Below are 70,774 nucleotides of genomic sequence, written 5' to 3'. Positions count from 1 at the left end.
CTTCTCTCCTGGGCACTTGGATACTTGTGGCTGCCAGCGGGTTCCTAGGTTGTGTCACTGCTGATACGTTTGTTCTTAGCTGTTCAATGACAGTTTCTGCCTCCTTTCCTGACCGCCTTCTGCTCCCTCCATAGTGATCACTGGGAGGCCCTGCAATGGGAATCTCAGAGCTACCACATCCAGGAACTTGTATTGATCATTTTAGTGGTGTGAGCCTCAGTTTCCCTTTCGGAGACTGGCCGTTCTCACCACTGATGATGGCTTCCTGGGATAAGCTATGGGTGTCGTTGTGAGTTGCATCACACTGGCTGCAAGGGAACAGAGTGTTGCCTCAGCCCCACCCACGTTGGTTCGTTCAAGTCTACAGTGGCCGCCTCCGTGCGTGTTGAGTCTCTTCTAGCAGAGAGGGCTCATCATCTTCTAGCACATTCTCCACATTCGCCAATGTCCTATTGTGATCCACACCGTTTTCACTGGCAAATTTTCAACAGGGGATCACCAAACTTTTCTTCCTACTCTTAGTCTGGAGGCGCTGCTAAAACCTGTCCATCGTGGGTGAACCTGCTGGTATGTAAAATACCAGTGGCTTAGATTCCAGCATCCCAGCCCCCAGATTAGACAAACTGACAGACGAGGAAGTAGGGACCCGATCAGAGGGGGAGAAGTGGGAGGTTTGGGGAACAGTCAGGCGTTCTCCACACTGTCACTACAGAGACATCTCCTGGTCCCACACAACGGGCGTGTTTGTGAGGCCCTGGGGGGCTGAGAGGAGGAAGACGGCCTTCAGCTAGCCAACAAGCTACCCTGCAGAAACAATCGGTTCCAAACGCTACATCAAGAAATGATCTCTTTGACCGATTCATCCCATCAGCCGGCCAATCACTCGATCTGTCTGTTCCTCAGTCTCCCGTCTGCAAATGAAGGGGTTCAGTGAATGATCTCCTCCTTGGCTCTAACATTCCATGGCTAGCAAGAGCCATCAGATTTGTGGGCGACATAACCCAGGATGCCCACGCTCACTCCCAGTCTTGTCTGAGCACACTTGAATTCTGGGGGGCAAGCACTGCGCAGGCCCTTCTCTCCTCCACTCACTGGTCTTCTTAACAACCCATTTTGCAGGTGAGAAGAGAGAGGCTCAGAGGGGTGACTCTCTCCAGAGTCACGCAGATAATATGTGCCTGGGCCAGGACTTGAACTTGGGTCTACTGGCTTCCAGACCTCGGCTTCTCCAGGTCTTGGTTTTTACCAGGCCACACAGAAATGTTCCAAATTTGCAGTGGGGTCAGTCTTCCTGTCCTCTGGTAGGGCAACCAGACAGGATTTTTAAATCCCTTTCAGAAGGTCAAGATTAAAATCATACAACTGGGTGAATGGCTTCTCTCCCCACCGAACAGAACCGTGTGTATCAACTGCACACAGAATTCAGCCCTTTCAAGATGGGGGAGGAGGGGCCTTTGGGGGGGGCGGGCTCAATGCCCAGTGCCAGGTCGAGAGACAATGGAAGAGGTGGAAGAAGAGTCAGAAAAAGCTTGATGCCCCCCAACCTCCCCGCCCCCGTCCCCCATCAAGTTAGAAAGTGGGCAGAGGGAGCAAGCGAGATCAAAATCCACTTGAAGGTCCCTCATGCCAACCTCTCCCTGTTTTAATGAAGCAGCGAGTCCACTCGCCCACCCCACCCCCTCAACAATGCTTGGCACGCAGCAAGAGCTGCCGCCCAGCAGGTTGTACTTAAGCCTTCAAACGGCCAGCAGCCTCCGGAAATGCCAGCGGCCCACAGGTGCGGGCACCAGGGGCCCCTCCAGCACCCCGGCGGAACAGCTCACAAGATGGGCCAAGAAACTGGAAGCGCATGCCCTGGACCCCTCCTCCAAGGGCTTATGACCCCAGACAGCGTGTTTCAGATGTGGCCCTCCCTAGGAATGGACGCCTCACCTACACCGGCATGCGCTGTCGCTGGCAGCCACCTCGTCTGCCCTTGACTCCTATGGACCCCACCTACAATGGAGCAGAACACCCACCCTGCCCATGTCGGGCTGCAAGGCCACAGGAGTCATGGGAGGGACTGTACACGACCTGGCTCCCGTTTCTAAAGGGCCCTAAATAGAAACTTTTGATCTCCAAATGCAATTCTAGGCATCCCTCCACATGAACTTGTAGTGACCCTCTAGGACAGGGCACAGCTGCCCCTGAGGGTTTCCAACACTGTAACACTTTACTGGAGTAGAGCGCCTCATCTTTCCCCCAGTCGGCTGGCTGGTGGTTTCGAACTGCAGCCTCATGTGTAGCGCACTACACGAATCAGAACTGACCCACTGGCAGGGAGTGACTGGGTGAGTGAGTATCACACAGGTACAAAGGAAGCGGCCCTCAGGGCACCAGAATAATCCAAAGAAAACCTAAAATGTATGTCCAGTGTAAGAATTAATGCATTTGATTTATGGTCCTGGTGAAGAAAGTACCAAGGACTACCAGAACAACCCAAAAAAACTCTGTCTTGGATGAACTGAAATGTCCCTTAGAAGGTAGGATGGTGGGACTCCACGTCGTAGCCTTTGGACATGTCGTCAAGAGAGGCCGGTCCATGGCAAAGGTCATCATGTTGGCGAAGCAGTAGAGGGTCAGTGTAGCAGAGGAAGACCCTCAACGGGGTGGATTGGCCCGGCGGCAGCAACTAGGGACGTACACATAACGACAATGGTGAGGTTGGAACAAGACCAGGTGGTGTTTGGTTCTGTTGTACACAGGATCGCTATGAGTCAGAACCGACCCAAAGGCACCTACCAACAACCACCACAGTGTAAGCCAACACCTCTCATCCTTGGCGGCACATTAGACTCCAGTGGGAGACCTCCCCTCCCCGGTAAATTCTGAGACTCTGGGGGTGGTCCCAGGCATGGCTGTGTTTCCAACACTATGACACTTCAGTGCTGCTGGGCACTGAGCTCCATGTCTCCTTTGTAAGACCTAGCCGTGGCCGGGAGGAGCCTCTCTCCAGGCAAGGATCAGAGTAACAAAGAACTGCCTTCTCTTTGTGATCTCGGTCCAAACCTCTTCTTCTCTCACTGAGGAGTTCTCCTGGCAACCTCCTTACCCAGGCAACAAGAGACCAGAGGCGGTTGCTCTGGATTTCTGCTCCCCAGCTAAGGAACAAAAAAGGCTTTGAGGTGTAACAAGAGGCTGCTCAGCTCTCTGGCCCCAGGCTGCTAAGATGTGGAGCAAGTGCCTGGGCGGCCACATCTAGAAGCCAAGAGGCTCTGAACAGGACAGTGGGGTTGGCCAGCACCAAAGGCAACCACCATGACCACCTCCGAACCCACCCTCATTGCAGTCCCTGAAGGAGTCGATGGTCATTGTGAGATGCCCTGGCAGAGAGAAGCCAGAAGCCCACCCCGCGGTGTGCCTCCATGGTCTGAGGAAGACAGACACCCCACCCACCCTAACCAGCTCCCACTGAACTCAAAACCCAAACCCAACTCGCTGTCCTGGAGTCCATTCGCTGTCCTGGAATACACAGGCCCGGCCAGAACTGCCTCTGCGGGTTGCTGAGACTGCAACTCTCGATGAAAGTAGAATGGCTCATCTTTCTCCTGTGGGCACAGCCCTGCTGGGTTCATGGTGACACAATGGGCTGCTGACCTCAAGGTCATCAGTTGGAAACCACCAGCCACTCCTCACAAGGCACTTGGGGCTTACTATTCCCATAAACAGTGACCGTCTCAGAAACTCCCCGGGGTGTTCTATCTGTTCTATAGGGTCGCTATGAGTCGGCATTGACTCCATGGCAGTGAGGTTGATTTGTTGATTCCGTCAGAGCAGCTGATGGTTTCCCCACTGCTGGCCTTGCAGTTAGCAGGCCAACGGGTAAACCACTCCACCACCAGGGCTGGTGGACTTGATTACTAGAATTTCTTCAGGGTGCCAGTGTTGTCTTGCTCCCAAACCTGGTCCTTAGGGTGCTCTCCCAAGCGGGCACACATTTAGCTTGCCTGCTAGTGGGTTTTCAGAAGTGGATCACCAGGCCTTTCTTCCGAGGTGCCTTGGGGTAGACAGCGGCTTCTATCCTTCAAATTAGCTTGTTGTCATCCCTGCATGTTCTGCTCACAGTGACCCCACAGACCAGGGTAGAACTGCCCGTGTGGTTTTCTACGCTAGCCTCCTCATGGACGCGGGTGGCCAGGCCTTTCTCCCGCAGAGCTACCAGGAGGGTTGTAACTGCCAGCCTTCACATTACCAGCAGAGTGCTTTATGGCTGTGCCACCACAGCCCCACATAGAGACTCCTGGATGGCTGAGTGACTGTGAACCCCAAGTGTGGGGGTTGGGGAGATTGGTCCTTAAAATGGACAAGGGTGATGGGAGTGGGGAAGGGATAAGGAATGAGTCTTTACCTTTGCATTCTCCAACAGGAGGGGCCCTGGTGGCATACTAGATTATACATTGGACTGCTAATCGCAATGTCAGCAGTTTGAAACCACCAGGCAGTCTGTGGGAAGATTTATCATCTCAGAAACCCACAGGGAGTGGAGGGGGGCTTCTGCTCTGGCCTAGAGGGTTGGCTGTGAGTCAGAATGGACCAGAGGGCAGCAAAGTTCTTTTTTGTCCTTGTCTGGCCTCCTGAACGGCACTCCAAGAAGTCCACCTCTCTGAGCTTTTGTTAGGGCCAGGGCTTTGAACCAGTGTGTAAGGCTCTACTCCCTGATGCTAACTTGCACTTCCATCCCAGATACAGGGAATCAGAACCTACAGTTGAACAAGACAAGCCCTACCCACACCCTACACCTCCAGCCATTCCTGTGTCTACAAATAACCTACTAGAATCATCTGAGGTCTGTAAGAATCACCTGGGGATCTTGTTAAACTGTCGAGCTTTGATGTGGTGAAAAGCATGTGAAGCCATTCACCACAGACCATTAAATAAGCATGAGGAAATCAAGCCAACCTTGCTGATAGGGGGCCCGCCCCTGTTGGGGACAGTGAGTGTGCGGGGGAGACTTGGATTCCACAAAAGGTGCTGTGGGATTGGGTGAGAGACAGATGCCAGCCATCCCTAGAAGGAGCATCTTGGATGTGGTGGGGAAATGTGAAATTGCTCACTACAGGTGAAGAAGCACAAGTCAGCCTGTGCTTACCTGGCTTATTAGGTTAGGTAATCTGACATTGATTGCTGATGTTGGCTTCCTCCCCTTGAGAAATGATGAGGATGCACCTCTCCAGTGGGGGTGGATTTTAAAACAAATAGGAATGAATGCATTTGGACAGCAGCATCTCCCTAGCCATGTGAGAAGGAAGGCATTTGAGAGAGACCCTTGATAAACCTTGCTGTGGCCAAATGGGAGCCCTGGAGCAGAGATACCAACCTCCCTTTCATCCAGCCAGCATTCCCATTAGCCTCAACTTTGCAAGAGGCCCTTCCCTGCAATACCCAAGCCACATGCTGGCCTGCACCCCTGTTGTCCAGCCTGCCCGGCCTGGAGAAAGTGGCACAGCCAGTCTCTGTGGTGAGACTGAGCCATGACAAAGCTTTCTCCCATCACTGTTCCCTCTCATGGCCCCCAATAAGGCTCTTCCCATCCTTCCTTCCTTCGGCAAGCCCCCTTCTCTCCAGCTTAGCATGTCTGCAGTAACAATTTTCACGGCTCACTTTCAAAGTGTAAAGCTCAGTATGATTTCATTCAACACGACACCCCACCCCCTAAAAACTAAACACACTCTCCCTGAGACAATTACAATAGTAATGCAGAAGGCATAGTAAAACTGCCCGTGTGGGAGTCTGAGAGTGTTAATGTTAATGGAAGTTGAAAGCCTCATCCTTTCCCCAAGGGGCGGTTGGCGGTTTTGATCTGCTGACCTGGTAGCCCAATGCGTACTACAAGTCAAGCAAGAAGTACAGCCAGAATAGAAGCAAGGAGAGTGGAACTTCTTACTTAAGAGAGACCAGTGCCTGGAAAAAGGCCTCATGCTTGGTAAAATAGAGGATCATCATAAAGAGGAAGACTACTGGCAAGGTGGATCGGCACAGTGGCTGCAATGATGGGCTACAACATAGCGATTGTGAGGATGGCACAAGTCTGGGCAGTGTTTGGTTCTTCTGGACATAGGTTCGAGATGAGTTGGACCTGACTCGATGGCACCTAACAACAACCACCACCTAAGATGTGACCCGGGGCCCATCAACATCACCAATCTAAACAAGTTCAGATCCACATCCGAGTTTGAGAAGCTTGCGTGACCTCGTTAAACCGCAGCTGCTAATTCCACAGGTTTAGAATGAGACCTGGGATTCTGTGTTCCGAAGTAGAGCCAATGGGGTCAGGGGTGGGTCAGTAGTGACGTGCTCACGTTCACATAGGTGTCTTACCCAGGCACCTAGATGGAGCCACCAGCTGTCTGTCAGGGGAGGTTGGGCATGGCTCTGATGCTGAACAAGGTGGACTAGGATGAAGGCCTGATGGTCCACTTTGGAAAGTCAGCCCTTGGAGACCCTGTGGATCAGTATGGGCTGAGAGGCAGCCCCTCATGGTGATGATGCTGAACTGGTTTTCTGTGAACTGGATGGATACTCTGGTCAACAAATCACATGCCGAGAAGCCGTGTCCACTCTTCAGCAAGCCTCCTCCCCTCTCTGGTCCTCTCCCTCCTTGGCGTTCCGCTCCATCACACGCTGTCGACCACGCTCCAGGAACCATGTCATTGTTCTTTTTCTTCATTCAAGTGCCCTGATTTCTTCCCACTTCCCACCTGGCCTATCCTTGATTCCAGGGCTTCATTCGACCTCCCTCCCGAGTGGTAGGTCAACCTCCAAGTTCAGATCACATCCCAAATAAGTGAACTTCTCTCTCAATTTCTGCCCGTGGATTTCCGGTTTCCAAATAACTCAAAGTGTCAAGCAAAATGTATTTGTTTTCCCATTTCATCCAGTAGAACTCAATAAATGTGTGATAGAAGAGCGAATTAAATCCAATGCAAGTAAAAGAAAGGTAATCATAAAAAAAACAAACAGAAATCAATCAATAAAAAACATACAGTAGAAGAACTCAATAAACACACAGCTAGTTCTTGGAAAATATCCACACACACACACACACACACACACAAGGATATAAACATCTCGCTAGACTAGCCGAGGTAAGAATAGGGAGAACATACAAATCACCATGATCCCAAGTGGAAGAGGGGACATGATTCCAAATCCTGGAGATACTGAAAAGATAACAAGGAATGCGTGAGCAGCTTAGTCTAACAAAGTCAATAACCTAAGCAAAACGCAGACCACAATGAGCACCACTGAACCACAAAGAAAGAAAAATCTGGAATAGCCCTAATCGATTAAAGGGATTGACGTTATAATTTAAAATATTCCCCCAAAGAAAACTCCAGGCCAGATAAGTTGCAAGGATAAAAAAAAATCATATCAATGTGAATGAGGGGGAGTGTGGAGTGGAGACCCAAAGCCCATTTGTAGACAATTGAACATCCCCTTACAGAAGAGTCACAAGGTAGAGATGAGCCAATCAGGGTGCAGTATAGCACCGATGAAACATACAACTTTCTTCTAGTTCTTTAATGCTTCTTTCCCCTACCACTATCATGACCCCAGTTCTACCTTATAAATCTGGCTAGACCTGAGCATGTACATGGGTACAGATAAGAGATGGAAACACAAGGAATCCAGGACAGATAAATCCCTCAGGACCAATAATGAGAGTACCGATACCAGGAGTGTAAGGGGAAGGTGGGGGGACAAAAGGGGAACCGATCACAATAATCTATATATAGCCTCCTCCCAGGGGGATGGGCAACAGAAAAGTAGGTAAAGGGAGCCATCAGTCAGAGTAAGACATGAAAATATAATAATTTATAAATTATCAAGGGTTCACTATTTACAAAGTATTTCAGAAAACAAAGAAAGAACCACTTCTAGAGAGAGCATCTCATCCTGTGAGGCATCTTGCCCTCACACCACACCAGAAAAACACATCACAAGAAAAGGAAACTACTAATCACTAGCTCTTACAGAAAGAGAGGCAAAAGTCTGTAGCAACATATTATTGACCAATTAAACCCAGCAACATTTCAAAAATATAAAAAAGCATTGTTGTGAAATCATAGAAACCTTTATTATTACATCAAAATGGCAAATTGTGAAGTATTGTTTCTCAACATATCCTCTATCCATCCAGGTCTGTAGTGTTTCCGTCATTTTACCCTATCCAGACAAAATCAAATGATGATGTAAAAAAGCTAAACAGACGATTTCAGAAGGCACCCTGAGAAGACAAAAAAAAATAATACAATAAAATGTACAAAAACGTGGAGAGCAAAAGTCAAAAGGGAAGAGCATGCTTTGTGTGGCTCAAGGTGAGAGAATTAAAGAAAAAGTCTAAGCCTCGCGTTGAAATAGTGAAGGATTCTATGCAAAATAATGAATGACGGAGGAAGCATCAAAAAAAGATGGAAGGAATGCCTGGGTGACTGTACTAAAGACAATTGATCGACATTCAACCATTTCAAAAGGTCGTATATGAGCAGGAACTGATATTAAAGAAAGAAGTCCAAGTCGTACTAAAGGCCGCAGGGGGAAACAAGGCTCCAGGAATTGATGGAAGCACTCATTCGTTTGTCAAGAAATGTGAAAGACAGCTACCTGGCCAATCAACGAGAATATATCCCTATTTATGCCCCTATCGATGGGCCAACAGAATGTGGAAACTCTCAAACAATAGCATGCATATCACATGCAAGGACAATTTTACTGACACTAATTCAAATACGAGTGCAGCAGCGCATCAGCAGGGGGCTGTCCGAATTTCTAGCCAGATTCCGAAGACCTTGAGAACTAGAGCTACCATTGCCAACATCAGGTGGATCTGGGCTGAAAGCACAGGAGACCAGAACGGTGTTGACTTGTGGTCTAATGATCGGGCCAAGACATCCAATTGGGTGGATCATAGCAAATCACGGGTATCCTGCAAAGAATGGGAACCTCGAAACACTTCCGTGTACTCATTTGGAACCTGTAGTAGACCAAGAAGCAGGTGTGCAGACAGACCAAAGGGATACTGAGTGGCTTAAAATCAGGATATGTGTGCATCTGGGTTGTGTGCTTTCAACATCCTCATTCGATCTGTATGCTGAGCAAATAGTCTGAGAAGATGGATTATCAGGAAAGGAACGAGGCAGCAGGATTGGAGGACTTAAAGATCAAATCCTTAAGTCCGATATTAGCCCATATGTCTGGTACCAATATATAAAGTCCTCTTCAGACTCACGCAACACATGCAATGATGCCGAATGCAGGGAGACCACAGGCCAGTGGGTAGGAGGTCTTGTGGATCCAGCGGCAGTGGAAGCTTCTCAGCACTGACAGGGATGTGGAGCCATGTGGAGACATGGCTTCTCCAGTTCCCTGGGCATGGGGTCTATCAGCTTAGTGCCCTGTGTCTTGTCAGTATCGAGTCTCTACGGGAGTGAGCCAAGAGAGTCTCTCCTGCCTCCAAGGAGGAAATCCAGGAGTTCCCAGAATTCTCAGGAAAGGAATGCCTACACAGAGGTTTCTTTGGCTATGACCCAATTGACAGACTAGACTCCACCCCTTCCCTCTTAGTCCTCTCAAGTCCCACATTGACACCAGATAGGGTAACCACCACAACCACAAAGGTAAAGCTGTCACGTTGAGGACTAAAAACGTGTCTGACCCAAAGCCCTGGGACTTTCAGTTGCCTCCAGTGTATGGGAAAGCTAGGCGCTGACTAAGGAAAGCCAGAGAATAATGGATGCATTTGAATGATGATGTTGGTGAAGAATTCTTAAGGTGTCATGGCCTACCGGAAGAACAAAGAAATCTTTGGGAGGACAGACAACCAGAATGCCCCTGAGAAGCAAGAATGGTTGCGACTTGGCCTCAAATAGATTGGACATATTATCAGGAGCGCCCCAGCCATGGAAAAGTCCACTCTCCTCGGGAAAGGGTCCGTGAAAAGAGGAATGGCTTAAACACAACAGCCATTGTGAGGACGGTGCAGAACCGGGCAGTGCTTTGTTCTGTTGTGCACAGGGTCACTACGAGCCGGGCCGAGTCAACAGCAGATAAGAAAAATAGGGAATCCAAGACAGATAATCCCCTCAGGACCAACAATGAGAACAGACATACCAGGAGGATAAGGGGAAGGTAGGGCAGAGAGTGGGAACTGATCACAATGATCTACATATAACCCCCTCCCAGGGAGATGAACAGCAGAAAAGTGGGTAAAGGGAGACAGCAGATGATGTAAGATATGAAAATAATAATTTATCAAGGGTTCATGAGGGAGGGAGGGAGGGAGGGAGGGAGGGGAAGGGAGGGAAAAATTAGCTGATAACAAGGGCTCAAGTAGAAAGAAAATGCTTTGAAAATGATGATGGCAACATATGTACAAATGTGCTTGACACAATGTATGAATGTATGGATTGTGATAAGAGTTGTAAGATCCCTCAATAAAGGTATTTAATAAAAATTTAAATTGTCATTAGAAATCAATATTTCACAATCTATAATTGCATATTGTTTTTGCGATGAATCACTATGCTTTAATGTTCCATTTGTGGCAATGAAAATATATCCTGCATATCAGATATTTACATGGCGATTCATAACAGTAACAAAATGACAGTTATGAAGTAGCAATAGAATAATATTATGGTTGGGGGTCACCACAACATGAGGAGCTGTGTGAAAGGGTTGCAGCACTAGAAAGGTTGAGAACCACTGTTCTAGAGGGTCTCTGAGTTGGCAGTGAATTTTTTCTGGTTTGGGGTTTTTGTTTTTGTTTTTACAAGACTAAGATGAGTGTTTTGCTGAGAGAACTTGTCTGCAGCCATTCACTGATCACAAAGACATTTTAAAACATATGTTTTTAGAGTAAACCTGTGCATGTATGCCCTTGAATGCTAGTAGCAATATATTTTTAAAATTTATCCTCCTACATCAAGGCCAAGTAGAGTTCATTCCAGGAATGGAATGGTTTAGCATTTGAAATTCAACCAATGTAAATCACAATAATAAAAGGACAAAGGAAAAACTCAAAGGATCAACTAAATAGAAAAAGGATTTGACAAAGTTCAACTTGCATTCTTGATAATAATGCTCAAGAAGCTAAAAACAAGAAGGGAACTCCCTCAATCCAACATAGAGGATCTTATTAGAATCATAGTTCATGGTGACTGGCAAAATACTCTGTATCCACCAGCTGCTCTGTGGGATGAAGCTGCTGCTCCCATAAAGGTTTGCGATCTTGCAAAGCCTAATAGTAGATCGAGACCTTAAAAATCAGACACAGAAAGGGCTATCCTAAAAGTTGGTCAATGGTACGTCATCAAAATTTAAAAGGATATTTTAAAATGAATGGTGAGGCTGTGATCATGAGTTGGAAGACTCGTTGTTACTAAGATAAGAAGCACACCAGCCTGCGTGATCACCAGGTGCTGAAGGGATCAGTTATCAGGCATCAAAGAACAAAAAATCACAACATTGTGTGCTCACCTCCATGATACAATCGCTGAAGACAAATGGGTGCATAAGCAAATGTGGCGAAGAAAGCTGATGGTGCCCAGCTATCAAAAGATATAGCATCTGGGGTCTTAAAGGATAGAAGGTAAACAAGTGACTATTTGCTCAGAAGCAACAAAGCCCACATGGAAGAAGCACATCAGCCTGTGCAATCACAAGGTGTCAAAGGGATCAGATATCAGGTATCATCAGAACAAAAAATCTTACCATAGTCAATGAGGTGGGGAGTGGGGAGTGGAGACCCAAAGCCCATTTGTAGGCCACTGGACATCCCCTTATAGAAGGGTCTTGGGGAGGAGATGAGCCAGTCAGGGTGTGATGTAGCAACGATGAAAAATACAACTTTCCTCTACTGTCTAAATGCTTCTACCCGCTCCCCTACCCCCACTATCATGATCCTAATTCTACCTTGCAAGTCTAGCTAGACCAGAGGATGCACACTGGTACAGATAGGAACTGGAAACACAGGGAATCCAGGGCGGAGGATCCCTTCAGGACCAGTGGTATGAGTGACAATACTGGGAGCGTAGAGGGTGAGTGGTTTGGAAAGGGGGAACCGGTTACAAGGATATACATGTGACCTACTCCCTGGGGGACCAACAACAGAAAAGTGGGTGAAGGGAGATGTCAAACAGGTCAAGATACGACAAAATAATAATTTATAAATTATCGAGAATTCATGAGGAAGGAAGTAGCAGGGAGGGAGGGAAAAAATGAGGAGCTGATACCAGGGGCTTAAGTGGAGAACAAATGTTTTGAGAATGATGAGGGCAATGAATGTACAACTGTGCTTTACATAATTGCTGTATGTGTGGATTGTGAAAAGAGTTGTATAAGCCCCTAATAAAACAATTTTTAAAAATGGTCTTACCGGAGTTAATGTATAGGTTCTGCTCAGTCTCAATCAAAAGTCTCAGACAGGATTTTGTTTTCCATGTAAATTGATAAGTCGATGGTAAAACTTAGGTATAAGGGTAAAAAACCAGGGGGAAGCGGGGAGGGAGGGGGCAAAAAAAGAGGACCTGATGCAGAGGGCTTAAGTGGAGAGCAAATGCTTTGAGAATGATTAGGGCAGGGAACGTACGGATGTGCTTTATACAATTGATGTATGTATATGTATGGATTGTGATAAGAGTTGTTTGAGCCCCTAATAAAATGTAAAAAAAAAAAGGGTAAAAGACCGAAAATAGACAAACCATTTTTTAAAGGGAAGAACAAAGTGGACAGCTAACTCTCTGATTTCTGTAGTAATCAAGACAATGTGATATTGGCATGAAGATAAATATATCAATGGAACAACCTAGAGAATTCAGAAATAGATCCACTCCTGTGTGGTTAATTTATTTTAAACAAAGAGGCCAAAGTTATTCCATAGGGAAAAGATAGTCTTTTCAAAATTGGTCCTCGAGCAATTGGATAGTCATATGGGGACAAAAAAAACAAACCATGAGACTCTGTAGACAAAAATTAACCCAATATCAATAATAAGGCTAAACTTGTAAAAATTCAACTCAAACTAACTCACTGCCCATCCAGTCAGTTCTGATTCCTAGAGACCCTAGAGAACTGCCCCTCTCGGATTCCAAGACGGAAACTCTTTAAGGAGCTAGACAGCCTTATCTTTCTCCCACAGAGCGGCGAGTGGTTTTCGAACCCCCAACCTTGTAGTTTGCATCAGAGCATTGTAAACCACTAAGCCACAAGGGTTCCTTTACAAAAACTAAAGGCATAAAAATTAGGAGGTAAAATTGGGTGGGGGTGGGGGAATCATTTCACCTTTGGCATAGGTAAATGTTTTTTAATTTTATTTTTTAACCATTTTATTAGGGGCTCAGGTAAATGATTTTTTAAAAAGATGATACAAAAGTACTCTCATAAGGACTACATCACAGCAGTGGGACTGAATTCCAGCTACGGGGTTTGGCCACAGGTTGGGAATCAGTGGAGGCAGCAAGGACCTGGAACTTCAGACCCAGGGCCTCCAGATGCTGCCTTCAGAAGCCAAGAACCAACGAAGTTCAGAGACACCTTTTCCTGTGGCTTTCTTTAGGCGATTAAATTGTGAGTGCTCTCTCTCTTCTTGATTCAATGGACTGCATTTACACCACTCAATACTCCCATGTCTGTCTCCTAAATGTACTGGCAAAGATCGCCAATAAAATAAGCAAGCTTAAAAAAATTACTGTCATAAAAGTCGGTACATTATACTGCATCAAAATGTTAACTCTCTGATATCTGCTCTTCAAGCCTACCTTAAGAAATTGGAAAGGAAACCCATAGACCGAGAGAAAACATCTGTTTACAGAATAGATAAAGGATGTGTCTAACTCAATAATAAGATGACAAACAATCTAACTGCAAAAACTGATAAAAGGTGAGGTTAATTCTCCAAAGAAGACATATTCATATTCAATTAGCACACAAGAAGTGATGCATGTCATTAATCACCAAAACAAAGCCTACTGTCATCACCTCGATTTGGGCTCGATGTGTCGAATTTCTGAGACTGCCGATCTTTACAGATGCAGGCAGACTCCACTTTCTCCTAAAGAGCAGCTGCTGGGTTTGAACTGACAGCCTACGGGTAGCAGCCCCCCACTGCTTAAATGTCAGCACCATCAGGGTTCCTTGCATTAGTTACAGAGAAATTCAATAAGATAGAGAACACAGGCACTACAATCAAAATTAAAATATCTGATCATACTAAGTGTTGGAGAGGACAGACAGCAACTGGGAACCCTCATGCCTTACGGGGGAAGTACACAATGGTACAACCATTTTGGGAAAGTGTGGCTGTTCCTTATAGAGTTAAACCTTCGCTTACGTACACCTCAACAGTTGTATCCTTACTTAAAAGGAGTGAAATCCATGAAGAATTATAAATGATGTTCACAGCAAACTTATTCCTGATATCCCAAGTTGGAAATAAGCCAAACATCCATCCACAGGCGAATAGATCAATTAGGATAGATTCATACACTTACACGTGTACACACACAGCAATGGAGATGAATTTCCAAAGTAGTCTGAGCCCCCAAAAGTCAGGTAAAAAAGATTCCAGATGGTATGGTTCCAATTCTATGAAACTCTATCATCGTCAGCCAAGGACAAGTTTGCCTCCCAGGGGACATCTGAAGGATCCGGAAAGACTTTTGGTTGTCACAACTTGGAGATGCTACTGGTTGTGGCGAGCAGAGGCCAGAAGTGCTGTTAAATATTCTACAACACGCAGGGCAGATCTGGCTGACCCCAAAAATTCAGTGCCAATTCAAAGAGCGAGACAGCAGATCAGCGGTTGCTCCGGCCAGGGCTGGGAGAGAGGGTTAACTGTACAGGAGTACAGAGGGACAGAAAACCCTTTATATTTTGAGGGGAACAAAGGAAACATCTTTTTAATGCAAATTATACCTCTATAAAATAGATTTATATATTTATTTATTTATTTATTTATATATATATATATATACATATATATATATATATATACACACACACACACACACACAAAGGACTGTGAATTTTACCTAGAATTACTCTAGTTGCAGCCAGCGTCGTCTTAACTGTAACTAACCCGTAGCAAGTCTCGGATACCGAATGTCTTTTCGTTACTGGAGGGGACCTGAGATAAGTAATTGTGAAACCCTGAACATCCTACAAATTACGCCTGTGCTTTCTAACTAGAACCTGAGGAGGGTGGCACCCGGAGCGGAGCTTGTGGGTAAGAACACAGAAAGCCCTGGTCAATCTGCATTCAAACCAAGCTCACTGCCATCGATCACCCAAATTCTACCTCGTGGCGACCCTTTCAGACTAGAACTGCCCCTGTGGGTTTCTGAGGCTGTAAATCTTTACGGGAGTAGAAAATCTCTTCTTGTTCCCAATGGTAAAATAACCCAAAACTCAATTCACTGCCATCGAGTCAATCCTGACTCATGAAGACCCTACAGGATAGAGTAGAACAGCCCTGTGAGTATCTAAGACTGTAACTCTTGATGGGACTAGAAAGCCTCATCTTTCTCCCGAGAAGCAGCTATTGGTTTCGAACTGTTGACCTTGAGGTTAGCAGCCCACCCAACACGCAACCACTGTGCCACCAGGGCTTCTCAACAGTAGCACATTATCACACCCCTATGTATGTATGCACTATAGACACATGCATGCCGCCTTTTGCACATGGGCTGTTTGCCTGGCATCTGCCACAAAGAACGCATGTGAAACGTGTTCATCACCTTTCCCCCCTCGCCCTACATGCTTTATGCTTTTATCTTCACATCCGTTGATGTTTTAATAAGGCCAAAAGACCCTGAGCCTTTTAGCTTAGGCTGCAGTCTTGCGGTGGATTCCATGGGTGATACAAAAATGATTGACAAGCTCAGCTGCTAACCGAAAGGTTGAAGGTCAGAAGGAAAACCTGCCAATCTACTCCTGAAAGCTTAGACCCGGGAAACCCTGTGGAGCATAGCCCTACGCAGACACACATGGGGGTGCCCAGAGTCAGAAGCAACTCCGTGGCAACTGAGAGCCAGAGTAGGGAGTCTGGGATCGGAGGCGGTGAGCACAGAAAGCAACTTCCAGAAGATGAGCTTCCAAAACCTTGCAATTTAGAGATCCTTTCTGGTCGTGTGCAAGATCTGTGTTCACCGTCTCTCCCCCAACTCCAGTTCCGTGACCTCAGGTGGAGTTTGACATCATGCCTGGTGGGCACATTTGCATCTTGGAAATTGGCGAGTACGACAGGTCAAGGAAGCAGTGCAACTAGAATGCGCCTTAGAAGCATGCATGGTGCGTCTTTGTCTCACGTGCTTTGGATGTGTTATCAGCAGAGGCCAGTCCCTGGAACAGGACCGCCCTGCTGAGGAAGGTCCTCAACAAGACGGATTGCCACAGTGGCTGCAACAATGGGCGCGACCAGAAGGACAATTGTGAGGACGGCGCAGGGCCGGGTGGTGCCTCGTTCTGTATACACAGGGTGGCCCTCAGTCGGAAACTCAGCAGCTCCTAATCTCAACACAAGGCAGGCTGTTCCTCTGGAGAGCTGGTCAGTGGACACGTCCCAGCATGCCATTGCCTGAGACTCAGAAATGACGATCATATTCCAAAGCAAATATATAGGGGTATGAGCATGGACTTGGTGGCTTGGAATTGATGGTTTTATTTCCCTCTTATACTATAAAGATGGCTTAAGACTTCCCTGAAGATCTATCAGCCCATAAAACAAAAGAAGGAGGCCGGGAAGGCAGGGAGAGCTTGGAGAAGTTCCGTAGCGTTATTTCAGAAGAAACTTGTAGTTGGTAACAACGCAGGATTCCGATTCAACAAAATAACAACAACAAGTTGACTTTCGTCATCTGTTCTTTGTATGGGTATAAAGCTAATTGGAGGTGTAGGGAGCGTTTGGTTAGATTTCAACCAGGCCAGCTCGGATCAAGCCAGTCCTAGTTACACTTTGAGCATGGAAGGAAGGAATTAGGAGATGCTGGGATTTTCCCAGGAACTGCTTAAAGCTCTCTGGAATTTTGAGGCCAGCTTTATTGCAGTGGTCCGGATCCAGACCTGCAATCCCTCTGAGACATGCCTTCAGTAAGCAAGCACATGTAAGCCTGTGCTTACCTTGCTTATTGGGCAACGCAGTCCTGCTTAGACGGGAGAACCCCAGGGAGTCTTAGGGCTTGATACAACCCTAGAGGTTATTTACAGCAGAACACCGGACCTTGACACTGAGCAGTTCTAGAAGGAGCTTCCAGATGCTGCTATGCGATCAAGTTCCGAATCAATTTTTCCCATACAAAATAACTGGAAACGGATTCATCCGTTCTCGACCACCAAATTTTCACCCTAACCTTGCCTTTTTCTACAAAACATAACACAGAAATTTTAAAGTAAATAAATTCAGAGTTAAAACTATTATTTAAATAAGAAACACAACACTTAAAAAGTTTTTAACAGTATGGCCCATACCTTGAGATGGATGAGGATCTGGATCTGTGGACGCGGATGATGGAGACTCATTGAATGGAAGGGGAATCCCCTTCCATAAAATCAACTGGTAGCTGCTTTTCAGGAGTTTTTCTTTTCTTTTCTTTCTTTGTCTTTTTTCATTTGGATCTGGCAGGCTTTCTCTAAAAAAAAAAAAAAAAAAAAATCAGCCTAGTGTGGCCTGCTGTTGGCATTTCCTTAATTGTTTTTTAAAGGGTTTAAGAAATTATCATCAACAATATCGATAACATGGCTAAACAGTTCCTTATCATGATTCTTTTCAAAAAACTCTTTCTTAGACCCAGGTATTTTATCAAGAAACAGTACCAAAAAAGCTACAAAAACTAAGAAAATTATAGCAAAAGGCTTGGAACACAGCTGCAAAAGGTTTACACAACTCGGACTAGCAACACCAACTAACGCCGAGTGCCTGAAACGCAAATTGCTTTTGTTTACCAAAAATCACGTGCTTCAGGTCGGATTCCGATGTTTTGTTCAAGCTCCGATGCAACATTTTCTTGACATTGCGCCCTGAAATCCGATTAGGTCAAGTCCTGCTGCGGTGGAGTACCAGGGCTCTACTGTAAATCCCCTTTAAAATGTGTCTTCTCTCTTCTTTAAACCACACGATCATTCTGCTGAGCCCACACAGAACGGCTGCCTTAACCCTGGCTCTTTTCAGGAACATGACCTCTGGGTTCCAATTGGGAAAGGGTTGATGGGAAGCTGAAGGGCAGCTGGCTGGGTAACGGGAGGAAGAAGAGTTGGGAAGAGGAAAAGGAGGGTGAGAATGGGTGCACTGCTTGAAGAACGTCACCTGGGCTACAATACACAATATCAAATCATTGACACACACCCTGGAAGGCAGGCATAGGCTAGACACGGTGGTTCTCAACCTGTGGGTCGCGACCCCTTTGGTGGTCGAACGACACTTACACAGGAGTCGTCCGATTTATCAGAGTATCAAAATGACAGTCATGAAATAGCAACGAACATAATTTGATGGTTGGTGGGGGGGGGAGGGTCACCACCACATGAGGAACTGTATGAAAGGGTTGGGGTATGAGGGAGGTTAAGAACCACCTGGCTACAAGGTTGACGTGTGTGAACACAGGTGAAAACACAAGCGAAAAACTCTGCCCCATTTGGGTTTCTGAAACTGCCAACTTTTCCAGGAGCAAACCACCTCGTCGTGCTCCCCCGGAGGAGGCTGGTGGGCCCCAATAGCTGGCCTTGGGCTTAGCAGCTCAAGTCTAGGCCTAATCAGCCACCAGGGGGAAGGCGCAGAGACTCTTCAATATGAAGAAAATGGGGGGGGGGGGGACAAAACCAAAACAACCGAAAAATGGAACCAGGACAAGACACCGGGAGGGTTGATGTGCTGATGAAGGTGCAACTAATCGGCTCTCTGAGCCCGCGCCTGATTTGCAATAAGAAGTTCCAATAAACACCTTCCCTTTCTTCCAGGGAAAGAGGGGGAAGATCGCGGAGAGCTGGTTGTTTTCTTCAGCATCCTTACTCTGTAGAACGAAACTTGGGAAACTCAAGAATTTTTATGTCATTTTTTTGGGTCCTTATCAGGGAATGGCCTCAAGAGACTGGCCCATGTCCCTGGACTGGGACTCTGACCCAGAAAGCTCAGGGTCACAGCAAAGACCCAGGCAAGAACCAGAGCAGGGCTTTGCCACTGGCAGTTGGGGGTGGGGGGGGGGAGAGGGAGCAGAGTCTGCTCTCCTCCCCTGGTTTGGCAGGTCCTGGCATGGGAGTTGTGTATGTGTGTGTGTGTGTGTGGGGGGTGTCATTAGGACCAGGCCCCTGCCTCCCAGTCAAAGAGGGAGGCCACCTACCCCCCCCCACCCCCAGCCCCAAAGGAGGCGTCCTAGACCAGAGACCAAAATAGAGATTCAACTCCACACTCTCTCAGCCTCTCGGCAGCTGCTGCCACTGCCTCCTTCCGATGGTGGGATTTAAAAAAAAAAAAAAGGAGAAAGGGGTGGGGTGGGGGACTTGATCCAAACTAAGTAAATAAATATATAAATAAACGGAAGGAAAGAAGGAAAAAGCACAAAAGAGCAGGGGCGCAAACCCTAGGTAGGAATCAATGAAGCCTTTAAAGCTGCCACCCTGAAAAGCCTGCGTTTCTCTGTGGCCTTTGGGAACCCGCTGAAGGGCTGGGAAACTTTTTAATAAACAAGAGTTCAAACACAGAGGCTCCGTAGCCAGCAGTCACGCCTTAAACTCTAAACTTTACATGAAAACTCTCCCCGTGCCTTTGAACTTCCCTTCCCTCCGCCCAGCATTCCAGTGTTTATGCTTGCTGGCAGGATCGCAGGGTGCTTTGAATACTTCCCTCCTCTCTAGCAATCTCCTGCCTTCAGAACCCATTAAGGCCCCACTCAGCAACATCAAGGTATTGCTTTGAAGTCCCTCTGACTACAGGCCTCTCACACTCTTTGGGTACCGTGCAATCAAATAATTAAATGGATTCTCAGGGGAGGGGGAGAAATCATTCTTTTCCTTGGTAATTAAACACTCCAGGTTGGACGGGCGTGCTGGGTTGCCAAGGGAGTATGAATCTATAACGACTTTGGACCCACAAGTCTTTGCTCCAGGCCCCCAGGGGAGAAAAAGAACAGCAGGGAAGTCGAGTTGGCTCAAGCCCCACTTCCCTTCTCAAACTGGCTGGGTCCTGGACGCTCGACTGGCAGCGACCTAGTTTCCGAGCGGTGGAGGCGACCCCTGTAGTGTCAGACCCTGGAGAAGCAGGGGGTGGAGAGTGCGGATAGGCTGGACTGGGGCGTGGTGTTGTCTCAAGCAAAATAAGCCAGAGATGGTAGCTGCTGGCGGGAGCCCAGGTGCAGCCCCTGGCCCTGAGTGTGATGCTACGCTTAGCTGACAGCTTGGGAAACCCAGTGGGGTCACCAGGAGTCAGACCCGACTGCAGGCCGGGCCACCAGGCAGAAGGAGGAGACGTGAAGAAGGCTCAGAAGGGAAAAAAAAGAAATGGGAGGAAAGGGGGTAAGAGGAGGGGAAAGGAGGGGAAAGGGAGGGAACAGCAAGAGGAGGAGGAGACTAAGTATGAGGATGTAGGGAGAAAAGAGCAAAGAAGAGGCAGGCCGAGGAGGGACGGTAAGAAGGAGATGGGGGAGAGGAGAGAAAGGGCGAGGAGAGGCAAAAAGAAACAAAAAGAGGAGCAAGAAGGGAGAGACAAGGAGAAGAAAGAAGTGGAGGAGGAGTGGGGTGAGGAAGTAGTAAGGAAGGAAGGCCAGTAGGGGGACAGTTGGGGAGAAACAGGAGATCAGAGCAGAGTGGAAAGGGAGAAGATGTCTCTGGTTGCTCCGTCTTCCACCATCCAGGCCTCCACCAGTGTTTGTTTCCCCCAGGACAAGTGATTCCCACCCCCGCATTTGAATAGAGCCCCACCTGGAAGAACCTGAATTTCCTTTTACCAGAACTCCCCTCCAAAGCTACCTCCAGAGCCTCCCCTCGCCCCTCTAGTTTGCCACCATCCTGCCCTTGCCGAAGCTATCCTCTCCCTCTCAGGATTACCCTCCCACTAGTCTCCTTTCCACTTCCTAGGACCTTGGAAGTGTCCGCTCAGTGACCTTCCGGGGCACCCAAGCGGAAGTGCCCTCTCCTCTTAAAGCCCCGTCTCATACTGGATTATAATATCACTGGGCCCTCTTGCTTGGGTAAGGGTCTTGTCTCATGTCCCCTGTTCCTTGAACAGGTACATGGGACTCTTCAGTAGGTGGTGATGCTGTCAGGAGGAGGGCCTGCAGAGAAGAGCTAGAGTGGGCACAGGTCCTGAGACACACCCTTCCACTTTGGATGGGAGCATCTGAACGTGGCGTCCTCGGGGACTGGAGCTTGGCGCATCTCTTCAGCGCGCCCAGTCCCCTTCCTCCAAGGTGGCTCTTGATCCTCTTGCTCATCTTTGGGACATTTGATACGAAGATCGGAACCTTTAGGACTTGGATTCTCTGCTATCCAAACTGGCCTTGAGAAAGGATCGCACCCCCCAGGATGGGAGATGCATTCGTAGTCAGAATCCTTTGGGTTGCATATAAAAAAACTCCAACTGCCTTCATTAAAAAAAGAAGAGACAACTGGATGTGTTACTCCTTCCGGTGGGCTTCTCAGGCAGGTGAATCTAGTGATTCAAGCAATGACCCTAAGAATCCGGCCATCTCTCCCCACTTCTCCCACCCCCCATGCCCATCCCCGGCCTTCATGACCCTCGCTTCCTTTGTGTTGTCTTCAATATCATGGAAGTCTCTCTTTACACAACTGGTCCAGAAGTTCCGGCTTCGGTCTTGCCATCTCAGATACTGAGCAGAAAGAGAATCTCTCATGCTCTGGATTCCTGGCATAAGCCCCAACGCAGACACTCATCAGACCACATGAAGTCCCCCATCTATCTCTGAACCAGTCACTGTTGTCAAGGTGGTGGTTATGCTGACTGCCCAGGTCCTGTGCCCATCTTTGTAGCTGATTGGGTTTCCAAGGAAACCCAAGGCACTGTTACTTGAAGACAAGAGTGTCAAGCTGGGCAGGCTGAAAACAACAGACGACCACAGCAAGAACAAACAACACTGCTATTGCTTACAAACACTCCTGGAAGGCAGGGCCTGCAAAGACACCCTGTATTGGTTATGAAAGGGGGGCTATCAACCAGGACCAGAAACAAGACCTCCTCTGTTGCTGCTGTTGTTGTCGTCAGTTCAACTGATAGCGACCCTCTGTACAACAGAACAAGACGCCGCCCGGTCCCAGGCCATCCTCACCTTGTTCTTCTCTTTGATCCCATCGTTGGAGCCACTGTGTCAATTCATCTCTCTAACATCTGCTAAGAACATGTCTAAATATATGAAACGAAGTCTCGCCATCCTTGCCTCTAAGGAGCTCTCTGGATGTACTTCTTCCCAGACAGAGCTGTTGGTTCTTTTGGCAGTCCGTGGCACTTCCAATCGTCTTCATCAGCACCATCCTTCAAGTGCATCGATTCTTGTTGGGTCGTCCTTATTCAACATTCATTGAAAACACCATGGCCTGGGTCAGGTGCACCTTAGTCTTCAAAGTGACCTCCTTGCTTCTCAACACGTTAAGGAGATCTTGAGCAGCAGATTTACCCAATGTAGGGTGTCGTTTGAGCTCCTGCCTGCAGCTTCCATGACCATTGACTGGGGACCCGAGCAAGATGAAATGCTTGACAACTTCAAACTTTTCTGCATTGAGGATGTTACCTATAGGTCCCGCGGTGAGGATACTGGTTTCCTTTACATTGAGTTGTAATTCAGACCGAAGGCTACAATTCTTGCTTTCCATCAGCAAGTGCTTCAGGTCCTCCGCAGGTCCTTTCAGCAAGCAAGGTTGTATCACCTGCGGACTGCAGGTTGTTAAGAAGCCTTCCTTCATTCCCGATGCCGCATTCTTCTTCATACAATCCAGCTCCTCTGATGATGTGTTCGGCATGCGGACTCAATAAACATGGCGAAGGAATGCCACCTTGACACACACTTTCCCTGATTTAAACCATGCAGGATCCCTCTGTTCTGTTCTCAGAACTGCCTCTTAATCCAGGTATAAAAGGCACACGGGCACAGTGAAGCGTTCTGGAAGTCCCATTCTTCTCAAGGTTATCCATAGTTTGTTATGATCCACACAGTCAAGCACCTTGGCAGAGTCAATATAAGACACGTAAACAAATAACAAATGAAAGACACGTAAACGCACCAATGAAACATTCAACTTTCCTCTAGTTCTTTAATGAAACATTCAACTTTCCTCTAGTTTGTTAATGCTTCCTCCCTCCCACCCACTATCATGACCCCAATCCTACCTTACAAATCCGGGTAGACCAGAGCATGTACACTGGCACAGATAAGATCTGGACTCACAGGGAATCCAGGACAGATAAACCCCTCAGGACCAATAATGAGAGTAGTGCTACCAGGAGGGTAAGGGGGAGGAGGAAGAAGAAAGGGGGAAATGATCACAATGCTCTACATATAACCCCCTCCCAGGGGGACAGACAGCAGAAAAATGGGTGAAGGGAGATAGCAGTGTGTGTAAGACATGAAAAAAATAATAATTTATTAAGGGTTCATGAGGGAGGGTGGGGGAGGGGGGAATGAGTTAATGTCAAGGGCTCAAGTAGGAAGAAAATGTTTTGAAAATGATGGTGGCAACATATGTACAAATGTGCTTGACCAATGGATGGATGTATGGGTTGTGATAAAAGCTGTAAGAGCCCACAATAAAAAAATTTTTTTAAAAAGAGACAGGTAAACATTTTTCGGGTACTCTCCACTTTCAGTCAAGATCCATCTGACATCCCCAATGATATTCCTTGTTCCATGTTCTCTTCTGAATTTGTCCTGAAGTTCTGGCAGTTCCCTGTCAAGTATTACTGCAACCATTGTTGAATGATCTTCAGCAAAATTTTATTTGAATGTGATATTAATGATATCATTGGAATATTCTCGTGAGTCATCTTTCTCTGTCCATTTGTCTTTCTGGAGTGGCTGGTGTGTTGCTATGATACTTGCAGCCAAGTCACTGGTATTTCAGACACCAGCAGGGTTCACCCAATGTGAAGTGGATTCAGCAGAGTTTCCAGACTCAGAACAGACTGGAAAGAAGGCTGGCCAGTTTGGAGAAATTACCCTCTGAAGATCTTAAGTATAGTACTGAAACACTGTCAGATAACGACAATTTCGTAGCATTAGGAAACCAAAAAGGAAGAGCACACTCAATCAATCTTAAACTGAAAGAATGCAAGAAAAAAAATCCAAGCTTTGAGTTGCTATATTGAAAGAGTCTCTGGGAAAAATAGCAAACGATGCAGAAAGCATCAAAAGGGGACAGAAGGAATATACAGAGTCACGGATCAAAAGGAACCGGTCGACATTCAACCATTTCAAGAGGTAAAGTATAAGCAAGAACCGATGGTACTGACGGAGGAAGTTCGGCTGCACTGAAAGCATTAACCAAAAAGAAGGTCCAGGAATTGTTAGAATACCCATCGAAAAGTTTCAACAAGCTGATAAAGCACTCTGGGAACTCACTTGCCTAGACCAGGTAGCTTGGAAGACAGCTACCCGGCCAACTAACTGGAAGAGATCCATATTTGTACCCATTCCAAAGAAAGATCTCATCTAATCTTCTGCAAAGGTGGGAGGCAGGTAGCCAAACAACCAGTAAGCATCAGATAAGCCCCAGACGTCCCATGGCTGAGTGGTCTGAAGGTCAAGCACATCATCAAGGAGCAGGACCTCTGACAACAAGACAGGGCAAGGCAGACAGGAGCTCCAAGCCAATTCCATTCCCAGTCCATAGCACAGAATTTCTGATGAGGCAGAGAGTTAAGCTCCCGCTGGCCTTCAAGCCTATCCAGAGGCATCTCAGAATAAAGGCTTGGGGATCTGCCTCCCAAGGTCACAGAGATGAACACCTTATAGACACATTTCTACTCTGGGACACATGGAGTTACCCGGAGTCAGCATGGGCTCAATGGCAAGTGGTTGTAATGACGGCAGGAGAGTCCGGAGTCGAGGCTGGGGCAGCCTGCTTCCAAGAAGAACCGGGTGTGCTGTGCAGTTTGCCAGAAAAAGGAAATCGGAGCAGGGGAATTGAGGCAGGTCTGGAGAACAACAAGGGCACCCTGTAGAAAGTCGCCCAACGTCTGCTTGAAACCATGAAAGTCTTCAGCCAGTGAGCAATTGACTCTAAAAATGCATGAGATGGCTCACACCCATGCAGCAAGACTAGGTGTCCTATCAGAACGAGGGACATCTGAATATTCCCAATGGGTATCTCCAGGTGGCGGGCTTGTGTTTTGTCGGTAGTTGTCCTTAGGATTGGTTCTAGCTCACAGAGACCCCGTGTACACCAGATGGACCACTGCCAAGTCCTGCACCATCCTCAAAATTGCTATGGTTGAGTCCATGGTTCGCAAGCCACTGTGTCCATCCATCTGGTTGAGGGGCTTCCTCTTTTCCATTGGCCTTCTACTTGACCAGCCTTGACGTCCTTCTCCAGGGACTGGTCCCTCTTGGCAACTTGTCCACGGCACAGGAGAGAAAGGCTAGCCATCCCTGTTTCTCAGACACCTTCTTGCTGTACTTCTTCCCAGACAGATTTGTTTGGTCTTCTGGCAGTCCGTGGACTATTCATAATCTGATGGGGTTACCGGTGGGTACGTATGAAAGTTCAGTCTGAAAGCAAACCAAACACTCCCTGTCATCACAGCTACTCCGATTTACAGTGACCCCGTAGGACAGAGTGGGACTGGATTGCCCCTGTGAGCTTCTGAGGCCCTAGATCTCTACAGGACCAGAAAACCTCCTTTTTCTCCCACGGAGTGGCTGGAGACTTGAAACCCCAGACTTTCCAGGTATCTGTGGAGGAGGCTTCAGAGAGAGAGAGAGAGAGAGAGAGAGAGAGAGAGAGAGAGAGAGAGAGAGAGAGAGAGAGAGAGAGAGAGAGAATGTGTGTGTGTGTAAATACCCTTTAACAAGAAGAGGGTTTTTCCATGAACTTTTTGAAGCCCCCTCATGTGTATGCTTGTGTGGATGGACAGATGATAGGTAGGTAGGTTGGTTGGTTGGTAGGTAGGTAGGTAGAGAGAGAGATCTTTATATTTTTCTACCATGAATATTTTTTAAATAATTAAATCATTTTATTGGGAGCTTGTACAACTCTTATCACAATCCACACCTCCATCCATTGTGCCAAGCACTTTTGTGCATTTGTTGCCATCATCATTCTCAAAACATTTACTTTCTACTTGAGCCCTTGGTATCTGCTCCTTGTGTTTTCCCCTCCCTCCCCACTCCCCCTTCCCCCATGAACCCTTGATAATTTATAAATTATTATTATTTTGTCATATCTTACACCGTCCGAAGTCTCCTTTCACCTACTTCTCCACTCTCCATCCTTCAGGGAGGAAGTTATATGTAGATCCTTGTAATCTGTTCCCCCTTTCTCCCTCACCTTCCTTCCACCCTCCCGTCTACCATGAATAATTTTTTGTGGTCAGGAAAAAAATATAAAGGAACCCTCTATAAATTGACCTTTCACTATCTAGCCTACTTTGCCTTTAGGCAACTTTCTCACCGTTTCTCTGCCCCTCACCCGGGGACCTGCCTACCCCTCTGTCTGGGTAATTGACTGTTGGTTGAATGGGAAGCAGGTGGCTGGAGCCATCCTGCCCGCTAAGTGCAGTGGGGAGGGGGCTCAGTGGCTCCAAGCTGAGGCTGGATCTGAAGTCCTGGCTGGGGATCCCGCTGAGCCAAGCCCGCTAATGGGGGGAGAAGGCTCAGATGTCCCGCAGCTGTGGCCCTCCCCACACTGCCGCCCCTCCTCCTCCTGTCATCCCCCCAGGCCTCTTTGGACAGATCGGATGAACAACAAAGGCCTTGTGGCCATCTTGTAGCCCAGCCAAGAAGTGGGTGTCAGCTGGAGGATGTGTGGGCCCCCACCTTTTTTGTTGACAAACCATGCCCTGCAGAAGACTAATTGGGCCTGGCTGTCTGCAGTGTTAACAATGATGCGCTCCTCAGTTATACAATGGGTCATCACGAATATCCTACCCTGGTAGAAACAGGCACCGAGGCACCAACGCATCCTGAGTGCCAAGGTGGACCCAAGGCCCAGTTTACGAATGAAGGTCCCCTGCCAAGACAGAACTGCTCCCCCAAGTCAGTGAACCTCCCGGGAGCAGAGAACCGCTGCTGTAGACAGTCCGTGGAGTCTCAGAGACTGCCTCCCCGCCAAAGGAGGGGGAGCAACCAAGAAGGTACATTGCTGGGGAGACAGGCATGAGTCACTGGGAAATGTTACTATGAGTGACTGTACGGTGTCCATGGGGGTTGGCTTAGACACCATTCATTCTCTTATTTCGCTTATGTGCCTACAGAGTGCCTACTAGGCGCCAGTCATTATGCCAGGCAATGCACACTATGTGCCTTGGGCCGTCGAATCAGTTCCGACTCACAGCAACGGGGGAACAGCAGAAAGAAACGCCGCCCGTGGTTTGATCCTTGGGGACAGTTGCTGCAGCCACGGTGTCCATCCGTCTCAGAGAGGCTCTCCTCGTTTCCACTGCCTGCCACTGCGCTGAGCATGATGCCCTGGTCCACGGACTGGTCTCTCCTGATCATGTATGTCTAAAGTACCTGAGACGAAGTCTCACCAGCCTCCATTCGAAGGAGGACTGTACTTCTTCCCAGACAGATGTGTTTGTTCTTCGGGCGATGCAGATGGTAGAAAAGTAACACATAGCACCTAGCTCGTGGATGGATAAGTAACCAAATGAATGGTGATGCCGAGGGACACGGAGTGAGTTTTAAGTGTGGAGATGATTGTGGGAAGACATTCAGGGATCAGGTGGTCAGGGGGGACCTCTGACATAGAAGTGCAGACCTGAAAGCTAAGCCAGGCCAGGCTGAGAAAGAGGGATGTGCACAACCAGGCGGAGTCTCTGTGACAGGGATCAGCAGGGCACTTTAACTCATTAATACATGGCCCTGGAGAATAAGGAGTCCTGATGGCATAATGGTCATGCATTGGGCTGCTAGCTACAAGGTCAGTAGTTCAAAACTATCAGGTGATCTTGGGAGAAAGCGGGGGCTTTCGACTCCCTTATATAAAGAGGCAGTCTTGGAACCTCACAGGGGCTGTTCTAGCCTGTCCTATAGGGTCACTGTGAGTTGGAATTGACCCAGTGGCAGTGAGCTATTGAGACCCTATAGGACAGAGGAGAGCAGTCCTGTAGTTTTCAAGACTGTAACCTTTACAGACAGAGACTTCCATTTCCTTCTCATGTGGAGGCAGTGGGGGTGGGAGGTGGGGGGGTAGGAGGGGGGCGAGGTGCTGCATGACTGCTCCACCAGGCCTCCTTGAGAAGCAAAAGGTCAGAGTAGACGGAGGACAAGGCTTTTTTCTGGTTGCTGAACCCATTCTTTTTTTTTTTTTTTAATCATCTTAGTGGGGGCTCGTACAGCTCTTATCACCATCCACACATCCATCCACTGTGTCAAGCACATTTGGACCTATGTTGCCATCATCATTTTCAAAACGTTTCCTTTCTACTTGAGCCCTTGGTATCAGCTCCTCATTTTTCACCCTTCCTCCCTAATGAACCCTTGATAATTTATAAATTATTTTTTTTCATGTCTTACACTGACCGATGTCTCCCTTCACCCACTTTTCTATTGCCTGTGCCCCTGGGAGGGGGTTATATGTAGATCATTGTGATCAGTTCCCCCTTTCTACTCCCTTCCCCCTTCCCCTCCTGGTATCACCACTCTCATTATTGGTCCTGAGGGGTTCATCTGTCCTGGATTCCCTGTGTTGTGAGCTCTTATCTGTACCAGTATACATGCTCTGGTCTAGCCAGATATGTAAGGTAGAATTGGGGTCATGATAGTGGGTGGGAGGAAGCATTAAAGAACTAGAGGAAGAAAAAAAAAAAAAAGAACTAGAGGAAAGTTGTATGTTTCATCATTGCGACACTGCACCCTGACTGGCTCAGTTGCCTACAGATGGGCTTTGGGTCCCTACTCCACACTCCCCCTCATTCACAATGATATGATTTTTTTTGTTCTTTGATGCCTGATACCTGATCCTCTTGACTTCTCATGATCACACAGGCTGGTATGCTTCTTCCATGTGGGCTTTGTTGCTTCTCAGCTAGATGGCCACTTGTCTATCTTCAAGCCTTTAAGACCCCAGATGCTTTATCTTTGGCTAGCCAGGCACCATCAGCTTTCTTCACCACATTTGCTTATGCACACATTTTGTCTTCAGCAATGATGTTGGGAAGGTGAGCATCATGGAAAACCAGGTTATTAGAACAAAGTGTTCTTGCATTGAGGGAGTACTTGAGTAGAGGCCCAATGTCCATCTGCTACCTTAATATTTAACATTTAATATATGTACATAGAGCTATTTCCCATCATTATATATAAATATATTTACAAATGTACATACCTGTATTTAGACCTCTATAAATGTCCTTTGTCTCCTAGTTCTTCCCTCTATTTCCTTTTACTTTCTTCTTGTCCTACTGTCATGTTCAGCCTTCATTTGGGTTTCAGTAATTCCTCTCGGCTACATGGACCTTGACCAAGTCTCACCAGGCATCCTATACCCTCCTAGCATTGATTTTAGATCTCTTCTTGTATCACTTCTAGGCCTTTTGGCTAAGATCAAGTGTAGATCACTTCTTGTTCCCTTGTCCCTGGGTTGATTGACACCCCTATTCCCTTCCCCCACCTCTCCATCTCCTGTGTCCCCCAGAACCATCGGTCCCATTGTTTTCTCCTCCGGATTGCTTATCCCGCCTATCTTACCTAGACAGACATGCAGAGACAATAATAAGCACACAAACAAGACAGAGCAAAACAAAGCAATGAAAGGAAACAAAACAACCCAAAAAACGATGACAAAAAAAGAAAAGCCTATAAATAGTTCCAGGTCTGTTTGTTGACCTTTAGGCATGTTTTCCAGATGAGTACAAGGTTTTATGAAGTGGGCACTGGGTGATGTGACAGGGCTAGAGGTTCTACCTGCATTGTAGCCGATCGTTTCTAAAGCACTCTGGCCCTCTGGCCCAATCCTTCCTTCCCCTCAGCTGCCAGGCACAAGGGCCTGTGCGATTTCTACCGCTGGGGTCCCAGAGACCGTGTAGCAGGCAGCCCTGTCCTGGTAATCACCAACCTTCACCAAAAGGCTTTCCATTTATTTGCTTTGCTCTCCTTTTCTTTCTTTTTTTCACCAGTCACCACAGCCAACTTCCTGGGACCCGTCGGTGCGTGCAGTAAAGGCTCGCACTCATGCCAGATACTTCAACATTCGGGTTGGTTTTCACCTCAATTAGGACATCGCTGTTGGTTTGCGTGAGGCCCCGGGCCAGAGCATCCCTGCATCCTCTCTTCCCAGGCCCAGCTTCTCCAGAAGGTGGTCAGTGATCACACCTTCCTCGTGGAAGGGAGCCCTAGTGGCACAGTGGGTTTCGCATCGGGCTGCTAACCACAAGGTCAGCAGTTTGACTCCACTAGCCTCTCCTTGGGGGAAAGATGAGGCTCATAAAGAATGATCGCCCCAGAGACCCCAAGGAGCAGTTCTACTCTGTCCTAGAGGGTGGCTGTGAGTCACAACCCATTCGATGGCCGTTGACTTGGGTTGTTTGGTTTTCTCACAGAGGCATAGAGGCAAGGGCGGCCGTTTGAATCCACCCGGTGCCCCAAGAAAGATGAGGCTACCATCAAGATAGAGTGTTAAGAACCCTACCTAGGGTCAGCATGAGGCGGAATCGATCTCCTGATCCTGGCTTGGGGTTTTCACACAGCTCTGGGGACTTCAGATCTGCCCCTTCATGACAGCTTGGGACGGACTAAAGCCTAAGGCAGTCTGTTGATCTGGCTCACAATTCACCTGAGGAAGGAGGGCAGAACTCACGGAAAGTGTCAGACAGGGAGCCTAGGCCACAGGAGACGACGGAAGCTGGAGGAGTTTCGAAAGCGGGGTGCATCGACTCCTCGAGAGGCTGGAGCACAGGAGCACAAGTGGGGTGGCATGGAACAACCGAAAAGTATTCTCTCACCATTCTGGGGGCCCTAAGCCCCAAGTCAAGGGGTCAGTAGAACTATGCCCCCTGAAGGCTTTGCACCCAGCTCTTCACCTCAGTGCTGCCGGCGACCCCTCACCTATAGATGTATCACTCCTACGCCCACCACCAGCATCACAGGGCCTTCTCTCACTGAGCCTGGCTCCTTTTTACAAGGGCATCAGTCCCGGAGGGTGAAGGCCCACTATACTGCCTTCATTTCAACATCGGCAAAGACCCCGTTTTCAAATAAGGTCAGTCATAGGGATGAGGTTTCAGTTTATCCCGTGGGGAGGATACGGAGGCAGCCGGAGCAGGGCAGTGCTGCTGAGTGCAGCCACCTCCTAGAGGTGTCCAGTGCCATGAGACCCAGAGAACTGATGGTGCCTGGCTACCACGTCTGAACATTTGAACCAAAGACGCTGTCATGGAATCCTGAGTAAATGGAGGGAAATGCAGAACCGACTCTCAAGTTCTCATGGAATCCAGATACCCTGGAGCCTGGAGGCCGGTCCAAACGGAACCCCACCTAGGCCATGGAGGGCATTCTGACTCAGACAATCCTGCAGGACCACGTGGAAGTGTCCCTGGGGGGTTTGGAGGCTGGAAACCTGCATGTGGGCAGAAGACTAAGTTGCCACTGGCTCAGAGAGCCCTGGTGGCAGGTAGGCTGCCAGCCACGGCTGGTCCCAGGGATAAAACTTAGGGGGGGTTGCTCCTATACAGATGTAGTCTTGGAAACTCACAAGGGCAGTTTTACTCGGTCCTATGTAGTCGCTATGACGGAAGCCGCTGAGTCCCTGAAACCATTACCTTTGAAAGGGGTCATCAACAATAGCTCCTTGAATTCTTCCTAAAACAGAAAGATGGTTTAGCTTAGCTAGTGAAGGGCACCTGCCTTGAGCACCGTGGGCTTTTAGGATCTATCAGCATGGAATCGAGGCGCGCCCCCAGGGGGGCAGTACGCAACCGTGTCTGAGGTTTGAACTCACCAATGGCACTTCAGGGGATTCGGCCCAATGGCAACAGGGTTTGTTCAAAAAAAAAAAAAAAAATCCAAACACACTGCCATAGGGTTGATTTCATAGCAACTCCGGCGTGACGGGTTACAAGGTTGGGTTGTTACACTCATAGTCAGCAGTTCGACTCCCCTGGTTGCTCTATGGCAGAACGATGACAGCTTCCGCTCCTGTAAGCATTCACAGCCTCAGAAACCCAAAGGGGCAGCTCTGCTCTGTCCTCAAAGGTCACTAGAAGTTGGAATCTGGCTTCCTCCTGGAATCAAACTGGCAACAGCAGCTGGAGAGCTCAGAGGGGAAGCTCAGGGAGCAGTGATGTAGGTTAAAGGTGGAGGAGCGAGTAGGAGAGGGGCAGGGAGAATGGCTGCAGGGCTCAGTGTCATCAACGCCCGGGACTGCACATATAGCTCTGGGTGTTTGGCGGTGTCTATTCCCTAAAATAATCGTAAGGTGGAGGGTGAAGGGTAAAGATCACAGGCCAGGTCAGGGCCACCAGGCTGCAGAAGAGCTGGGTGTTCAGACTTCGGGAGAGGAGGCAGGAACCAATGGACCAAGGCAAAGAGGCACAACCTTTTGAAAGGCATGTTCTAAGGAATCCCCTCTGACCACAGATCAGGGATGTGCGTAGCTGAGCGTGAAGGCGTTGGTAAAGTGTATTATATGGAAGATATAGTTGGTTCAAACTGAACTCTATCATCTAATATCCCTTATAAAAGTTGTTCTAGTTTTTAACGTTTTCAGCCTTTTCAATGGGCTCTCTTTTGTCATTGTTGTTAGGTTTGGGTTGTGCTTTTTGTCTCTGTATGTTCTCCGATACGTGACATCCAGGAGGGGTGAGCCTATGGGCAGTAACTGGACTAATGGGTTTCTCGGGATTCTGGGCAGCGGGGATGGTGATGAGACACTAAAAATGAGGACAAGTGACGATCGTAGTAATAATTGTCTAACTCTCCCTGTTAGGATAGAACGATTGTATGATGTATGGATTGTGTGCCAATAAAACTTTCTTTTTTTAAGTAAAAAAAAAAAAGGAATCTAACCTCGCCTCATAAGGCACCCAGGTGATTCTGGGAACAATTTCAGGGACTCACAGTTGAAGCCCACCTACCAGGTTAAGAACCCTCGATTCTTAATGAATGCGGAGCAGCAGCTGGACCTCCTGGGTACAGCGGGGATGCCAAGGTCCAGCCAGAGTTCCCAGGAGGGGTGGCACTGGGCCCACCATGTGCTCGCCTCACCATCCTCACTGGATGAATCAGAAACCCCACAGACCCCCCCAGCCCCCCCTCACCAGGCTGCCCCTCTGCAGTCAGCAAGCAAGCTATGGCTTGGAAAGAAGCCTTAACGTTTTGCAAGTGGTCTTGAGCCGCCCCTGCCGTGAGCCCGTCAGGCAGGAGGAGAAAGGGCAGCGGCCAGCCACACCAGGCCCAGCTGGCTTCTCCCACTGCCAGACTTTCCGAGCAGTAGGTAACGAGCCAGGCTTCAGCCTACCATCAGCCTGGGGGCCAGTTTGCCAGTAGGCAGTCCCATGCAACCCATCTGAAATCTAAAACTGGGGCTTCTAAAAACTCTGTGGGCCGAGAACAAGCCTGATGCCCCCCGCTTTAAGAGTGCTCATCACGGGGGCTAGACCAGACAAGCTCACATACCGGGCGGCGCAGCCCTGGGCAGGCAGCGTTGTATCCTGCTACACATAGGGTAGCTTAGTCGGAAGGGACTTCAGGAAACCTAGCCATCCCTGCGCACATTTGATATCAACCCACTACCCTCTCAGTCCTCTGCCTGGGGGGCACCTCCATGTACCCCTGACCCTGGGCTTCCAGGGCCCATGAAGCACACCTGCCTGCCTTCGCTTCTCTTCCTGGGCCACCTGGCCAGCCCGAACCCTGACTGATGACCACATGGGGGGGCTGCCCTAGTCCAGAACAAGGAGATGCCCAACAAGGGGCTACCAGAGCATTCTACGTCCACATCCCTATTTTTAACTCAGAGACGACTCCCACTGAATTACCTGAGTACTCCTGGGAGGACCCCATTTCAACCGGGAGGGCCCCCTTGACACCTGTTGGCCTCCCTGGAGACCTCTCCCGGGTGAGAGAAGCTGAAAGTAGGAGAGGGGAGAGGATTTCAAAGAAATTGGTGCCATGAGGGCTCTCCATGGGCAGCCAGGTGGCTTTGAAGGCATCCCTCCAGGGCAGGGTAAGGAAGGGCAGGACCAGATGGGACTCACACAGGATGGGTAACCAAGACCCGAGCTTCGTACACTCCCCAAGGCCACCCTGGCCTCTTGCTCCTACCCCCAGGGCATTGAAAGACCAGGCAAGTTGTTGTCGGTTTTTCTTTTTGTTTTGTTTGTTTTGTTTTGTTGTTGTTGTTGTTGAAAAATATAAAATTTTAATAAAGGCTACATCTCTTAATTACAATAATTATTGTACCAAGTGATTTTTCCTTAAATGATCTCTTTATAATGCATCATTTACAGAATACGTAGAACAAGATGCCATGGCGAAAGTCATCGAGTACAAGACTTGTAATAAAAAGGCATAAAATATATTTGTACATAAGCCCCTTTCAAAAAACAAGGGAGGTTGGAGCCCTCAATATAGGGCGACTCACGGCGCGGGCCGCCGTGCAGGTACAGGTACTGTACTGAGTTAAGTCAAGCACCGCAGAGAGTGGATTCCCACTCCTTTGCCGTACGAGATATATACACGAGTAGTACAAGGTAGCAATGGCAAACAGAAGTAAGTACAGATTAACTTAACACAAAAACCCCAATGTGGAAACAAAGGTGTTTGGGGGCGGGGTGGCAGGGTGGGGTGCTGCTAGGTCTTCTCAACTGCTGGATTCCTTGCAGGGGAGGGGGCCGGTTTCCTGAATGGCGGTGGTTCGAGGATGGATTACCCAATATCATAATGAGACAAGGAACCGGCGTTTCACGAAAAACTCAATGCGAACCATACACTGATGACTGTGTTGGGCCCTGGAGCTTGGATAGGGAGCCCCCGTGCCAGAGTGAGACTGGGGCGCCAACAGTGAGTCACACACACCACCCCCGGTCAGTGTTGGGCTATCCCATCAATGCAACTTCATCCCCGGACGGTACACACTCAGCCCTCCAGACCTTTAAGACAAAAACTGAGCAGCACAGAAAGTTAATATGCACCGATGTCTGTGTGTGAAACAGCAGGGTGAAGTCTAGCTTCACTCGGTGTAGTGAGTGGGTCGCATGACGGGCTGCCAATGGCCAGGCCGGCAGTTGGAACCCACTAGCCACTCCTTGGGAGAAAGATGAGGCTTTCTGCTCCCACAGCCTCGGCGCCTCGGAAGCCCACAGGGACAGTTCCAACCCTGTCCTGACAGGGTCTCCATGAGTCTCGATCGGCTTGATGGCATTCATTTACTTGGGAGAAAACGCAGGGCAAAGCGTAGTTCCTCCTGGAACAGAAACATTCCACGTGCGCCTAGCTCAGCTCCTCGGTTTAGAAAGATGGGACTCAAACTTCCTCCCCGCACCCTCCCGTGTTTTAAGCAGCATATCCATAAACTGGGGTTGGGGGTGGGGAATCAATGATTCAATAAATATCAGTAAGGATGCCTGTTCAGGGCAAGCTATACACAGTTTGCTCGTAGGTTGTGGACTTCGGACCCCTAGGAAGTCATCTATTATGCAGGGCAGGTTCTCAGATACTGTGCGTGCCTTCAATAGCCAAGAGTGGTCATGTTCTAAATAAATAGTTCAGGCGTTTCTCATCTCAGTACCCAGCTGGTGAATCATGGAAAATCACACACACACACATACACGCACGCACGCACGCACACACCGTCCCGAAGGCCCAGCCAACTCTTCCCCCAGAATTGCTCTTCTTCATTGGTTTCCGTTTCCTTCAAAGTGTTTTTGTCACCGTGGCCCGGGTTGGTCCAGGGCGGGTCCTGTGGGCCCTGGTTCTTCCCCATGGCCAGACCCCACGGGCTCAGTCAATCCTCTCCACCTTGCCCAGAATCCTCCCTTCGTACATGGGGAGCACCGCGTCGTCCTCCCAGATCTCCTCAAACACCGCCCCGCAAGCAAACTCGTCGCTGGCTTTTTTGAAGTAATACCTGAAAAGGGGGGAAAACCAGAGAGGGTTGTGGATAAAGCAGCAGGCTCCGTTTAACAGAGAAGCAAGCCAACCCGGAGGACAGACAGCTCATGAATCAAAGCCAGGTGATCCTGGGAGCCAGCACCCTGGTTTGGTAAGAGATGGCATGGGAGCAGAAGGCCCGGTGTGGGCAGAGCAACCCTGGACCCCCGCCCACCGGATGCCCTGTGGAAGTTAAATACTGTGGGGTACAGCTGTCTCTTTCCATGTTTGCCAGAGTAGGATGGGGGCCCTGCTGTAGTAACACAACTGTTAAACACTCGGCTGGGACCTGAGTCCTTGGAGGGAGAAAGACCTGGTGGTCTGCTTCCATAAAGACTCCACCCAGAAAGACGAAGGGGCGGTCTAATGGGTCACATGGGGCCCCCACCAGCAGCAGGAGGAGGGGCTGGGACAGGGATATGTCCATCCATTAGCGTGGCAGCCAGGGACACCAGAGGAGGGACTCGGCCAGCTTTGCGCTTGTGGATTGGCCTGTAGGGGGACAGCTCTTGTCTGCCCCACCCCACAGTCCAGGCCTCCTGATGTCTCTGGTGTGGCCAGGAGCCAGACAGCCTCCTCTGGCGCCACCGTCAGGGCCAGGCCAGCCCAGGCCTGCTGCCCAGGGTTCAGCAGACCGCCCCATGCACCCTCCCCTTCTCCCTCTCCCTCCATCATCTCCCTCTACCCCTCCAAGGTCAAAGCCTGAAGGGCCTTCCATTATGCCCCTTGATTAGAGGTTCCTGCGATTCCACCCCAGCGTCCTTTGGTCTAAAGCACTTTAATTGCAGTGTCACAAATGACCAGCCACCAGGAGACATTGCTGTCCTTTGAGGCAGGCCCACTCCGACCCCACCCCCACCTAGGACACGAGGCCCTCAGCCTGTTCTACTTGGACCCAGCCAGGGAGACCCTCAGGTGTGTTAGGGGCAAGAGCCCCACCCACCCTCAGGGCAAGAGCCAAGCTAAAAAAATAAAATAAAATAAACTGAAGAGTGTCTCTGGGTTAGATATTTTGGTTTTGGTTTTGTCTCTGCTCTTAAAAAGGAAAAAAAAAAAACAACAACAAAAAAACAAAATCAATTCCCTTTGGTTAGGGCGATTTTTCTCCTGCTAATGAAAGTGAGCCAAATACTTTCGAAGGAGATAAGGCTAAATAAAGCGAAACAGCTGGGTTTAGACAAGGTACTTTGTTTCCAGCATTCCTGGCTGGGTGGAAAGCGCCCCAGTGGAGGATCACAGGGGGGGGGGGGGCGGTGTGGTGAGAGTGCTGCCTATTTGGGGAGGCAGAGGCTGCTCAGGATCGGGATGGCCTGAACGGGAAAATCTGAGGAGGGGTACCGTGGATCAGGGAGCCTGGGACAGGGTGACCGCCGCCCACGGTGTCCCAGAGCCCCCACTCCAGCCCACTGGGGTGCTTCACCCAGGTGGTCTTTTACAGCAACTGGAACAAACAGACATGACCTTCCACATAACTGCAACCTCCTTTCTGGAGAGGGGAGAGGCCCCACCCCCGGGACCTCAAACGCGGGCTCTGCCAAGGCAACATGCTTCCACACAGCTCGCTTCTGACCTCTGGCATGAAAAGCCGCCGCAGAGAAGGCTGGCTGCTGTACCTCTCCCATGTTGCCTTTCCCCAACTCAGTCATGGGCGCCCCCAGCTCCACCAGAGAGGGGGTGGTACATTGGTGGGAGGGGGAGGGATGCTTGAGCAGCACCCCTCGCTCAGAGGGCGAGTCTAGCACCCTGATGCCAGCTTCTGAGTGGGAGCAGAGATAAGGGGCTGGCGGGACCCTGGTCACGGCCTGAGCCAGTCAGAGAAGAATCTGGGGTGGGGGATCATTTATTAATCTTTGTGCTTTACACGGGAGGCCGAGCTCACTATTTGAGAGCCTTGGGGGGATGCCCAGAATCCCTCAGCCCTTCTCCCCTGCAGCCCCAATCAAGGCTCCTCCCCCCTCTCCCCTACAGCCCCATTCACTGTCCAGGCCATGCTGAGCAGGGACAGGAGGGCCGAGGGCCCACCTGAATCATGTGCGCCCTCATGTTTCCCCCTTCAAAACAGAAAGCAGCAGATAGCCTGGGCCTCACTGCCACACCTTGCTAGCCAGCCAGGCACCCCTCTCCCTCCCTCCACCAGTCCCTACTTTTGACCCAAACAGACCCAGAGATGGAAGCGGCCGGGAAGGCTGCAGAAGACCTGGCCTTGGAAGAGCCAGTCTCAGCTCTGCAGCAATCCCTTCTGGAGGCAGCCACGGCTGGCCACCTGTTGGGTGTGTTCTGCACAAGCCAGGCGAGGGCAGTGGGGAACCCAGGGCAGTTTAAGGCGGCCTCCAGTCTCGGGTGCTGTTCTTCATGGGCAGGAGCCGGGGAGGGAGTGCCACCTTGGACTGCGTGCCCTGCCACCCATGAAGGTCCCTAGAGGGCTCCAGCAGCCTGATCTACCATCAACCTCGTGCAAACCCACTCAGCAGCTCTGCGTAAGCAAGGCCCGGCAATCTGCTCACATCAAGACGACAGCCAAACACCCCTATGGGGCAGTTCTACCACGAGGCGTGGGGTGGCTGCGGGTCAGAACCACTCAACATCAGCAGTGGGCTTGGTTTCCTTGGGGGAGGGGGAAGATGCTACTGGCTTCACCATAGCCCCAAGCCTGCAGTTGAGATAACACCAGGGCAGAATCCAGGTTTCTCCCAAGGGGTAAAGACTGCTGAGAAGGGGAAGGTGGGCAATGGAAGAACTGAGGTGGCGGCGGCACCTGTCCCCAAGGGAAAGAGGAGGAGGAGGATGACTGGTCAGGGCTGGGCCCCGTGTGGATAGTTTTTCCTGCTTCTGCAAGTCAGGGTGGGTGTCTGCACTCTGCAAGGAGGAAGGAGTAGGGGCTCTGGGCTGGGGGAGTAGCAAGCCTGACTCCACTCAGCTGGAGCAAAGAAGCATTGCCCATCAGGGTGCTAAGCTGCTCGGAAGCCCTAGCCAGGAGAGCAAGGTTTCCGGTTCCTCCTTCCTAGTCAGTCTCCCTGGTCCACTTCTCTCTCACACATACACCCTTCTCTTTCAGGCAGCCCAAGTGCCGGAATCAATCCACTGGCAGGGAGAGTCCACTCTGACTCACAGGGACCCTGCACAGGGCCTGCTGAGCACAAAAAGCCTCACTTTTCTCCCACCAGTGGGTCCAAACCACTGACCTTTCGGCTGGCAGCTCAAAGCCTAACACAGAGCGCCACCAGGTAGACCTCCCACAAAAGCAGACTGGCTTCTTTTCCTCCGAGTAGTGTTTACCTGGTGGAAAAGTGTTTACCCAGTCTGGGGCGGGTGGGTGGAGGGTGCACTCACAGGAACCCTGGGCCTAGCAGCCTCTCCGCTGCGGGTTATGGCAGGAGGAACAGGAGGGCAGGATTGAGCAGGGATGCCGCTCATCCCTCGCCCCATTCCAACATGTTCCCAAAGCCGCCGTCACTCTTCCCAGGTATAGCCAGGGGTAGGGGGGGGGGCCTGGCCCCAAGTCCGCACACTCTGGAGAGGAGGCAGCCACAGAATCTTACCTGTCAGTGCCCTGACATCCTCCCAGAGTCCCACCCCCACTTCCCCTTCCTGAGTACAGTCCGATCCAGGGAGCTGCCCCTGGCCCGGAGCCTGCCCGCCCACACCCCAGGCAGACAGGGGCCGCTTACCTGTAACTGCCCTTTTTGCTAAGCTGCTCTTTGAAGTGGCCCAAGGTCAAGCTCTGGGCCTTCAGCATCCTTCTATACGGGATCTCTTCCCCACAGAAGAAGTACGTGACCACCAGCTCACTGGCCTGGAAGGGGTGGACGCCCGCCAGCTTCTTTGGCTCTTTGTGACTGGGAATGAAAAGTGACAGGTGACAGGCTCAGCATTTACGCTTACACTTACACAGTGAGCAGCAAGGGGCGGGGCATCCCGGACAGAGTCCCCAGAGAGAAACTGAGGCAGCCGCTCCTGCAGGCAGGCAACCTAGTCCAGCCCCCAGTCTCCTGCATAGTGACCCCATCTGGGTGGTCTCTTTGATACCATCTCCCTCACCACCACCAAACAAGGGCCCCCAAATACCAAGTCCCACTGTGGGAACAGGGAATGAGGAGGGGCCCAGCCCAGAGTCCCTCCGGAGGCGCCTGGCCCACCAGTGCGCTCAGCTACTTCCACTGCCCCACTTGCTCACATCTTTATGGAGAGGCGTAAGAAATAAAGAATGAAGAGCTGATGACCAAGGCAGCTGGCAGACTTAAGGTCAAGCGGTTAAAATTAAAGGGCCCAGGGAGGTGGCTTAGTCAGGACTTCAAACAGTGCTTGTTGCACAAGACGAAGAGGCACAGAAAGAGAACTTTAATTATTCAGACCATTTTAGATCTCGGTTGCAGATTTCTGTTTAAACGCCCCGTCCTGTAATTAAAGGAAGCCAGCCTTCCTTCTCCGTCCGCCCTGTGAGTGCTGTCGGGCAGCACGGAGGACGTCACCTCTTCTCAGGGTAAAAGACATGTCCCCTGCATGTTTTCCGGGCCCACTCACAGCCCGTTGGCACAACTAACAGCTTCCCCCGCCAGCTGCAGGCTGGGGTGGGTCCCGGGACCCCAAAAGCCCTCATCCCGCTAAGGAGGAAGACAGCACACCGTGCTTTCTGAGGAACTCACTGCCATGGAGTAGACCCCAAACCCTAAGGTTCCTATAAGGCAGGGCAGAACTGTCCCTGGGGGTTTCCTAGACTGTAGCTCTTTTTCACGGAGAAGAAAGCCTCCTCTTTCTTCCTCAGAGCAGCTGGTAGGTTTGAAGCACTGACCTTGTGATGAGCAGCCTGAGGCACAACCACTATGCCACCAGGGCTCGGGGGGGGGGGGGGGGGGGCGGGTCTTTAACGACTCTTATTTGGGGCAGCAGCGCCGGATGCTGCTGCTCTCTGTCACGCACGTTAAAATTGAGGGCTGGGCTTACAGACGGAGAAGCCAAAGGGGGCTGGGGGACATGCACAGCCCCAGTGTCTCAGGGTTGGACCATCGCGCACGCACACACGCACGCATGCACGCACACGCGCGCAGGTTCTGTGACAGATCTGGAAGGATACTCACTCTTCAGGCACCAGGCTTGGGGTGGAGAAGGGTGTCGCGCCTGCCTGGCCAGAGGCTGAGTGGTTCCTGTCTCTCTGCTGGCCTGCTGCACAGCACCTGAGGACACAGCCAGGGCAGGGGGGTCAGAGATCCTGACCCTGCAAGGCAATCAGGCGGCAGACAGAAAATAGCGCTTTGGGGGATCCTGAAGACACAGAGGCCGGACTTCCTCTCATGGTGGGCCCCACCTGAGGCCTCCTGTCGACGGGGGTCTGGAAGGCCTGAAGGCGGTCTGGTCGTGCAACAGGGAAACATTCACCGGCCAAGGCAAGGGGCTGGGAAACACCCCCTCCTTCCCCTCTGGTGGCTCTTCTCGGGTAAAGATTAGAAGAAACTTAAACTCAGGACCACCAAGTCGATTCTGACTCCCAGTCACCCTGCAAGGCAGGTAGAACTGCCCCTGCGGGTTTTCTGAGACTGCAACTCTTCACGAGGGTAGAAAGCCTCATCTTTCTCCTGTGGAGAGGGTGGTGGTTTAGAACCGATGACCTTGCAGTTAGCAGGCCGATATGTAATCAGGTAAGAACCTGTAAAGATTATAGCAGTGCTCTGTAGCACTAGGCATCTATGACTGCACCCAACAACAGGTAGCCTGGCAGCCGTCCTAACCCAGCAGACAAAGGGCTGAGCAGTCGTCATGCTCCCGAGGGTGAGCAATGAACTAGCCTGACGTGGCTGGGGCCAGGAGAGAACTCGGCAAGGAATTGGCAAGGGCTAGTCTATTTCTAGGCAAGCCTGACCTGAAGGGCCCTGCATCCCTCCAGTGGGGTGAGCACAAAGACAAGCTACCATGTGGAGGGCCTGGAAGGGAGACCCCCTCAGGCCACACCTCCTCCCCTTACAAGGATTCAAGGCCCAGGCAGAAGGGGGAGTCCTTCCCCAGAGGCAGCAGTACAAAAGTGAACCCACTCAGCTGCCAACCATAAGGTTGCAGGTTCAAGCCCATTCAGAGGCATCTTGAAAGTAAGGTCTGGTGATGGATGCACTTGCGGGGAAAAAAACACACTGGCCATCTGAAAACCTGATGGAGCCCAGATTGTGTCTGACACCTCCGAGTGCTGTCGGCAGGTCAGAGTCCACTCCATGCCAGATGCTCTAGTTTGGCCCCATTATAAACAGCTGGGTTTTCCACTGCCACACCCGACCCCCACCTGAGCCTCTCTAGGGACGCACCGCTGTTTCGAGGGCCTGGACACCTCCGTCAGCCTGCGGCAAGCCTCCTCCAGCTGTGCCAGGGTGTTGGGTGGGGCCAGGGAAGGCACGGCAGGGTCCTGGATGAAAGGGTGGGTGCGGGGCGTGGCTCGGGCGTGTCCACTGCTGGTCCCCCACAGGTGGTGACGGCCGGCTCTCTCGCCGGGGGCAGCTCGGGCGGCGTCCCCAGGGTAGGACTTCTTTGTGCTTGGGCCACTGAACAAGCAACGGAGAGGTGCAGAAAGGAAGAGGTATTGGGTCAGCAACGCTGGAAAATGTGACTTCAACAGGGGCTTTGCTGCTCTGCTCTCGGAAGGAGGGAGGGAGGGACGGAGGGGGGTGGAGAGCGAGTGAGGGCAGCTGCCCAAAGTTGACATTCTGGTGGTCTGCTCAGTCCCGAGTCCAACATTCAGAGGGCAGGAGCAAGCCAACAGTGTTTGTGTTGGGCCACTGACAGAAATAGCCACCCCCGTCGCCTCCCTACTGCCTGGCTATGGGGGCTGCGGGCGGGCGGGGGCGAGCGTTTACCTATGGGGCTGGGGCTTGGGCTTGGTCTGCTGCTCGCTCTCCAGCATCCAGGGCCAGGCATCCTGCGAGCTGGCTCCATCCTCCCCAGGAAGCTGAGGTGCCCCAGCTCCACCTGGGGCCCCTAGTTCCCTGGCGGGCAGGGCTTGGCCCAGCTCCGTGCCTTTCCCACTCCGCCTGGCCAAGGTGCCGCCTCTGCTGCTGCTGCTGCTGCCGCCGCTGCGGGGATGCAAAAACCACACCAACCCAGAGAGCCTGTTAAATCTCAGGGTCTCAAATGGGGCGCTTGGCGCTGGAAGTGGGTGGTTGGGGGCATGCACCTGCTGCCACCCTACCCCTCTGCCCTGCTCTGGGCTTTGTCCCGACCCCCACCTCAGATCTGATGGGGGCACTGGCTTGCGGGCACCTAGGTCTGCAGACACTCACCCCAGCGGCTCCGTGGGCTCGGACACCTTGGGATGGCTCTTGCACCGGGCATAGCAATAATAGTCGGCACCCCCCGCGCACAGGCAGCGCACCCGCTGGGCGGCCTCCGCCTCGATCTCCTCCTTGGTCTTGGGGCCAGCATGGTGGTGGACGTAGTGGTGGTGGACGTGCTTCGTCGTCTGCTTGGCCACGGCCATGAAGCCCTTGGCCACCAGCAGGGGGCAGCTGGCCAGCGGGGTGGGCAGCTTGCCCCCAGGCGGGAAGGAGGAGCGATGCTGGTGGGGGTGGTGGCGGTCCGGGGAACGGGAGCGGGGGCTGTAGTGGCCCATGCCCGGCGACTGGCAGCCTGGGGTCTTGAGGACCCTCGACAGGTGGTCGTCCAGAATCGTCTGTGGATCCTCCTCGTAGCTGCCGGAGGGCAGGAGGGACAGAGGGTGCGGCGGGGGGCCTCCCTCCCTCGAGCTCAGCACCGGCTCCGGCCCCTCCTTCTCTTCATCCTGGGAGGGGAATGGAGCGAGTGTGCAGTGAGCACACAGGCAGGGGCCCCCACAAGTCCGTCCGTCCCCACTGCACTAGGCTGTCCATACCACCACCCCTGCACCAAGCCCCTGTCCCCAGGGTGGTGGTGGCGGCGGCGGGGGCGGCGGCCAGACTTACCTCCTGGATCTGCTGCAGCCGTTGCTCCAGGCTGTGGCGGCTCTCCAGCTCCAGCTTCAACTTCTCCAGCCGGCCGATGAGCTCAGCCGCAAAGGTGGCGGGATTCACGGGGGTCATCTCCTTGGGCAGGCGGTGGGTTCTCTACAGAACACAGGAGAGGGGCGGGCACGCCATGGTCAGCAGGCCCGGCGCACGAAGGCTTCACCGAAGCTTCCCGGCCCCGTGCCGCCGGCCACAGCCCCACGATCGGCTGGCAGTCAGCTGGCGAGGCAGCCGGGCTGCTCGGGACTATTATGCAGTGGCTTGGCGGCCTCATGGTGAGCCATGGTCCCCACCAGCGTTTGCCGTGGGCAGGGGCAGTTGGTTGCTCTCCGAGAGGCCCGGCTTGTTCTCTCTGTAGTACAACCGGCCCATCAGTAGCCACTCTGAAGATGAAAATCTTCAAAGACTGTTGTCAAACATCAAAAAAATAAAATAAAAAGGAAGGGGGCTCGGTGGGAGAAGGAGGCGGCTCTGCGAGTGGGGAGGGGAGCAGGAGCGAGGCAAGGCATGGAGAGTCGATCTGAACAGAAGAGTTGGAAATTTTAAAAAGTGAGATTGGAAAGGAGGTGGGGGGCAGGAAGAGGAAAGGGGGTGGGGGTGGCGGAGCGGCCGTCGGCCGGGGATCAGAGGAGACGCGGCAATTTATTTCCTGGCCGCACACTGCGCACCTTTGAGGTGGTGTTGTCTCAACAGCAGCCTAGATCTCGCCGGCTCCCCGCCGGCCCCTCCCGTCCCTTTGTACAGAAATGAAGAAGGCTGCTGCGGGCTAGGAGCGGAGCACCGCTGTGCATCCGCGTGCTTTCACAGCGGCCTGCGGGCCGGCCGACCAGGGAGAGGGGGCGACTCCAAGCCAAGCTCAGAATGTAAAGCGGCACCAGCCTGCTTCCAGCCCGCCAGCCCCCACCTCCCCCTTCCTCGGATCCCTCTCTTCCTGGGCCCTGCTCTTGGGGTGGGGGCTGCTGGGGCAGAAGGCCGAGCTGCAAAGTCACCCTGCCTGTACCCTGGCCAGGCCCTCACTCAGTGGACAGCGGTCTATAAGGGGACCAGGGGGGGGGGGGGGCTTCACGGCTATAAGCTGCTGATCAAGGCTCCGGGACAAAGTGTACACACATTCTCTCTCTCTCTCTCTCCTCTCCTCTCCTCTTCTCTCTGTCTCTCTCTCCCACTCCCACCCACCAAAACAATGAACCCTACTAGAACTAGATCATCAAGACTGATCGGCAGGAGGGGGCTGGGTAGCGTTTGTTGAAGGCAAGGCAGAAAGGCAATCTTCGCCATCCTTGGTTGTGGCAGGGGACTTTGAGGGCTCGCCACAGGCATGTGCCCCACAACCCAGTGCCACGTGGCCTTCCTGATGGGGGCATGTTCATTTTCTACACCCTGCACGGGTCGGTTGGGCTCCCTGCAGCTGGCGGGCAGGAACCATCAGCAGAGCTGCCTGCTTTAAAAGGGATGCCCCCTCCTCCCGCTTCCTGGCACCCCGGATTCTCAGGCTGGGGTGAGAAGTGAAGTGCCGAGGAGGGGAGTGGAGCCAGGAAACCCTGAGGTGCCACCAGCTTCCGAGGACACGGAGGCAAAAGGGGCCACCCCCAGAGCCTCCCCAGAGAGCAGGTCTCTCTTCTCAACCACGTGGCCCCAGTTTTTCACACTCCCCTCATTCAGCTCGGTCCAACTGCTGGGGTTGGAGGCGGACAAGACGAAGTACCTGCCCTCCAGGGTCAGCAAAAATGGGGTCAAGGAAATGGGCCCATGGACAGCTGAAGGGACCCAGCTGGGCAGTAGATGCCAGGAAGCAGATGTCCTGGGGCCTGAACCTGTAGCCTCATTCATTCATTCATTCATTCACTCATTCGGAAAACACTCTTCACAGACAGGAACCATGTGGAGCTGACCACGCTTGGTTTCCTAGTTTCCAGTGGGGGGAAGAACCTATATTTCCTTCTCGGAGAACACTTCCCGTTTTGAACTCCAGAAGGTCAAACAGGCACCCCACTCTGCCCAACAACTCCGTGCTCCCACCAGCCACCCCAACCTGCTTCCCAGCCTTTCCCTGGTAGACCTACCTCCTGGGGGCTTCTCCCGCCCGCCCGCAACCTCCGCCTCCCGGGTCACTCACCGGGAAATGAGGTAGAGACACTTGACCGTTGGCCTTCACACTGCGATGCATCTCTCTCTGGAGCTGCTTCTTGCTGCCCACGCGGTACGGAGGAATCCCATCTCTGAGGGAGAGAGGACCCCATGCTCACTCGGCTGCTTGGGGCTGGAGCCCCGGGCAAGCCACTTCACCACACACGGCTCCCTCTCCAACTCACGGCGGGGAAAGTTCATGATCTACCCTGCTCCCAGAGAGGGCAAACTGGAAGGGGCTAAACCGAGCCCCCCGCCCTCAAAGGAGGGCAACAAGAAGAATGGATGCATTTGCAGTATGGGGCCGGGAAGAATCTTCCAAGTGCCCCGAACTGCCAGAGGAACCATCAAATCTGTCTGGGAAGAAGGACAGCCACAATCGCTCCTTCGAGGCAGGGATGGCGACACTTCTGCCTCAAGTACTTTGGACAAGCTGTTGGGAGAGACCAGGCCCTGGAGACATCACGTGTGGGAAGGTCGTGCGGCCAAGGCAAAGAAGAAGGCGTCGTGGAGGAGGGCTGGCCCAGTGACGGTATCCATGGGCTGGCCCGTAAGGACAGTTGAGAGGAAGGCACAGGACCAGACGTGTTCCTCCAAGAGCAACACCACTGCCCTCGACTGGCCGCCCACTGGCAATGGCCCCGGGACGGGCAGCGTGGAAATGTGCTCCCGGGGTTTTCTGGCCTCGAGCTCACAAAAGCATATCGCCGAGACCTCGTCTTCCACAGCATCTGTCCCTCGGTGGGTTTGAACCACCAACCTTCAGGTTGGCAGTCAAGTGCAGATGACTTGTGCCACCCAGGGGCCTAGACGCTGCCCTCATGTCAATTCCAACTCACAGAGACCCTACAGGGCAGAGTGGAACTGACCCATTGGGTGAGTCAGTTTCTGGGACTATAAAGCTTGACAGGGACAGATAGCTAACAGCTTTCTCCAGAGAAGCGGCAGGTGGACTTGAACTGCCGGCCTTGGGGTTAGCATCCAATGCTTAATTTACCCACTATATCATCAGAGACCTCCTATTTTACAAGGCCCTCCAACAGGAGACTTTTAACCTCTCCCAATAGCGTACCATCACTGATCCATTGCCCCAAATTGCCTTACCAAGAGTATTAGGTTAAGCAGTTGTCAGGATCCGTCCGGCCCAAACCCACATTGGGCTGTAACGCAGGGTAACGGAAGGTCACCGGCTCTCCCACAAACAGCCCCAAGCTCTTCCCAGGGTTCCTGCTCTAAGTGGCCAGTCTCTTGTCCACCCACACCCTTCGCCCCAATCAATCACACAACGGCCGCTGCCGTCAGCATGCTGTGCAATACACCTGCGAACCTAAGTAGTGGCGTTCCCTGCCCCAAGCACAGGGCACCGGGGGGAAGAGGGCAAATGGTGAGGAGATTCCACTGGCTTAGGCAGATAAGGTTCCTGTACTTGCTACAGATAGCTGAGAAAACAGGGAATCAACCCCTCAGGACCAACACTAAGAATAGAGATACCAGGAGGGTAAGAGGAAGGTGGGGGGAGAAAGGAGGAATCAATCACAAGGATCAATATATAAGCCCCTCCCAGGGGCACGGACAACAGAAAAGTGAGTGGGTGAAGGGTGACAGAGGACAATGTAAGATATGAAAACAATAATCTATAACTTATCAAGGGTTCATGAGAGAGGTAGGTCGGGAGAGGAAGGGTGGGGATGAACTGATATCAAGGACTCAAGTAGAAAAACAATGTCTTGAAAATGATGCCAACATATGTACAGATGAGCTTGAAACATGAATGAATGTATGGGTTGTGATAAGAGATGGAAGAGCCCCAATAAAATTATTTAATAAAAGATAAGACTACAGTGCATTTGCCTGTGGTTTGTGGTTTCGACCCAAGACAGCTCTGTGTGACGGATTGGGGTAGCCAGGTCTTTCTCCTGCGGAGCTGCCCAGCCCTGGCTCAGCACTTCAGGGGTGCTGAGCAGAATTTGAAGGGTGCTTCCAAAAGTTAATGGGAAAACTCGCTGCCTTTTAATCCCACTTGTGAACTTTCCCAAGCTCCCTTGTATGATGGAAGGGGTGGTCAGCACGCTGACAAAACGCCTGGCAGGAGAGGGGACCAAGAACTGGGGTGGGGGTGTGTGCCTGCAGTCCTCACTCACTGAGGCTGCAGGTGGATGGAGGCCTGACGGAGGGGTGAGCCCCCAGCCCCCTCGTGTAATGCAAAGTGAATGAGCCAGGACAAGAGGGACAGGAGACTGAGCCCGGTCTTAGCTGGAAGCGGGACCTGCAGTGGCCACGCTCGAAGGCGTGACTATTTTCTCAGCTCTGCCCTCCTTCCTGGAGGCCTCTTATTTACAAACCCTCAGAGTTTGAAGAGCCATTTTGGTCACAATGAATCACCCTCAGAGGCTGTAAATATTGGGATGAGGTGTTGGGCTTGCGGCTGTCCCTCCCCACGTTCTCTCCATCGCAGGCTGAGAGATGAGCGGGCCGCAGGGTGGAAGGAAGTGAGCAAAACCCAGCAGGGCCTAAAAATACCGGGCAGCAGCTAGGAATGACTGGTGGTCCTCCAGCTCCAGAGGCCCGAGGCCCCGGCATTCCAGTCAATTCCAACTCACAGCTGCCCTGTGGGTTTCCAAGGCTGTCACTCTTTACGGAAGCAGAACGTGTCTTTCTCCCTCAGAGCAGCTGGTGGCTTTGAACTGCTGACCTTAAGATTACAGCCAAACACACCTTACCACTATGTCCTGGGGAAGAGCGTGAGGGGCAATGCTACTATGGGGGTGCAGGGGCAGGACAGGCCGTTATGTCAAGCGTTGGGTTCTATGCCAAAGCAGGCAGACTAGGGGCTGCAGTGCACCAAACACCTGTGGGGCAGGTTCAGGTGGACTAGTTGGCCCAAGACGTAATCCTTCCAAGCCGGCTCCTGGTCACAGGTAAGGTAAGAAAATCGAGGTCCTGTCCAAAACCCACCTGCAGAGCATCTAGTCAGACTGAGTTGCTGGCAGATTCGTTCTCACCACAGGCAAGAATCTCGAAAAGGCTTACTAGCAGGCAGAGACCCCTGTAATCTTGATTATGCAGTATCGAATCCAACACTTGGCCAGTTAACCACCCTATACACCCTGAATTTGTTTGGGGGTGCTAGGATCTCTTACTGGTTCCATGACAGAAATTTCTTCCGTGACTTTTTGAATATTGGTGTGTTTTTTCCCCCTGATGCATTGTTTGTATTTTTGTCTTATTTTGTATTGTTTGTATTTTGTCTTTTTATCCTTACCACCTTAGTTCAATTTTGGTTTTTGTTTACTGTTGGGTCTCCCAGCAGTGAAGTACAGGAGGCATAATGATAATAACTGACACAGGGGTGGACGCCAGGGAGGGAAAGGGGACTTGGGGCATAACAATGAAGGCAGGAGGGGCTCAGAACGAATTGAGATTGCATAACTCGTTTTAAAGGCGATGCCACCATGGGGGTGGAATGCTCTAAAATTGATGTGGTAATGATTATACAATTATCCTCCTTGATGTGATCAAACTACCGAATTGTATGGTTTGTAAACAGAGAGAGAGAGTCTAAGTCCTGGCAACATGCTGAGCCAAGTGACATTGACTTATCAAAACGCTGCTTCTTGGTTAACCCACTACAGGAGAAAATGGCCCTCTTGGCGCTCCATGGCAGAGATGCAATTCCAACAATTCCAACAGAAGCCATAGTTTCCCATGGACCGAGTTCCTATGTGGGTCAAAGAGCCCTCGTGGTCCTGTTGATAAAGCAGAGGGCTACTAGCCCCAAGGTTGGGAGTTCAAACTCGCTGGCCACTCTGCAGGAGAGAGATGAGGCTGTCTGATTCTGTACAGACTAGACTGACAGCCTTGGAAATAGAACTGACTTGAGACATTTGTTTGTTGTTGTTGATTCGTTTACTGGGGCTCAGGCGGCACAAGCCTGGGCCTCACGGTATGACCTCACCGCGTTCTCACATGCACTCTCAGTTAATGCCACCAAGTTGATGTGACTCATGGTGACCTGGGCAGCGTGGAACTGACCCTGTGAGTTTCTCACTGTAACTCTTTAAAGGAGTAAAGCCTCCCCTTTCTCCTGTAGAGCAGCTGGTGGTTTTGAACTGCTGACTTGCAGGTAGCAACCTGACATGTGTCACCACTAAGCCACCAGGGAATCCTTCACATGCACCCTTATAATTAATCACATTTAACCAATGCTCAGTGGTGCCCATGAACTTGCCTGAGGGTCAGGATTCAGGCTAGACTCAGGATTCAAATCCAGAACTGTCATATTCACACCATCAGCCTACACTCACCACCCTCATCTCAAACTGCCCTCCCATTCCACCACACCCCTCCCAGCCTAGTTGAAGACAGGTTGCCTGCTGAACTTGGGGTGCCACTTCCCAAGCCCCAAGGAGCCCTAGCTCCAAGAAGGGGATGTTTGAAGAATGGTGGTAGAAAGTCCTCCCCCACACCTCAGCACTCTGGTCATGGGGCACACCATCTAGTTCCCAAGGCACAGCAAACATCCCCCTCTCTCACCTGAGGTCCCTTGGGGGGTGGGGGTTTCCAAGAATGGGTTCTCAAACTGGGGTTGCAAGACAATGTCCACGCCCTTCTCCTGGCTTGTAGGAGAGTGGGTGGGTTCTCCCTTAGCTATCTGCTTGAAAATCTCCAGGGCAGGGTCAAGTCCCCAATGGACCCCACCATGAAACGGACAGGGGCTTTTCAAGTCCCAGAAGAGGCCACTGCCGCTTCCTGCCAGATCCCCTGCTGGAGTTCCCACCAGTAGCTCCAGCTTGCTCCTTCCTCCCAGACAGAGGCCAGGGGTCCAGCAGGGTCCTGCTAGATGGAAGGCAAGGGGTCAGTGGTTTTGGAAGCACCCCTCCTCAACACGCTACGACGATGCCAGGGCTGACAATGGCTCCAGGGACAGAAAAGCTGCCACAAGAGCAGAACTCACAGAAGTGTCCTGCAGGAAGCCTGACTTTCATCCCAAGTCAATCAACTTCCCTGCACTGCAGGGGGGGGGGGGGTGACAGACTCACAGGACTATGTCTCCTACTCAAGCTCCCCGTGCTGAAGATCACTATTCCAGCACCCCCAAACATAGGGGATGGAGAGCATCAGCACCCCCTACACACACACACACACACACACACACACACACACACACACACACACACACTTCCTCCCTCCTTTCCTTAGAATCATTTTTAGCTAAGAGCCCCGCTGCTGCCGGGAGCTCAGGTTTTGAAGTGCAGACTCCTCTTAGCTGCCATTTAAGTCGAGCCAAATAGCTTGGCCCTTTGACTGGGCCATGGTCAGCACGGGGCGCTTTGAAACCGCTGACCCACGTGCACATGGGCACCTTGGTATAGCTGCTGCCTCTGATCACGCCAATATCCAAAGCCTGGCTTGTAAGAGAAAGTGGCATTTCAAGTTCCCTCAGAATCCTTCCCTGGGCTCCAAAGGAGACCCATAAATAAGAGCGAAAACAAACAGCTCCCAGTCAAGTCCATTCCCACTGATGACAGGCCAGGCCAGATGTGGCTCCATGGGTTTCACTCACACACACACACACACACACACACACACACACACACACACACGCTCAAACCCAGTGCTGGAGAGAGCGCCTAGGCAGAGAGCAGAAGCGGGACCCTCCACTGCACCACGGACGAAGCTGTTCTAGTTCTTCTGGCCACCTGTAACCTGGCCAAGCCACGGGGGCATCCCGGAGCCTGCTGCTTCTGGTGTTCTTACCGCCTGGCTGTCTCTTAAGTCCCCAGCACTCCCAGGACTGGGGCTGAAGGCCTTGCTGGGAACCTGGAAGTTGACAATCCAAAAGGAAAAGACCCTGTCTTCAGAGCATGCAGGTGACAGCGTCCCCGAGGCCTGCCACTTGGAGAACCAAGCGAGCCCTGAGCCATCTTCAGCACGGAGACACAAGTCAGCTGTGGGCTCTGGTGACAGAGGGGATCTCTTAGGAGCTCCTTGCCGGCAGTCCAAACACCAGGCCTCGGGAGGAACAAGAGGCAAGGGCGGGTTGGTCCTGCCCTGACTTCTCCCAGGCCTCCCTTGGGGACAGGCCTCCTGGGACTTAATTGGTCCTATTGCCCACAAGACAACTGCTTCCCCGGCTTGTGTCTAATGAACTCAAACCTTCTGGAGTCTATTGAAGGCGCCTGTGACCTCCTCTCCGGCCCCCTCCTCAGCCTCGCCCCTTCCCCAGCTCCTCCCCGCCCTCTGCCCCCACCCCCAGCCCATTGTGCCAGGAGAAGCAGCCAGGGTCTTTTCAGGCTTTATGGGGTGCGCCTATTCACTTGTTCAAGGACATTTCAAAGGGGCCTGCCCCCACCCCTTTATCCCTGCTAAGCTTCCCCAATGAACAATGAGCTGAAAGCGATTCAGGCGGCTTTTCATCCCCCCCCCCACACACACACACACACACACTTTCCTCTTCACTCCTCAGTAGCAATGCTCCAGGCAGAGGGTCTAATCCCAACCCTGGGAATCCCAGGGGACCCACCGACCATGGCAGATCACAAACACCAGGGAGGCCAGTGGGAGCATCCCACTTCCAGCTCAGCTAAGCCTCTGCCCTGAGCCTCTATCGTCTTCCACTAGAGGTAGCATGTGGCCAACAGGCCTACACAACAGCTCCCGTGACTGGGGAGAAGGAAGGGCGCAGCAGGCCCCAGCAGGTCAGCAGTGAGTCCCCAAGCCCAGCCTTTGGTCACCACCTTCCCAGGCAGCTACTACTTCGGGAGATCGCCACAAGCCCAGGCCTGGGGAGCACTGAGGACGCAAGGGGCACTTTCTAGCCAGGGCGAGAACACTGCTCAGGGAGGGAGGGCCTTATCCTTCTGTCCGACCCCACCCTGGCTCCCCAGAACAGCTGGCTGGCAAAGGGAACGTCTGTGAGCCTTCCAAGTCCCTTTCCAGGATGTCAGCAGTCCACAGAGTCCTTCAATGCCAGGGAGGAAGCAGGGGGCCGGCTTCTGAACGTTAAAGCGAGGTGAATGGGTCAGCTCCTCTAGCCATGCACCTGGGTTCTCGCTGCACAGCCAGCTCTCTCTGAGACCCCTGGACCTTGCTTCCTCACCTGTGAGGGTCACTCAGAGGACAGCCTGCTTGCCTTTCTCATTGGGTCATGTCAAGAGACTTCAAGGGACCCCTGCATCACGAGCTCAGAATAATCCCTCTATGAAGTACAGCCAGGTGCCAGGAAACAAGCCAACCACCAAAAGCACGGCCAGAGTTCTGTCCGACTTGTAGCGACCCTGCCTAGAGTCTCCCAAGCCCAAGAAGCTTGGTGGGAGGAGGATAGCCTCATCTTTCTTCCTCGGGGTGGCTGGTGGGTTTGAACCTCCGACCTTGTGGCCAGCCGTCCAATGCTTGGCCCAACAAGGGCACCAAGCCAAAGACGGGCCCCCAGAAACCAAGCAGTCCTAAGCAGGCTACGTTGAGAAGCTTTACTCTTTCAACTCCGACTCACTCGGAAGTGCCACATCCTGCTAAGACAATATCCCCGCGTCCCTGAACGTTGAAGGAGCGGTTCTGCTTGAAGCCAGGGGAGAAGACAAGGGACACTAAGGAGGAAGAAAAGCTCCTTGTAAGGCGCTGGGGCACCAACACACAGAGACAGGAGCCCCAGCTTGTCACCTCAGGGACAACACTCCAGGCTCGTACATAAAACAGGATCGGCACTGTCGGTACCATCGAAGACATGCATCATCGCTCGCCTTGCACGAAAACACGCTGCCATTTGGTCAATCACGACTCACAGCACCCCTGCAGGACAGCGTGGAAATGCCCCTGTGGTGTTTCCCAGGCTTTCTGGTCTCTCCCGGAACAGACGGCCTCCTCTTTCTCCCGAGGAGTAGCTGGTGGGCTCGAACTGCTGACCTTTTCCAGCTGCGTAACCCACGACACAGCCAGGGCTGCCAAGAGATACATGACACCTTGCCTGGTGCTGTTAAGACAGGTAGTGCAGCGCACCTGACTTCAGGAACTACGTCCAATGTGCACACGCTACAAAGAGCTCGATCCGATTTAAAGCCCACTACGGTGACCCTGGGAAGAGTTGGGAAACACACAGGGCCGGTTCTAGCCTGTCCCACGGTGTGGACTGGAGGACATGAGTTTGGCTTGGTTTGGGTCTGTGGGAAGCCCTCGTGTCTCTGTGTACCTTCCTCTCCTTGGATCCCAGCATCTCTAGGGCCAAATGCCGCGTGGAAACGGATCCTCTCGCCATCAGTCTCTCTCTACCGTCCTGCAGAAGGGACTCTGAGAATGAAGGTCACCAGGAAAAGCGAGAGCCGAGTCCCAAACTAACCTCGTGGACTTTCCTTCCAAGTGGCTCTAGGCCGCCAGTCAAGCAATAGAGCAACAGGACACTGGCCAACAGAAACTAGAGGACTTCAAACGAACTGGAAGGATGGACAGTCCAGTCCAGATTGAGGAGGAAAAAGGAGTAAGTGCTACATAAGAATGCCAAGACGTTTTTGTTCACGGGGCCAAATAGCCTGCCTTTCCAAAGGGTTCCCATGGGAGATGAGACTGTGACTCGCAAGCCTCTGAGCAGCGGCCTTCAAAGACCGCTTCTCCTACTGTGGTTCTCGGCTCGCGGGGGGGGGGGGGGGGGTGAGAAGCCCTGGCTGAGTTTCGTCCGGGGACAACGCCAGCTCTCCAGAAACACACTCCTGAAGGATGGCGAGGGAAGGGGACAGCAGGTCATGTGCCAGAGAGGACCCCACCCCAGTGACTCAGACTGATTTCAAAATGCAAAGCCATCCATCTGCAGCAGACCCGAGAGCAGACACTTCTGGGCAGAGGCGTGTCAGCAAGCGTGAGCAAGAGGAAAGAGGCCTTAGTTTGGGTCCCCGGTGCCTGGCGCAGTCGGGGGCCCACCAACGAGGACTGAATGAGGCCATGTCTAAGGTATCCATATGGCAACATCACACCATACGACCCCCGCTTGCCCCTACCTAGTTTCCTCCAGAAGGCATCAGCTCCTAAAGAAAAACCTGGCTTCTGCCACCCTGCTGCCCACCTGTTGCTTCTGCACAGATGGAATTATCTGGGTTCAGGGCAAGCCAAGGAATTCTGGCCACAAGAAAGTATGCAAAACCCACCACACCAACACATTTGTCTGTCAGTTTTTCCCTCGGGGACTAGAGGGGCTCGTCTGAACCTCCTACCTGGAGCAGGAGGGTTCTTCCCTTCTGCACAGGCTGTCCCTGGAGCAGAGTGCCAGGCCACTCCCTTGCACCACCCCCACCCACACAACACGGACAGCTGGGAAGCACACGGCCAGGTGCGATGGCTGATGGCGGCCCAGGGTGGGGCGGGCGGGGCGGGGGCGGGGCATACTCACACGCTGCTGTCTGTCATGGACATGGAATCGTCTGTGAGCGCATCGCTGGAGATCTCGCTGTCGTTGGCGCTGGTGGCGGGGGCAAAGCCGTAGCCGGACGCGACGTGGTATGGATTAATGGGATCACTCCTCTTGAAGGACCTGCGAGATGAGGGAGAGCCATGTGGTCTGGAGCCTCCCCAGAAACCCGAGTTAACGGGGTGACCCCAGGACATGCCAACCTACCATCTGTGCTCAATGCCAACCTGATGCCCAGCTCCGGGGGGGGGGTTGGTGGCTCATGGGGGCATAAAGGGTGGGAACAAATGGGTGAGCAGAGAGCAGATTGGGTTTCTCAGTTCCCAAAGGCAGAGCCACCAAGGACGGAGCAGCACCCCAGGGCACCACCCAAAGAAATTAAACTCACTGCCATGGAGAGGTTTCTGACTCATGGCAACCCTATAGGACGGGATGGGGCTGCCCTTGGGGGGTTTCCGAGGATGCCACTCTCTACAGGAGTAGAAAGCCACATCTTTCCTCCAAGGAGCCGCTGGTGGTGTCCCACTGCTGACCTTGTGGTTTGTAGCCCAGCACAGACCCACCACACCATCAAGGCTCCTTCCAGGGCAGCCCAGACTCTGCTCTGCTCTGGGAGGGTAAGCTGGGGGAAATGCGGTGACAGCCAGGTGACCTTGTCGGATCACCCCCACTGATCAGACTGCAGTCACAATTCAGAGCCAGCCATCTGCAAAGGAGCCAGGACCACACACTCCCTGGGAGAGGGGGTGTGCCCAAGATACAGGGAGGGCAGGAACCCTGCCCCTGGGCCGTGGGCCTGGTGGGCATTCCCACACTTCAGCATCATGGGCAGGACTGGACACAAGCACACGCGCACGCACACGTACATCTAGGACAACATTCAGCACCCCTGTGCCATGTGCGGCTGGGCCTGCACCCGCCCCCTCCCCACGCAGAGCCAGCAGGATTAAAATGAGCAGTTCAGACTCGGTGGCTCCAGCCCTTTGTTTCAGGGGTCTCTGGCTCCCCACTTTTACCCTCTTGATCTCCTCCCACAACAACCAGTGTGGTTGTGTCCTGCTGGGCCCCATTCTTCCCCACCACCAGAGAGGCTGGGACTGGGGGGTGGGGGGAGCAGCCGAGGGGATGGCCTCTGTCAGGGGAAGGGGCCACAGAGGGTCAGTGGGCTGCAGGGAGAGCCTGCTACAGCCTGAGGTTGCAGCCCAGCGCCCCCCTGCATGCAAAGACCGGGACACAAGGGTAAGTCAACAGCCAAGGGAGTGAGCGGCAGAGAAGGCAATGGTCGGAAGAGAAGGGTCTCTAGCCAGCACCTGTGCTGGGGGTGGGACACAGGCAAGGTCATCGATCTGTCTTCTGAGCCTCCTGTTCACTTCCTCTGAGTGCAGCTTGCGGCCAGCCCCTGGGCTCACACAGGTGCAGCCTCTGGTGCCCAGGGAGCCTGGCTGTGGGGGGCGGGTCCCATCATGTTCCATGGGTGTGGGCGGGAGGAGCAGGAGGAGGCAGACCTACACAGCGTATCACAGGCACACGTGGAGGGGCACACCTTCAGCGAGCCTTCGCCTTTCCTTCTCACAGCCCCCTAAGGAAGAAGCAACACCCCCATCTCACAGATGGGGGTCCTTCATGGTTCCCACCACCACCACCCCAAAGTACAGCAGCCTGCCCCAGACGACACAGCTGGGATTGGTGTCATCGAGTCACCTGGCCCTCGCTCAACCTTTCTGTCTCCTAATAAATACAAAGGCCACCTTCAACATACAGGGTAAGTTCTAGAAAAACAGGTTAATCACGAGCGACCTTGCTAGGGGATGGCTGCAGACATTTTCCTGAGAGGTGGAAGCAAGGTACATGGAGACCCATGGGCAGGAATTCAAGAGGAGGGCACCCAGGCTGGTAAGAAGGGGAAAAGGCCTTGAAAATGCTCCCCAGGTGTGGCAGGTACATCATTTCCTGTCAACTTGCAAAGGGGTGGAGTCTAGCCTGTCAATCAGGTCGCAGCTTGATGACCTCATTTGGAGGTACAACATAGCTAAATAGGACACTGGGGGCCACACACTCACACACACTACTACACATTCCTGCTGACAAGCCACAGGGAGCTATGTTGATGGAGCCAGCGCCCTGGAGCTGGAGGAGCCACGTGGAGACCCGTAACAGTGCTGAGATGTTTCCAGCACCACTGGATCCACTAGACTTTCCACCTATTGGCCTGTGATCTTCCTGCATTCAGCATCATTGCATGTGTTATGTGAGTCTGAAGAGGAATTTATGGACTGGTATGGAGCATATATGGGCTAACATCACACTATGGACTTGAACTGGACAGGGCTGGAATTTTTTTCTTAATACACAATTACCTATATAAGCCAGCCCAAATATCAGCAGAGGCACCTAATTTTACCACAACTACTGTACTAAAAATGTGCCGAAAAACTCAGCTTATACAGGAGTACCTACAATACTCTTTATATAAAGCTCTCTCTTACACACGTCACTGGATTTGTTTCTCTGGTCAACCTGGACTAACATACCAGGTTAGGAAAGAAAGGGGAGTCTGGCCAGTTGGGTGAGGAGAGCTTAGAGAGAAAGAGCCATAGGCCCAGGTTGGATGGGGTAGGCAGTGGGGATGAGAGAAGGCAGAGGAGACCACCTGGGTATTAACAGGTTATACCCCAGATGGGGCATACAAACATGAAATGCCACCACCAGAGCCGTAACATTTCAGAACCAGAAAATCCAGTCCCCTCGGTTCCAACTCCAAACTTGCTGCCATCAAGTTGGTTCCAACTCAGTGACCCTACAGGTCAGAGTAAAACTGTCCCGAGACTAGATAAATCTAACGGTGGAGCAGCTGGTGGTTTCGAACTTCGGACCTAGAGGTTAGCAGCCCAGCATGTAACCCAGTATGACACCAGGGCTCCTCCCCCTGGACCTAACGACCAAAAGCTACCACTGATGGAGCACTTACTACGTGCTGGGCACATTCCAAAGTGGACATGTGGCAAAACTACCAGGGCAGCTCAATGGGGCAAGGTCTTTGTTGTCTTCACTACTGCACACCCAACGCCCAGCCCAGGGTGGCACCCAGCAGCTCAGAGATGATCCACTGCCTAATCATCTCCTCTAAGCCTCACCACTGAGGCCCCCGAGGCCACGAGCCTTGCCGGGGGACCACCCACTGGTTACTGGGCCAGACGGCCCCGGAGTCACTCAACCCCTAGAACTCAACCACAGCAGGGACCTGGTACTCTGTCCTACTGCTCGAGGTGGGGGAAGCCCCGGCACTGCCAGATGGAAAATGTCAGGGCCCTGTTGGCATCATGGGTTACACATCGGGCTGCTAACTGCAAGGCCAGCAGTTCCAAACCACCAGCTACTCCATGAGAGAAAGATGAGGCTTTCTGCTCCAGTAAGAAAATGAGTCTTGGAAACTCACGAGGGCAATTCTACCCTGCCCTATAGGGTCACTATGCGTCAGAATCGACTCGATGGCAGAGAGTTTGGTTGGGGGGTGAGGGTTGGAGAATGCTATGGGCAATGGTCCAAGAAGCTACCAAGGGTGTCTCACAGGAACCCATGCGTATCAAACACCTTCAACCAAGTGGCCTTGGGTAGTCACTTAGCCTCTCCTGCCCTGCCCTGGGGTCTGTGGAGAGTGAGAAGGCTCACCACCTCCCGGGAATGCGGCAGAGGATTAAATGGGCATGGTGAGATCGCCATGTTTTAGAACTGGCCTCTAGGCCCTCAATCTAGGAGCCCTGACACCAAGGACAGATAGGGGGAACACAGGTGAGGTCAGGGAACAGCGACAGCCTCCTGGCGGATCAGGGCAACTCCCGGAGAGGAGGCTTGCCTCTGTTTGGAAACACTACAGGAAGACGAAATGGGCTTGAAATGTCAGAAAGTGCTTTTATGTGACGGGGGTGGACCGTGGAGTGGACGTGGGCGGGTTACGGGATCTCCCAAGTCTCAAGTTCCCAGGTCTCGCGGCTGCTGCCTCACAGTGGGCAAGCACTTAACTTCTTTAGGGCCCATTCGATCTCAAGGAAGATACAGGCAAGTGAACTCTGCAGACTCAATAGGGACCAATGGCCACGAGGCCAAGAGCAGGGGCTGGCTTCCTGTGACCAGTTAGGAGACCAGGGGCAACCTACGCCCACCCTGGACTACAGGTATCCATCTGAGAAATCAGTAATTCACACACAGCCACCCACATGAAGGCCTACCATCTCCCCAAGGAACTTAAAATACAAAGCCCCACAATTGGAAAAGTCGCTCGAATACTGACAAGCCAAACACCAACAGAGACAGAGCCCCTCTTCTCTCCATGCTCCCCGGGGCCTTTGCCTCGTAACGGTAGGTACTGAGTGTGTGTTGACAGCTTGACTGCCTGTCCTGTGTGACCACAGACTATCGGCTCCATGAGGGCACAGACCCGGCGTCTTCCCAGCACTGAAAGCATTTGCCACACCTGTCAAGACCTCAGAGCTTTGCGGAATCTCCTTAAAAGACCTAGGTCTGCCCGCCTCCACGGAACTCCTAGCCACGGAGCCGATGCTGACTCACAGGGAACTCACTCCCTTTGCGTTTCCGGGACTAACTGTTTCCGGGAGTGGAAAGCCCAGTCTTTCTTCTGAGGAGCTGCCGGTGGTTTTGAACTACTGACCACATGGCTCGCAGTCCAACCACTGTCCCCCTAGGCCCCCAGGGAAGGCACTGAATAGCTGTTTCAAGAGATAAGATACCATGAGATTGGGAATGCCAATCCAGCCTCAAATAGCACACAGACATCTCAGCGTGGCGATCTTGGTGACCCATGAACATGCTAGCCCGAAGAGGCATGTTTCGGTGCTTCCCAGGAGATGAGGACTCAGTAGAAATGCCTTCCTCCCCAACAAAAGACATGCCTAGCTCAAACCCAGGAGAGGCTGCACGTAGCGCTCGGACCCCAACATCCATCCTTCCCTCCCAAAACAGACCAGGACTGTGTGGCCGGTCTGCGAGTGTAATCTCCGGCGGCAGTCGAGTTATTTGGATTTTCCTACAAGCCAACCTTGATGGCGTGGGGGAGGGAGGCCGGCTTGTGGGGAGCGAGGGCAGGCGCTGGTTTTGTGGGTACCCTTCGTATTTGCAATATCCGTGTGCTTTATTTCTGCAGCAGAACCTCACACTCCAACTCACAGTGAACCTCCAGGACAGGGCAGCACCGTCCCTGTGGCTTTCCAAGACTAGTGGTTTCCAACTGATGACCTCACTGGCAACCCCATGTGTACCCACTATGCACCAGGGCTCCTCAAAGACCGCTTTTGAAGCACCCACAACTTTGGCTGAAATGGTCACGCGGCTTCATCATCTGAAGAACACGCATGGAGCCGGACTTGACCTTGGGCCTGTGACCGCAACAGCCAGATGCTTTATAATTCCCTGAGCAAGGCTGAAGATGACAGTAAGGCTCTTTCCTTCCTAGGGGGCGCTCGGGCCTGTGGTGCAGAGTGTGCTCTGGGCAGGCACTCACAGACTAGCTCCCCACTTCAGAGTACACAGTGCCCAAACATAGGCAGCCAAGTTCCCGTAACTGAAGGGAAGGGTGCTGTGGGTGGAGCACCCCCCCCACCCCCAGTCTATGCTCTTCTCTTGGCTGGCACAGGGGCCCCTACTCTCTCCCAAGGCAAAGGGGCTACCATCTGACTGCAGGCTCCCCTCCAAACAGCGCAAGTTCAAAACCACTGGCTGCCTGCCGAGGCGGAGCTTTGCAAGCGCCCTCTGCCAACTCCCTCCCACCATCCCGGGCCAGGCAAGAAGGTGCTCATGGAGGTGAGGCCTGAGGGGGCCTGGCCGGGCCTCCAACCGCATCTGGGGCTTTGAGAAACAGGTGAACTTTGGCAAGCGAGTCTTCACAAGCCATGCTCGCCCGGGGGCCCAGCCTCTAATTGTGGGCTCCCACACCCACGACATCAACATCGTTCCCAAGGTGTCATGTTCTTTGAGAGCTGAAGCCAAGCTGGATTCCAAACTTGGGGACGGGAGGGGGGGGGCAGTTCCATGGACTAACGGGCCTCCAGGGGAGTTCTCAGGGAGGGAGGAGTACGTGCCCCCCCAAGAGCCAGGTGCTGGGGCCCAACTTTAAGTCAGGCCTGAGCAGGGGTGGGGGGCAGGGGGAGGCAATGGAGGGTGGTCTTGGAGGAGCACACACAGAGGCACCGGCAAGCCTTGTGTCCCCACGCTGGATCCTCCTTCCCAAAATAAACGCTCAGCCCACAAGTCCGCCAGCGCACACACTGGTGCTGTGTGTGTGTGTGCCACGTGCACCTCCGACAGGTTGCTTCTGCCCCGGGGTTATTTATAGAGACCATCAAAAGCCTCCGCCTCCCACTCCACCACTCAACCCACAGTGTTTCCCTCTGAGGATAATTCCTGCCCTTCCGTCCCAACTATTTATATTAAACCTGACACCAAATCAGTGAGGGCACAAACAAGTCATTAAAAGCCAGGCTCCTTTGAGGGCACGGACGAGGTAAACACCGCCCTGGAAGTCAGGCCAGTCCCTGGGGCACCCGGCTGCCAAGCCTGCTCTCCAACAGCCTGAGGAAGGGGGAGCCTGGGCAGGCGGCTCCATTCATTGACTGCGGAACCCAGGAACCCACGTGCCGGGCACTCTGCAGAGCGTGCGCGTGCGCGGAGCACAGGGCCAGGAGAATTAAAGCCATGAGGGCGATGGGCTCCCTACACTCCCGCCACTGGCCCCATACAGGGAAAGATGGGCCCGGATCTGCATGGGGCGGCCTGAGAGTCCGCGCGTGAAAACCTTCGGAGGAAATATGGTTGTTGGAAAACCCATAATGCCACCCTTTGATGGGGCTATCCTGACCTGGATGCCCTTTTGACACATCCAATTATTATCATTATTAATTACACTAATTATGACCCTTTATTATCTAGTCAATGCGTGCCCATTTACAAAGGGCTTTCGTGTGTATTATTTTCTTCCTAATAACACCCCTATACCAGAGAGAGGGGACGGTGCCAAGCCATTTTAACAGATGGGCACAGGGGTTCAGGAAGGCTTCGACTCAGGTAATGAGTGGGACCAACTGGGAATCCAGGCCGCCTTTGATCCCAGAACCAAATCCCAAACCAAACTCACTGTTCCTGAGTCAATGCCAATTCAGAATGGTCCTATAAGGGCAGGGTACATTGTCCAAGGCTGTAAATCTTTATGGGAGAGTGGTTGGGGAATCTCGAACTGCTGACCCTGCGGTTAGCAGCCCAACACAGAACCACTGTGCTACCAAGGCTCCTGAACCTCAGGGTCCTCAAGACAGACCCCTTTAACATCTGCAAATGAAAATGAGCACATATGCTTGAATAAAATCTGCCTATGAAAATGGAACTCGATCATCGGGGTTGTGTTCAATTCTCTGACAAGCAGAGTGAAAGCATACGGGCCTGGCCGGGCTAAGCCTTCATTCCAAGCCAACAGGGGAGAAAACGGACGAAAGTTCAAGGTGGAAGCCAAAGCGGCCAATGAGAAAAGCGGTGCCCGAAAGGTCAAGGACACCACAGTTTAAAACCCGAAGACAGAACCAGAAACCCTCAGGCTTGTCTCCGCCCCTGCCCTCCAGGAGCCCAAAAAGTCGCCCAGGAGTAGTGCCCAGCACATTTTACCCAGGGGCTGTCCAGCTACGACCTGTCAGGGATGGGGCACCCACAAGTGAGGTGTAGTCACACCAGGGGCCTGCACTGTGAGCCCTTTCTTACTGATAACACCCCAAACCACAAGCTGGGCTGTTTTGTTTACTAAGGTGTTGCCAGGGCCCGGCACTGGGGACGGACGCCCCACTGTCCGAAGGGCCCTAGGGAAGCCGCCTTACCACAGGCCTAAGGAGCCTCTGCTCCAGCTGCCAAGCCAAAGGGCAGGGAGGCTAGTGCTGGGTCTGCCCTAATGCCCACACAATAGAAAGAGGGGGGTTGTAGCTGGCAGCTGCCTAGTGAGTACCCAGTCGGCCCCCGAAGCATTGCTTCCTGAGAGCTGACCTGGTCCCTTCCTCCAAAACAATCAGAAACCATAAACGTAAAGAGGCGGTAAAAACTTCCTCCAAGCTTCCTTGCGAAAGCCAACCCATTTCCACTGAGGTTGGCTCCCAAGGCTGTAAGGGCGCCCCCTGGTGGTTGTAGAGCAAACCCTGTCCTCTCCCCAACAGTAGTAGTGCCTGAACCCAAAACCACACTGCCATTAGGTCAGCTTGGACTCCTAGTGAGCCTACATAGGGTTTCTGAGGCTGTACAGGAACAGAAAGCCTCGTCCTTCTCCAGAGCCGGGTTTAGCACCCAACACTTACCCAGCAGTACCCCCAGGCCTCCTAGTCAACTCTTAAGTCATGGGTTGCTATAGGCTCGGGCTGGCTACCCCAAAAGGGTGCCTTCCTGCCCGCTAACCCCGGAGCCACGGCAGAGGCCGATACCCGGTGGACTCCTGGGTTCCCCGGACATGGAGGAGTTGGCAACGCCATCCAGATAGCCAACTGGTCGCCCACTCTTCTTCCTACCCATCATCAGCCACAACCTAGAGTTAAGAGGCTCATTCTACTTGGGGATCTTTGCAAGGGGAGGGGAAATGGAAAGGCTCCATCTAGCTGGAGCTGAAATAGCTTAAGCTGGAGCTTAAGGCTCTTGCTTCCAAAGGTCAAGAACCTTAAGACTTGGCCATCCTATAATGGGCTGTTTGTCTGTGATGCCTACGAAAGAGAAAGTTTTCCAGAGCCTCAGTTCTCTGGGCCAAGATCTCTTCTCTCCATCAGCACTAAGCAACCCAATAATCAACAGTGCGCTGAACCTTGGACTCCCACACATCTAAAAAACGGAATGGAGACAACACCAGAATAGAAAGCTAAGTGCCCTTCACCCCCAAAAGCCACGGGACCATCCCTCATAGATGCTATTTCTTTGTGGCCAAGTGTCTAATTCTACAAGGAGAACCACCGGCTCAGCTGTGAAGCCAGTCGCTGGCTCCAGACATAGACAGCCACACACACACACACACACACACACACACACACACACACACACACACACACACACTTACCCCTCCACTCAATGGGAGCCCACATCACTTCTGGCACCTCCACCACGGCCCAGCTGCCTCCCAGGCCACGTTAATATCCCCTTCTCTGCTGCAGAGGGGTAACAGGACCCCCTCCAGAACCAGGCCTGAAGTTGAGCTGGTGACTCGGAGGCATCCAAAGCCACTGTCCTCTCTTGCCTTCAACCTCTTGGAAGACTCCGTCCGGGGATAATAAGTAACCCACATTAATGAACACTGCTCGTCACTGTTTGAAGTCATCGGGGCTGGTGTCTCCGCTGTGGGGGCATTGCTTTCAACAGCCCCTTTAAACAGCCCAAAGCAAGATCAAAGGGTTCAAGGGCAGGGGTCCTAGCTCCCCAGAGACCTGTTGTCAGTCAGTCTCACAGCAGCACATCCATCCATCCATCCATCCACCAGACTTAACTCAAAACATCTGCCAAGCCCCTCCTCAGCATCAACCTCCAACCCACCCATCCCCCACCCCCAAACTTCAGCCCAAGCCTCACCTGTATGCGCTCTCCACCGTCTCCGCAGACCTCATGTTGGCCGTGGCCCTCAGGGTTCTGCTGGACAAGCCAACCACCGTGGGCGAGAGCTTGCACTTGAAGTCGGCACAAGTCCACTCCTCTTCTTCATTCAAGGTGGGGAGGTAGCCACACACCAGCTTCAGGCTTCCCAAGCCCCCGCTGCTCATGTAGGCTGGGTTTTCTCCCCCACTCCTCACATATTCGAGGTATATATCAGAAGTCAAAAACATCTGGTAGGCATGCTCCTCCATCACCGACTGGATCTCGGTCTGTGCCTGGTCGAACATGATGGAATCAATTTGCTGCTTCTTGATGCCATCCCGTATGTAGGTCTTGGTGGCTGGTTTCAACTGCTTGGAGACAATGCTGTTGTTCTCGATGTACCTTTTGTAGATCGCTTTGGCTACTCGTAAAGTTTTGGTATCCTTCAGGTTCATCAACCGAAATCCATTGCAGGCAAACCAGAAGTCTAAGGTATCCACGCATTTCTCCCTCTCCAAGAAAATCCGGAAGAGATACGCCCCGTCTTGATCCCCCAACAAGCTGAGCAACGACTTAGTCCACCGAGTCAGGGGAGACTCTGGGGAGGCCCGCCCCTCGGGCTCTCCCAGCCCATCCTCGTTCCGCCGGGCGCTGGAGGACACAGGCATGGGTTTGGTGATGGGGCCCTTGCCCAGGCCAGCCTGGCACGGTGGGGTGTCCCCTTCTTCCCCTGGGACAGGAGGCCTCGGAGCATCCTCACGGAAGCTACTGCTGGGATCCGGGAGGCGAGGCACCACCACAGCGCTGCTCATGGCGGAGTTTCTCCTCCGCACGGAGTTTGGGGCTTTTTTCTTTCTTCCAGTTCCTCTCGGCAACCAGCGTGGTCTGCCTCTCTCTCTCTTTCCCTCTCAAGTCAGCAGGGGCTCATCTGCGTCTCCCCTCTGGAAAGAAAAGGAAGGGCGGGGGGGGGGGGGAGGTGGGAAGAGAGAAAAGGGTATTGATCTAATCAAAACCAGATCTACCCAACATCAAAGCAAGAAACGAAACTGGCTTTTCAACTCTTCAAATTCAAATCAAGCAACCCAGCTATCTGTGAGGTGCGCATCCCAAGTATCAGACTCTTATTTCACAGGTGAAATCTGCACTCCCAGGACTTTTTTGGGGGTGTGGGGGGTGGGGAGTGAGGGATAGACACAAGGGGAGTGTGGAGGACTTACCCATCCCCAAACCCGCACAGCGCCTCCAACTACAGAGGCCGAGCCGCACCGCTCCCCACCCCCCTTTCCAGGATAGGATCAGCGCCAGAAGACCACTCGGAAGCGCGCGGCTGGGTACAGGTGAGACCAATTTCGGTACATTTCCCAGCTCGGCTCTCCACACAGATAACTCGCGCTCCAAAACGTGCCCTTCCTCCGCATCTGGTTCCCATTCCCCCATCCACCCCCTGCCTTCTGCGCTCCCCCTTCCACACTCCTTAAAAATTCAGAAGATCCGCGCCCGAGAGCAGTCCGCCCCGCACAGGGCGGAATGGGCGCCCCGAACCAGCAGGCAAACGCCCCCACCCCAACCCAGATGCTGCAGGCAACCGCCCCCCTACCCCATCCCAGATGTAAGTGCCCGCTGCGCACCCCCCTCCCCCCCTCCAGTCCCCGCCAAGAATCTGGCTCCGTCTCCACGCCTCCACCTCGGTCTCCCTCACTCCCCCAAACCAAAACCCAAACTCACTCAGCCGAGCCTTTGATCTTCAAAACTTTGCGAGAGAACTGAGAAGCGGCGAGAACCGCGGCCTCCCACCCCCCTACCCAGCCCACCTCCCTGAGCGAACCCGGCAAAACCGGATCAGAAATCATCTCACGCTACCACTGTCGGTGCCAAGAATCAGATCCCAAACTCCACTGATCTCAGTCTGGTCTATTCTTCCCCTCTCTCTCTCTCTTTTTAAGTCTCATCTAACCAATAAACAAGCCGCTCTCTCTACGCACGCGAAGGATCCAACCTAAGGAGGGCAAGGGCGGGCCGGGGATGGAGCGCGACTCCGGGGCTCCGGAGCCCGGGGTGGGAGGGTGCGCGCAGCCCCCGCCGGGGGCCTCCGCTGGGCACCGCGGAGGGCAGAGTGGAGGGGCCAAAAAATAGCCCCCCGCGGTACGCAGGCAGAGGGGAGGTGGGGCGGCCCCGTTACCTGGCAGACCACGGCGGCCCAGAGCCGGGCTCTCATCTCTGCCAAGCCCCTGGGCACGGGTCTCCCAGGCCAAAGCAAAGCAAAGGCATCCAAAGCCCGGCCGAAACGGCCGTCGGGCGCAGACCCAGAACCCCCGGGGAAGCGAGCAGAGCCCCGGAGCCCCAGAGCGCTCTGTCAGCGGCTCCGCACCCGCAGAGGCTCCCCAACAGAAAAGGCACCGAAAGCAGCCGCCAAGTCCAGAAATGGCGACGCGCAAAGTCGCGGCCTCCCTGCAAAAGGGGCCGAGGCGGCCGGGGGCGCGGGGCCCGAGCGGGAAGGAGGGACACGGGCACCGGGGCTCGGGCCGGTCCCGTAAGCAGACTGAGCTGCGGCCAGCGCTCCAGGCCCCTTAGCGCAGGGAGGGGCGAGAGGGGGAGGGACGGAGGGAGGTGAGCTGGATGGGGGTAAAAGCTGGTGTGTATGTTGGGGGGTGGGAGGGGGGCACCACCCTTTCATCCCACCTCCCCAAAGCATTCCCGCGTACATTCAGACTCCGACGCCCATCTCTCCCGGACGGCTGCAGCGACGCGACCCCCGGGGGAGGGGGGGGACCTGCCCCTCTCCGCCCCCGCCTTCACTCGGCCAAGTATCCCGGCCAGGCCCCCCGCCACCCAAGCCCACGCTGGCGAGCGGGGCTCCGGCTCCGAGCGGCCGGGCCGAGCCCGCAGAACGCTAGGCACCCGGCCCCCTGCTCCCCGGCCAGTCGGCAGCGAGCGCGCCCTGAAATAGCTCTCCAGAACTTCAAAGGGCCGCCCGGCACATCAAAGCGCGCAGGCCGCCCCGCCGACGCTGCCAGCCACTCACCATTGCTCGGCGCGCGCGCTCCGCGGCGAGAGCTCGCTGGCGCCCAGGGCTGGGCCCCGGCCCCCGGCTCGGGTCGCGGTGGCGGCAGCCCCGGGCCCCCGCGGGCCGGCCCCGGCGGCGGGGAGCATGGGGAGTCGCGCGGCGAGGAGGGGGCGGTGGAGCCACCAGCTCCGGAGCAGAGCGCAATCCACCGGCCTGGGAGGGTCGGGCGGCGCGCCCCGCCGCCCCTTTTATGCAAAAGGCCCTCCCGGGCCTCCGCCCCCGCCGCCCCGCCGCGGCCGCCCCTGGCCCCTCCGCCCCCGCCCCGCCGGCTTTTCACACAGGTCCTGTTTCCAGCAGTCACTCCGCGCACCAAATGTCCTCCGGGCGCTTCCAACAAAAACTGCGCTGTGGATTTAACTGTGCACTTCAAAGGCGCGAGCCGAGCGCACGGTCCTGAAAGGGAGGTACGCGCCGCCGGGCCCCGGGCCGCCCTCCCGTGCCCCTGACGCTCCTCCTCGGGGTCACCCGGCCTGCGGTTCCCTGCCCAGCCCGGTCTCGGTCCCACCGGGCCCTTTGCGCGCCCCCTATGCCCACGACGGGGTCGGGCACGACCTCGCCCCTGGGTCAAGGGGGGGGCTCCCTTGGCAGAGGCGCTTCGGGGCCCAGATCTTCACCCCCACCTTTTACACCAGGACTTTCGGCGGAGGCGGTGGGCGGCTGGGACGCCGTGCTGCCCCCAGATCCATGGCTAGTGGGGCGTATTTTTAATTCCAGGCGCTCGGGTTGTTACTGAGTTGCCAGGACCTTATCAAAGCGCAGCCTGCTCCAGCCGACTCCCCCGGGCCGGGCTGCTCGAGCCAGTGATCCCGCCGCGCCAATCCCGGCCGCGCTCGGCCGGCCCGCGCCGCCCGTCTTAAAGGGCCAGCGCCCGCGCCAGGCCCGCCCCCGTCGCACCCGCCGCTCCCGAGTTAACCCTTCCGCGCCTCCTCCGCCCCCGGCCAGGCCCCCGCGGGCCCAGTGGCTTTCGCCGCTGGAGTTTCTGATTTCGCCTCCCGAGTTCCCCAGTCGGTCTCTTTGCTCTCCGCTCCTCTTCCCACTTGCCTCCCCCCCCCCACTCCAGCTGTGGAATGCAAGTTTATTGTAGCAATTCTGGCCGTCGCTAGAACTGCAAGCAAGCAGATTTTTTTTTTTTTTTGCTCGCTCTATCATCAAACGCTTCTCTACCCCCCTGAAGTTTCTCTGGAAATATGGGTTTAGAGGTCCTTGTAAAGGGATCAACTGGCCAAGTGTCTCGGAGCGTCCAGGGGCGTGTGCGTGCTTGTGCGCGCGCGATCTGACTTTGGGTAAATACAGGCTGAGGTGCGTGCAGGGGTGAAGATGAACGCGTGAGTCAGCCAGCACAGGCCTAAATGCTGAAGACGCTCCCGGGCGCCTCAGGAACCATTCCTGGGTTCTCCAAAGATTTCATCCCAACTCCCACCCGCGGTTGGGCTCTGGGGACCCTCATGGTGCACGCAGTCACCCTGTCTGCGCAGCTGCACACCGGTCACCTTCTTCCCAAGGTCTTCCATCCGCCCTTTAAAACTGAAAGCCAGACCCACTGCCATCCAGGGCTGGCCAACCCCTAGCGACCCTATAGGACAGAGTAGAACTGCGTCCTGTGAGTTTCTGAGACTGTACCTCTTTTACTGGAGTAGAAAAGTGCCTTCCTTCTCCCATGGAGCGGCTGCTGGTTTCAAACTGTTGGCCTGGAGGATCGCAGTCCTAGCATCACCACTATAAGCCACCAGAGCACCTGTGCTCCCATAAGCTATGTATTAAACAGACACCTTCGCCGTCTGGCCTCTCCCCTCCCCAGACATTCAGTTTTAATATCTTAGAATCGTCCTTACCCCTCTGCCACCTTCCCCAATAATGTACATGCGACACAAACTTGTCGTTTACAATGTTAAGGAAATATACCACCACGGCACCCAGAACATTCGTTATTCACTCATCTATTGCTACAGCATGATCCCTTATTTGATGACCTGACTGTTAATTTTCCCGTCTTCTTAAAAAGGTTTCTCTAGATATTTGGGGCAGAGCCCTTAGCCTCATCAGGGCCACACAAGAATTGGCTCTCCAACTCTTTTTTTTTTCTTTCTTTCTCATTTGCTTCATTTAAAGCCTAACCCAAACCAAACCAACCCTCTTGCTGTGAATGACAACCCCATAGAACTGCCCCTTGGGGTTTTCACTCTTTACAGAGAGGGATTGGAGCTGGGGGGGCGAGGGGGAGCTTTCTTCCACAGCACTGCTAGGTGCGTTAGAACTGCCAACCATTTCATTAGCAGCCGATCGATCGCACACTGCTTGTGTCACTCAAGCACCTTCAAAACCTAACCATAAACCTTCCAAACCTTCAAGCCCTAACCCTCCAAAAACC

At 52.7% G+C, this 70,774-nt stretch overlaps 1 protein-coding gene across 3 annotated transcripts; it reads right to left on the bottom strand.

Annotated features, from left to right (window-relative positions):
• Positions 1–34,617: 34,617 nt before the first annotated feature.
• AXIN2 (axin 2) lies at positions 34,618–69,193 on the bottom strand. Of its 3 annotated transcripts, XM_075562131.1 has the most exons (11): positions 68,365–68,545; positions 65,340–66,283; positions 55,734–55,874; positions 46,350–46,452; positions 44,192–44,332; positions 43,535–44,031; positions 43,112–43,327; positions 42,566–42,799; positions 41,354–41,449; positions 39,947–40,114; positions 34,618–36,255 (listed from the first exon to the last, which is right to left on the bottom strand). In XM_075562131.1, the coding sequence occupies exons 2-11, from the start codon at positions 66,152–66,154 to the stop codon at positions 36,129–36,131; spliced, it is 2,538 nt and encodes an 845-aa protein (XP_075418246.1). In that variant the 5' UTR covers positions 66,155–66,283; positions 68,365–68,545; the 3' UTR covers positions 34,618–36,128. The 3 variants fall into 3 exon arrangements, with proteins under 3 accessions (XP_075418246.1, XP_075418244.1, XP_075418245.1); XM_075562129.1 differs by lacking the exons at positions 43,112–43,327; positions 68,365–68,545 and adding an exon at positions 69,027–69,193; XM_075562130.1 differs by lacking the exon at positions 43,112–43,327.
• Positions 69,194–70,774: the final 1,581 nt, after the last annotated feature.

The sequence above is a fragment of the Tenrec ecaudatus genome, chromosome 10 (assembly GCF_050624435.1).
Source record: "Tenrec ecaudatus isolate mTenEca1 chromosome 10, mTenEca1.hap1, whole genome shotgun sequence".
Lineage (NCBI taxonomy): Eukaryota > Metazoa > Chordata > Mammalia > Afrosoricida > Tenrecidae > Tenrec > Tenrec ecaudatus.
Note: the sequence above shows the minus strand (reverse complement) of the source record. Positions and strands in the feature narration are given on the sequence as shown.

Excerpts from the sequence above, each read along its gene's own strand:
- AXIN2 (XM_075562131.1), bottom strand. The coding sequence starts at position 66,154 with ATGAGCAGCGCTGTGGTGGTGCCTCGCCTCCCGGATCCCAGCAGTAGC. Across the intron at positions 43,328-43,534 it reads GAGCCCACGGAGCCGCTGGG|CGGCGGCAGCAGCAGCAGCA; the intron begins GTGAGTGTCTGC and ends GCATCCCCGCAG. Across the intron at positions 41,450-42,565 it reads TCCAGGCCCTCGAAACAGCG|GTGCTGTGCAGCAGGCCAGC; the intron begins GTGCGTCCCTAG and ends CTGTGTCCTCAG.